Source organism: Callorhinus ursinus, unplaced genomic scaffold (genome assembly GCF_003265705.2).
Source record: "Callorhinus ursinus isolate GAN/ISIS: 27379988/994484 unplaced genomic scaffold, GSC_fseal_2.0 scaffold51, whole genome shotgun sequence".
Classification (NCBI taxonomy): domain Eukaryota; kingdom Metazoa; phylum Chordata; class Mammalia; order Carnivora; family Otariidae; genus Callorhinus; species Callorhinus ursinus.
This window is the reverse complement of record NW_027397113.1, coordinates 1973665-2034612: the sequence shown is the minus strand read 5'-3', so window position 1 is coordinate 2034612 and position 60948 is coordinate 1973665. Positions and strand designations below refer to the sequence as shown.

The following is a 60948-nucleotide window of genomic DNA, read 5'->3' as shown; positions in this document are numbered from 1 at the left end:
ACGTGTTTGAAAATCGCTTTATTTTTTTTAAATTATCCTTTGACACCTGACATCTCCTTCCCCACCCCTCATCCATCCTCAGACCTGACAATTTAACTTTCTCAATGTCTCTTGTATCCACTCGCTTCTCTCCAGCTTACTTGCTGCCACAGGTTTGCCTGAACCTTGTCCCAGGCTCCTACCTGGCTGTCTTCCCGTCTATTCCCCACACAGCAGCCAGAGGGCTCTCATTATAATTCAGACTTTATGATGTCTCTTCTCTGCTTAACTTCCTCTAAGCACTTCCTATTTATTTTAGAATAAAGATCAAGGTCCTTGCTGTGCCCTGCCAACCTCTACATGACGTGGCCCCATCTTCCCCCACTGCCCTGCTTCATCACCCTACTTCTGCTACTCAACTTTCTTCAGTTCCTCTGCCTCCGGGCCTTTGCACATGCTGTTTTCTCTGCCTGGAGAATTCTTCCCTCCTGACCCCCTTACTTATACTTGGCCTTCAGATCTTGGTGCAAATGTTAATTGCCCACAGAATCCTTCTCTAGTGAGTTAAGGTCCCACATTGTCCCCAGTACAGTTTCAGAACACTTTTTACTTCTTTACAGCATTCATCTTGTTTCCTAATTACATTATCTGTGTGATTATGCCTGACTTCCCTTCTAGGCTGGAAGGTCCCTGAGAACAAGGTCCATATTTATTTTGCTGACCATCTGTTCTTGATACATATATGGCCTTCTCTGGATGGACAGATGGGTGGATGGATGGATGAGAGATGTCTGACGGATGGGTAGATGAATGAAGAGCAGATGGATGGGTGGAGACGGATGGATGGTGCACCGATGGCTGGATGGATGGAAGATGTGGGTGATGGATGAAGGTTGGGCAGATGGATGGATGGATGGATGATGCATGGATGGGTGGGTGGAAGAATGGAGGGTGGGTGGATGGATGGTCGGATGGGTGGATGATGAAGATGCTCGTCCCCTAGCTGACTGACCATTACAGTCACCTCCTGTGAGTCCACCTTGCCTGGCTCAGTTTCCCTTTCTCATTCGGGGCACTTCTAGGAATCCTAGAGCACCCCTGGGAGCATCTGCCCTTGAGCACAGGCCGAGCGGGCGCCCCCCGCACTTAACTCCCTAAAGAGTTGACTTCATTTTCAGGTCGGCTCCGCAGCCCGCGCACCGGCCGAGCTCGCGCCTGCGCCAGCGGAGGGCGCCGCCCGTGCCACGTGGGCGCCGGAGGCAGCTCCGGCCGGAGGGGCCCGCCAGCCGAGCTCCCAGGGCGCCCGCAGCCGGCCGCCCACCCGGAGGGCCTGGGGCGGGGCCTCGCCGGGACCCGGATGCGGCCCCGCCCCCCTCGCCGCGGAACCGGAAGTGGAGCCGGGCGCTCGGGAGCAGCGGGCGCGGCGGAGCTAGGGCCGGGCCGGACGGACCGCAGGCTCCGGTGAGCGAGCGCGGCTTCCTCCTGGCGGGGCTGTGGGGGCGGGGGGCGGCTCCTCTGCCGGCTGCCCTGGGCGCCGCCAGCCCCGGAATGGGAAGGAAGCGGCGGTCGCTGCGGTCTCGCCGCTCTTCCGCTCGCGGTTTCGGGCGCGGGGGGTGGGGCGCGGGCCGGTCGCTGGGCTCCGAGAGGAGGGCTCCGGGCCCTGAGGGGGAGGGGGTCCGAGGGGAAGAGGCTGGGGCTGCGGGGAGGAAGGGGGACCGGAGGGTCAGACGGGGGTAGGGGTCCTCCGTCTGAGTGCAGGGTGCCTGGGTCCCTAGGGGGGAGCCGGTGAGAGCCGAGGGAGAAAGACCGGGGGTCTGCGCGGGGCGGGGTCGGCTGGGGTCCGAGTGGCCGGGGAGGGAGGCTTGGGCCCTGGGAAAGGCCGAGGTCGGGCGGGGTGGGGCCGGGGTCCGAGGGGCCGGGGTCTGGCGGGGAGAGGCCTGGGGCCGGGGAAGGGTCAGGGTAGGGCGGGGAGGGGCCGGGAGTCTACGCCTGGCGGGATCCGCCGGTGTCCTAGGGGCCGGGGTTTTCCGGTGGCCCGCACCTACGGGGAGGTTCTGCAATCAGGTCAGTTGGAATGCAGCGACACGCGCAACTGCGGCTAGTTGAGAGGCTCTAAATTTGGAGCAGCCCCTCCTCTGGGTGTGTTGGAGGTCACCAGAAGGGTTCTTTTGGGCTGTTTGTTGTGTTTCCATCTCTTGAATATTACGGGAGCTCGATCGCCCGACTTGGAGGGTCGGGAGAAGAGGGGACAGGGCTTCCGCGGTCTGGAATCTGTGGACGAGTAGGGCTTCTGGGGGAGGAATCCCATTTTCTGCTGACCGCAGCTCCGGAGGCATCCCGAGTGGGCGCTCCCCTCCCTGGGACCGCCCCGCCAGCGCCCCGTTTGGGTTGCGGCGACTTGGCCCGGCTGTGCTCTGTCAGGGGTTAACCCCCTGGGTTCTGGCCGCCTGGTCCGGCCCATTGGGCCCAGGGCTGGGAAGGGCTGTGCGTTGGGCAGGCCCCTGCTGTCCCTGCCCCCCTCTGACCGTGGGGTGAGTCACTGCCCCAGTGCGTGGAGGCAGCCCTGTCTCTCTCAGAAAAGCACTCCCATATCCCCAAGGAGCAGGAAGAGTCCTAAAGGCCACTTTCCGGTGCTTCAGAATAAGAATAAAGAGGGAGGGGGCTGCAGGGTTGTTTTTGATACTTTGTCTCCCAGTGCCTGCCGCTGACTTTTGGGTGGATCATTTTGATGGGCTCATCTTTTAAAGCACGTCTAAGTGGTTCTGATTGGTGATTCATCTTTGTTGGGTGCGGGGCAGCCCAGGTAGGTGCTCAGAAAGGGTGCGGTCGAGGGCCTGAGTCATTGGGAGCACGGGGACTGCCTGGTGTGTTCCCCGGGCCCCCGCCGGACATGGCCTCCAGCACTGGCCTCGTCTTTCAGGTTTGCAGGTGTGCAGGCTGGTGCTCTGAGCAGACCCAGGGGAAGCGTGCCCAGGTGCCAGGGGGCTTTTCTTAGCAGAAGTGTGGCATGAGGAGTGGGTCTCTGGGCAGCTGTTTTGGCTCCTCTGGGCCTTGTTCTCTCTGCCTCTCTGCTGCCCTGGCGATTATGACCTTAATGGGAAGCTAATTCTCTCCCATCACCTGGAACCTTGTCCTGTAGAGTTTTCCGCTCGGTTTATATGGCAGCGTCCAGTGACGTCACACTTGTGTGGTCTTGATGAGTGAGTACGTGTGACGTTTGCAAGGAAGGTCTGTTAATGGTGAGGATTGTTTTCTGTTAACAATTTTATTTGAGATGCAGTTCACATACCGTATAATTCACGCGTTTAAAGGGTACAATTCAGTCGTTTTGTTGTATATTCACACAGTTGCACAATCATCATCACAATCCACTTGAGAATAATTTTATCACCTCAAAAAGGATCCCTGTTACCTCCTTCCAATACTAGGTAACCACAAATCTACTTTTTGTCTCTCTAGATTTGCCAATTCTGGACATTTCATGTAAACGAGACTGTATGATACCTGGGGTTTTGTGTCTGGCTTCTTTCCCTTAGTGTGTTTTCAGGAGTCATTCGTGCGGTAGCGTGCCGTCAGGCCTTCCCTCCTAGGTGTTGCCAAATAACAGTCCACTGCATGAATGGATCACATGTACCTGCTGCATCACGTGGGCATTTGCGTTGTTTTTGCTTTCTGGCCATAATGAATAATACTGCGAGCATTCCTGTGTGAGGTTTTGTGCAGACATAAATTTTCCCTTCTCTTGGGTCTGCCTCTGTGGGTGGGGATCCCTGGGCCATGTGGTAACCGTGTTTAACCTTTTGACGACCTGCCACACTGTTACTCATTTTACTTTACACCAGCACTTTAAGGCGGTTCTGGTTTCTCCACACCCTCTTCAAACTTGTTGTTGTCTGATTTTTGATTTTAGCCATCCTAGAATGAGTGTTGTGGTAGCTCACTTGTGGTTTTGATTTGCATTCCCTTCATGGTTAATGATACCTAGTATCTTTTTGTGAGCTTACTAGCCATTTATTCATCTTTGGGGAAATGTCTGTTCAGATCCTTTCCACCTGGTTTTACAATGTGGTTAATTGTCCTGTTTATTGTTGAGTTGTCAGAGTTTTTTCTTTATTTTGGGTATATGATCTGAAAACATTGTTTCTCTCATTCTGAGAATTGTCCGGAGTCTCTTGCCCCTTGCCCGTGTCTTTTGAAGCACACTGTTTCAAATTTTGTCCAATTTATCTGTTATTTCCTCTTCTCGCTTGTGCTTTTGGTGTCACATCTAAGAGCTGTTGCCAAATTGAAGGTGATGAAAATCTATGCTTATGTTTTCTTGTGAGAGTTTAATAGTTTAAGCTTAGGTTTGAGATCTTTGACCTGTTTTGGGATTAATTTTTGTATATGGTGTGAGGTAGGGAGCCAAGGCATTATCTATCCTTGGGTCCAAAAACATACCCAAGCTTTTACATTTCCAGTTATCTTTGTGATTTTTTTTTTTTATTTAAAAATTTGAGGGGGTAATAAATTGTTGTAGATTTGAGGCTCTCACTCGCTGCCCTTGGGTAGATTTTTATAGATGCTTGCTGATTACAGTAATAACCTCAGTCCCTAGCATATACTAAGCAGCCTACAGAAGTTAGGGTTTCCACAGGGGACTGAGGAGAGAGAAGGAGTGAATAGTAGGGTCAGGAACTCAGTAGGAAATTGAGCGTAGGGAGGGCTAGCAAAGCACCGTCCCTCCAGTGGTAACGTGTGACAAGGCTGCAGGCTGACGTACGCGGCTTGTGCTCGTGGCTGGCTTGTTCCTAGGGAGCGAGGGGGCTGGATTCCTCCGCTCTGTAAGGTTTAGCAGTACGGTGCCGGTGGAAGTTGTTGTCTCGTCCTCGGGAGAAGGTGGTGCGTCGGTGGCCCAGAGAAGTGGAGTCTTGATCTCTGTGCAGTAACCGTGTCCGCTCATTAGAAGTGCCGCCCGTTCTGCGCTGCTCCCTGCGTCACCCCACTTCTCATCCAGGTAGCCGTCACTGTGCGGCTTTTGTCTCCCAGCCACATCGTGATCCCTTCAGAGTTTTCCTTATGTTATTTTTTTAAACTCACAGTAATAGAATTTTATTATTTTTAGCAAAGTCATAATTTAGAATGAGCAAAGAACGGAGACGTGTCAGGATCATAGCCAGCAGAAGATGTCTGCTAGTGATTGCAACAGTAATTTCTGTTTGCACGAAGAAGAAACTTTATACAGCTATAAGTCTTTTGAAACTTGCTATTTTCTGTATTTTCTCAATGTGTCTGAAAATCGATTGAGCTTTTAGGTTTGTAAGATGCAAATCTTGCCATCCTCCTTTCAGATTTCTTTACAAAGCCTCGTGAAGCGTGGGAGGATGTCAGAGTTTCCTGAAAGGACCTGTGCGTACCAGGATTTGCCCAGACTGCCTGTCGGTAGACATCCTTCTGAGCTTTTTACTCTTCATCTTTTTGCAGACAGAATCCACTCCCAAATGCCTGGAAATTCCTCACTGGATCACTGGGCTTTCCACAGAGATTCGTGAGCAGCCTTTCATCTTCAGCCGGAAAGAAAGGTTTGTGCATTGTGAGCATTCTAATCTTCTCTCCCCTCGGACTGTCAGGGTGGATCCCTGAGCAAGGAAAGGGGTGGGTGTCCTCCCTTTGGGTGTGCAGAGATAGGGATGGGGGGAAGTTGCGTTGTTTAAAAAGTAAAGTCAAGGGGTGCCTGGCTGGCTCCGTCAGAAGAGCATGCAGCCCTTGATCTTGGGGTCTTGCGAGCCCCACGTTGGGTGTAGAGATTACTGAGAAATAAGTAAGTTAAGTCAGTCAGTCAGTTCAGTTTCCAGTGTTGCCTGCGGTTTAGAAATAGCAGCGGGTTCCAGAAAACTCTGGAGTGGAGGAATAGGAAACCTCTCTGTCCTGGGAGGAGCCGTCTGGCGTCTTGCACCTGTGCTGCGGAAGGTGGGAGGGGCTGCCCGGCAGGATGGTAGGAAGCCGGTACCAGTGCTCACCTCGCCCTCGGAGGCTGGCTTCCAGAAGGACCAGTGAAGATGGGCTCTGCTGTGTTCTCCGGATGAGTCTACAAAAGCAGCGGGCAAGACCTTTTTCACCTTTGCCTGAGGGGGAAACGTGGCCTCACTGGTCCTCCCCAGAGACCCTGTCCTTCTGTGTGACCGTGTCCTCAGTGGTTGGAACCTCAGTGGCTTGAACTGTGGGCAGCTGAAGTCCCACAGTTGGGTGGTCCCTTTCTAGTGTGGTGACACACTTGGCTGGGAGCGGCAGACTGGGCGAATCAACTTTCGGGCAGCTGTCCCTGCATTTGTAAGTGGGCGCATGGAGACGGAGCATATCTGGTTGCTTCTCTCAGGGCTGAGAGTTTAGTCTGTTCGTTCTCTAAAATCGTGTCAAAAGCGGATTACATCTGGGAAATTCTTGCCGTGCCTGGGACAGCCAGACAGAGGAGAGCAAGGTTTGCGGTGGCCTCGGGGACAGTGTTGATTCTGCCTTACTCAGGATCAGGTGACTGCTCAGGTGACAGCAACAGCAGTCCCATCTGGGAGCTGGAGAGCGCTATGAGGCGCCCCTCACTACCACCTTGAATTTGGACTCGACGCCCAGCAGAGCTGGGGTGGGGGTGGTGCGGATCGAGATGGGAGGTTCTCGGGCTTGTGAGGGGCTTCTGTCCTGTCTGAACTCAAGCCACAGAAGCTTTCGGTTGATCGAGTTAAAGTAATCTTCCAGGTGCTTCCTGGCCTAGGTGAAATTTTATTAATACTTCTGGGGAAAAGGAGTCCGTTCTTCTCAGACATTATTTTCTCTTGAAACTCTTAAAGATTAGATTTTATCTTTGCAGTTAGGAAAAACCTTGTGCTGGGCAGCTGTGAAGCCGTCGTCCTCTGTGCCAGGTGAAACCGTCCGCTGGGGCGGAAAGGCGCCAGGCCGTTCTCGGGACTGCCCAGTGTGGGAAAGGTTCACCATTCACGTCCCGGGTACTTCCCCAGATAGATGGTGAAGCGACCCTCTCGTTAATCACTTGAAACATTTGTTCACTTGTCAGAGTCTGAGTTAGGGAAATCACTGTTAAATGTCCAGTAAGTTCTAGAAATCAAAATGGGTACTTTTTTTTTTTTTTAAACTGTGGTAATGTAGGCTTTACACTCACGATGTGGGGTGCTCTCCTGTTTGGTCAACGCTGTTGTCATGACTCAGTGCAGGATGGATGTATTCTTAATGAAGTAAGCGCATTCGTGACTTTTTTATTTTCCAGAAGATGTTCTCATTTGAGTTGAAACAGTATTTCCAACGGGTGTTTCAGATGCCACTGGAGAACAGTGCTAGAAATGCAGCGTTCTGTTTCTTTTCTTTGTGGTGTTGTGGTCCGTGCGCGGGGCTGGTGGATGCTCCCTCGCCGGCGTGGCTGCGCCTCCCCGAGCCAGGTCGGAGTTGGGGTGCTGGGGGCCAGGAGCCACCGGCTCGGCCTCCGTGACCCCGCACACTGCTCTTTCAGATGTGGAAGGCTTCGGCGGGCCATGCCGTGTCCATCACCCAGGACGACGGGGGCGCTGATGACTGGGAGACTGACCCTGACTTCGTGGTATGAGTCACCAGCCCACCTTGGCTGTACTTCTCCCGAAAGTGGCTTTCCTCTGCTGCTCCTCTGGGTTGTGTGAAGTCTGCTGATCGTTTCTTCTTCTTTTCAGAACGATGTGAGCGAGAAAGAGCAGAGATGGGGGGCCAAAACCGTGCAGGGCTCTGGGCACCAGGAACACATCAAGTAAGAGACTTTCTTCCTGTTGGCGTGAAAATGGCCCCCTGAAAAGTGGACAGCAGATGGGGCAGGGGCCCTGGCCTCTGTCCCTCATGCGTCCCTCCGTCCGCTATGCGAGAAGACTGTAGGACACGGTGACATACTTCTGCACGAGTCTTGTATTTATGATTCCAGAGTCCACTCTTCCAGTAGCCGAAGTCTCCTCTTGCAGGACTCGGTCCCCTTCACTCCCTCTGCAAGTGGCTGGTCTCTAACACGCACCGTGTCTTTGAATGCCTTAGACCTGAAACATCCTCCCCCCATGATTTTCTTATAACTTCACTACTTTATCACTGGCCTTTGGGTCCTGGGAGCTAGATTCTAGGCACTGTGTTCTCGCAAAAAGCCCAAAATAGGAGAACTGAGTGGTCGCCATTGTAGGAGAACATGGCCTTGTTCCTGACTTGGCCCTACCTTGACCTGTCACCTCTCTCGATGGTGTTTCCTTGTCAAGAAGTGTAGATAAAAGCAACTTTTAAAGTGCACTCAGACTTCAGTGTAGGCCGCGCTGGCTTCAGAACGTAACCACCCTTTCCCTGCTCATGAAGGGCCACCCCTAACCCGGTGGCCTCTGGTGGCCATTTGCACCGTTTGTCTCACTTGGCCCCACTGTCTCTCAGGAAGATGAAGCTGTACTTGGCTGAGAAGGAGGCGGAAGATCGTCCATAAAAGTGGGTGAAGTCTGTAGTGTGGGCATTTTAGACACGAGTGTCCATTCCTCCCCGACCTGCTGCGCCCACACCCTCTGCAGAAGCCCGTGGAGGGCGTCGAGGGAGGGCCCTGGGCCTGCCTGGAGGGGAGCCGGCACTGCCGTGGGTTAGGCCGCCTCCCGAATGGGTTCAGTCACCTATCTGTCTCCTCATTTTCTCTGTTCCCGTCGCTTTGAGACGGGTTGACCTTCATAGGAGCTCTCTGGTAGAGCAGCCCCTGGGACGGTTCTGGGTGCCCTGGGGTCCTTCAGGGGTAAGGAGCCGTGTTCTTGCTCCTTCTCCTGGGGGGCTTGGGGCGGGGGAGTGTGCCACTTCATGGTCTCCTGATGGCGACAGCTCCCTGACCTGCCAGGTTTTGACTACATCTTGTGATCTGTTTGACGATCCCCAGCATTTCAAGTAAAAAGTGGCTTTGGATGATAAATTCTGAAAGTCTTTCATTTCAGCTTTGGATATTTACAAAGCTGGAGTATTTCAAGTAAAGGGATGCTGTCTAAATGTTCTGCCTCACTGTCTTGGACCCCTTACCAGGGGTAAGGGACTGCTGACTTTGTTTCCCCTTCTGCTTTGGGTTGGGGGGGGCGCTCACAGAACTGGTTCTCCTAGTCCTGTTACCTGATGAAACAGAGAACCTTTTCTGTGTTTGAGAGAAAGTCCACGTTTCAGGATAGGTACTCCGGGGACTTGGGATGCCTCACTTGAGGTGCCCAGGTGGGTTTCTTTTTCCCCTTAAGCTTGACTCAGAGAGCTGCTGGAGCAGATGGGCCAGCAAGCAGAGGAGTCAGGAAAGCACAATGAAGGTGGGGACTTGGGGGCCCGGAATCACAAGATCGCAGGTTTGCGAGGATGATGTCCCCTGTCCTTGCAGGACCTTCTCAGAGGTGAGGATGTGCTTCCGTTCTATCAGTTTGTTTTTATTTTCTCTCTTTTCCTTCAAGCATACACAAGCTGAGAGAGAATGTTTTTCAAGAACACCAGACCCTCAAGGAAAAGGAGCTTGAAACAGGACCGAAAGCCTCGCACGGTTATGGAGGGAAGTTCGGCGTGGAACAGGACCGGATGGACAAGGTGAAGCACGGCCGCTGTGGTGGTTCTCGATGAGCCCGTGGTCGGCAGAGCAGGGGCTCAGGCCTCCTTGGATTAAACGTTTGGAGTCAGTTTCTGGGAGCTGACTAGTAGTCCTCTGTTGATTGACCTGACTTGTAAACTGCTCCTGCTGTTTAGCAGCTCTTTTAGGATTCTTGTGGTTGCTGGGGTGTGGGTGACTTGTAGGGAGACCCAGGGGGGCTCTGGGCTTTGGGAGGCCCACCCTGTGACCCAGACAGAAGCCCAGAGGCATCTTGACTGCAGGTGTTGGCATGACCACTGCGCGCAGCTCAGCTTGCAGCGTAACCCAGACCGGTCTGTGGACCGGAATCAAATCCGGGGGCTCCTTCGTTTCCCGCCACAGGTGAACGTTGAGCCAGCAGGTGTGCTGACGTCCTTTGTGCATGAATGACCTTCACACACGAGTCTGGCGCTCCGTGTGACACGGAGTCCCTGCCCACAGGCCAGGAGAGAACACTCCCTCTGAGAACCGTGGGCGAGCCTCCCCTGAGCCATCACCGGTCGCGTGTAGGCATCTGGGGACGCGGTGTCAGCATTGTTGACTGAACACATCAGCCTTTGACAGCACTTTGAGTCTTCTCTGTCCTGTGAGGGAGCAGAGGAGCTCTGGAGGGCTGATCCTGCGGGAGAAGGCAGAGCAGGGGCCATTGTATCCCAGGCTTCTCCACTGAGGCAGTTCTTTACGTTCTCCAGACATCCCTGTAGACGCAAATTTCCCAGTCTGAACAACGTGAGATTGTTCTGACCCAACAGATGTCTGCCTTCATTCTGCATAGAAGGGAAACCATCAGCTGATAGCGAGTTCTGGTCTGTAATTCCAGACCTGTGCCCCCGCCCCGCGCCACAAGCACGGATCAGAGTCAGTGTCCGAGCTGACGTGGAGTGACACTGCTGGGTCACGGTGTACCTGTGGGCACCCCGAACCAGGTCCGAAATTTGCCTAAGCTGGAGTTGGACCAAGTGCGAGCTGCAGGAAAGACACAGGGATGTTTCCTGGTGGGACTGTCATTCCCGAAGACGTCTCAACAGGGAAAGGGGAGGAGAATCATCTTTGGGCTCCAGAACAGGCCTGGTGGCTTCTGCAGTGCACACAGACGAAAGCTCCGTGTACTAGGGACAGTGAAAGAACCAAGTAGGTAGAAGCCTTTCCCACCCCAGAGCGAGCCTGTGAGCATGGGGTTGTGGGCAGTTAGAAATTCATTATCCGTTTGGGCCCCCAGGTCTGGGTTGGAAAAATGACACATTGGGGACAATAAAGTATCAAGGAAGCGCTCCATGGCAGGAGCGACACGGTGTTCACTTCTGGCCCCTGCTGCTGGTGGGACTGCCCCTCCTGCCCTCCCAGCACCGGGCTTTCTAGTCGAGAAGCTTCCCTGAGGAGCCCCCCCCCCCCCCCCCCCCCCCCAGCCTGCAGCGGCCCTTCCCCTGTGCCTCCTCCCTGTTGTTCTCTGCTCCTCCTCCACATTGCCACCTTTCCGTGGAGGCTCTTCAGGGCTGAGACCTGTCCTCACCTGGTGCCTGGCCGGGTACTGTGAAGGTACTCAGGGACGTCTTATGAGTGCACATGCTGCACGTCTCTGGCCGATATGTTAGCGGTCTCCAGACGGCTCAGGGAAACACCCTCGTGCCTCTGGGACTGATGGAATGGGTGGCGCCCCTTAAAGAGGAACCTGGTGGGGGATGCTGATGTGGCTCATGGTTCCTCCCTCCGTGCCTCACTGCACACTTAGGCGAGGCTAGCTTGCAGCTCCTGGGGGCGTGATTGGACCGGTTGTCAGAAATAATGAAGATTCCCAAACCAAATAACTTACTTGTAACTTGTTCTCTCCAGAAGTTGGAAAAAGCCCTAAGATCTCTGTGTTAAGAGTTGAGGACAACGCAATAAAGACTTTCAGATTAAGACCCATCTCGGGCAGGCACGGATTTGCCAGAGGTGTGTGGTCTGGGCAGGTGAGGCAGCTGCCGGCCCCTGTCTGTGTGGCTTTCAGGCCCCCTGCCCTTCACTCAGGGTCGAGCTGGCCGCGGCCTAGGTGGCAGGCCTCATTCCTGGTCTCAGCCACACCCTGGAACTGGAGTGTGCATCCAGACGGTGCCCTGCCCAGGGCTGACCTCTAGTTACAAACATGACTTTGTCAGTGGCGTCAGTCCATGTCGATGAACAAGTTTAGAAAAATTGCCAAGCTGTCACTCTGGCTACATTTTTAGAAAAGTTTTCTTAAAACTTCTTTCACTTCTTTCTGCTGAGATTGGTGCTGGGGGACCCCTTCGGCAGGCTGCACCTCACGGTTGCCCTATCGGCGCTCTCTGGGGGGGGTCTTTGGAGGCTGCCGGTGGCCGGCGTGTCTCAGAGCTTGTTGGTTAGTACTGACGTTGAGCAGACTCAGGGCGAGGAGACAGGAATCCAAAGATTATTCTGCTTACAGGAAGACTCCACTGCTCCTTCCCCTGGGATACGGCCAGAACGGAATCCTGAGTTGCCTACGGAGGGTCATCGGTGGGGCTGACCCTGCTTTAGTTCAGCCTGAACCCGGGTGTCCTGGTGGAGTTCCGGAGACAAGCAGCGGGCATTTGTGGGGTGCTTCCCGGGCGGTGTGACTGTTGGAGCTAGAAGGAGGGTTCAGATGTGCCGTCCCCGTGCTGTGTCACAGGGCCCCGCCATCCGTGGTCACTGTCCACCCTGGGGGCGGAGCCGGGTGCCGGGAGGCTGGGCAGGGCTGGGGGCTGCTCAGGGTTCGGTAGTAAGTGTGTTCAGCTTTGTGGGCCGTGGGCTCTCTGGCAGTTTCCTGAATTTGGTGGCTGAATCTCAGAAGCAGCCCAGTATGCAAACGAGGAGATGTAGCTGTGTTCTAGAGACTTTATTTACAACGGGCTGGGTACCCGGTGTAGCCCAGAGGCCATGGTTGACGGGGTCTGCACGGCAGGCGGCTGAGTTCGCCTCCTTCGCCGAGGGCCCATGTGGGGACGTGGTGGCGCCCGCTCCTTGCCTGCACCGGGTGCTCGCTTGGTAGACTAGTGGCTGGATGTGTGTCGTAACGGAAGCACGCTGTCCGCAGTTCTGTCCGTTAGCAAGGTATTTCTGGTCCCCGTTCCCGCGTCACGCGGTACCAATGTGCCTCGCTTCAGCCGGCAAGTAACTCGGGCCAGCGGTCTCCGTGGGCAGGCCGGGTGTCGCAGGCCAGGTTCGGGGCCGAATTGACCTCGGGGTCCTTGCCTTGTCCCCATTGCGTCCAAAGGCCCCACCTGGCAGGGTCTCGGGCAGCTCTGGGGCCCCCTCTGCCAGTGTTCACACTGTGTGTATTTCAGGGAGGAGCCCAGCCCAGGCTGCGGGGGGTTGGTGCCGCATGGTCCCTGTGCAGGGGTGGCCGGTGCAGCCGGGCTGCCGGCAGCTAACATCCCCTCTCCACACCCTGTTGCAGTCAGCTGTGGGCCACGAGTACCAGTCGAAGCTCTCCAAGCACTGCTCCCAGGTAGACTCCGTCCGGGGCTTTGGAGGCAAGTTTGGTGTCCAGGTGGACAGAGTTGACCAGGTGAGTCAGGCATCGTGGGAACTAGCGCCCAGGCGATTGGGCCACTCTCTCCAGACTGGGGAGTCTGCTGGGACTGTCGCGGTAGTCCGAGGGTGCCTCTGACTCGGTACTGTGGGGTGGGCGTTCTGACGGCAGGATTCCTAGAAGCACCTCCCCCCTCCCCCCCCCGCCAGGTTCTGAGATGATTGGTTGGCTGGGCTAAGAATCGAGAACAGGAACGTGTAAGGATCTCTTTTGCCGTTTGCTGTTCTCGTGCCTGATGTCCGTGTTGCTCTTGGAAGAGCTCACGTGCAAAGCAAGGTCACATGTGGCAGTGGGTGTTGTCCCAGGTTGACACTGTGGGCTGGAAATCGAGTGGAACTTGCTGTGCAGCTTGGCCCGCACAGCCCACGGGTCCCTGGCCCCACAGATGTCAGACACCAGGGCTTTGGGCACTGATTAGACCTGCACCTGGCTTAGGAAATCGGAGGTCAAAAAATAACGTTCGTGTTTTTAAAAATTTCGTATGTATTGTGGATTCAGATGAACAGATTTGGAGGCATTTAAGAATGTGTTTCCCTTTTGTGGTACCTGCAGTCCGCTGTAGGCTTTGAATACCAGGGGAAGACCGAGAAGCACGCCTCGCAGAGAGGTAAGCTGCGTCGTGCTGGGCTGGGGGCGAGAGCACTGTCGCCGGAGGGGGTTTCCTGGGCAGGGCTGTGCTCTCTAAGCGTCCGGGTCGCGTGTCACCCTGGCGCCTCCCAGCCTGCGGCAGAGGCTGCCTTTTCTCCCTCCGAGCGGCGTTGGCCCGGGAGAGTCCGGTCTCAGGCGTGGCTGGTGGAAAGCTCACTGTCCCCCAGCAGTGGAAACCTGAGCCCTAGCTCACTGATGCTCTGCCGTGCGTGTGGTCCTCACACGGCGCTGGCTGACCTTCAAGTCGTGCCGGTCTTGTAGAGCCTTTTTTGGAAACGGGAGCATGTCACTTTCTCAAAGTTTACTTTTGTGTCTTGCGTGTCATCGGATGGCTCCGGGAGCGGGCGCTCTGTCCGTTTGGCCCCGATGGACCTTCCCCGTCCCTTCGGGAAGGGACGAGCTGCACAGCTTGCTTTATTCAGACGATTAATTGCCCGAGTGGGACCACAGCTCACGTGTGCCGCTGAGAAAGACACGCCCCTCTCGCGGTTGCCGGGGACCGCGCTGGAGACGGAGTTGGGGGTCACTCGTGGGTGACCCTGGGGGACATTTTAAACCGGGTGCTGATATCTTGCTGAGTCCTGGCTCCGAAATGTTTTTGTCTTGCTCGGTCAACGAGCCGAAGCGACAGTTGAGCCTGTCAGCGGGCTTCTTTACCGACTGCTGCCCTGTCTCCGCAGACTACTCGAGCGGCTTCGGCGGCAAGTATGGCGTGCAGGCTGACCGGGTGGACAAGAGCGCCGTGGGCTTCGACTACCAGGGCAGGACGGAGAAGCACCAGTCGCAGAAAGGTCAGGCCAGCGCGGCGCCTGCCTTCCTCCCGCTGTGTCCCGTGCGCACAGACGTCCGTCCGCACCGGGAGAATTTCTCCCCCGTGCCAGGCGGCTCATGGGACCCTGCGCGGCCTTTTTCACTGCGTGTTGGGGACGCTCTTGTCCTGTTCAGGTGAGCGTCAGGGCTTTGTCGTACGTCTGACCGCTCCGTCCCCGTCGTGCGGAGAAGCTGCAGACACGTAACCATTCCTCTTTAGAATGTGGAATTTAGGTCATTTACGATTTTTGAAGCTAAAAATCGACTACAGTGAATATTCTTGTCCCCGTGTCTCATGTACGTACGTGATTATTTAAAAAAGTGAATTTCTAGAAAGGGAATCGTAGGGTCAAAAAGACATTGAGTTTATTTTATTTATTTATTTATCTAAAAGATTTTATTTATTTGACAGAGAGACACAGTGAGAGAGGGAACACAAGCAGGGGGAGTGGGGGAGGGAGAAGCAGGCTCCCCGCGGAGCAGGGAGCCCGATGCGGGGCTGGATCCCAGGACCCTGGGATCATGACCTGGGCCGAAGGCAGACGCTTCACGACTGAGCCCCCCAGGCGCCCCTAGGACGTTGAGTTTAAAATTATAGTGGCTACTGCATATTGTGCTCACCTGCCATGCTGATTTTTCCCTCCGTTGTTGGGAATCCTGCCTGGAGAGGGGTGTCTCCATATAGGGTTTACGATGCGGTCCGTCCCACGGAGGCCCTGGATGCCTGGTTCTTCTGCATTGTTTATTTCGTGTGGCCTGCATATTTAATTTTTTTTTTAAGTAATCTGTACACCCAGCATGGGGTTCAAACTTACAACCCCAAGATCAAGAGTCACATGCTCTGCCGACTGAGCCAGCCAGGCGCCCCACACATGTAAATTTTATAATTTAAATTTTATATGTAAAAACAGAGAGCTCACGTCTTATTTAAAACCCTAGATTGCCTTAAGAGACAAAAAGAGAAGTCCCCCACTGGAGGCACGGCTGGCTGGGCATTTTGCAGGGACGCGACCGGGAGGCCTCCGGGGCAGCCGGGCCTCTGCTCTGCCGTCGGCGGCACTTCCTGTCACACGAGGCCTGCCCGCCTGTCCTGAGACCACGGCCCCGGCACAAAGTGTGTCGTGCAGAGTCACTTTCGACTCAGCCTCCTCTGTCCACTCGGGGCAAGCCTGTCCTCCGCTGCCCGGTATGGCACGCAGCCTGCGAATCGGGGCCTGCTCTCGGATCCGCGCAGTGCTGTCGGACCTTCTCTCCTACGAGCCTGTGAAGAGGAATTAAAGCTGCCTCTGGGAAGTCGGGGAGCGGAAGGCAGAGCCTGTGGGGTAGACAAGGTTCCTCTGCAGCCCAGGCCTCCCCCTGAGGCTCTGATCTTGGCGGTCTGTTCTGAGAGTGGCCCTGGGGGAGCCGTGCTTAAGTGTCGAGATACGTATGTCAGTGACGTCGCTTTGGGTAGAAGTGGTGGTGTTTCTGGAAGCTGCTCCGTGTGTATCTTTCTGCTGGCTTTAGTTGGTGAGGCAGAGCGACCTCGTGAAAGCTGGCCGCTACGGCTCCGGGGCTCATCTCACTCTCAGAAGCTTCATAACACACGTCTTTCTTTCCTTTTTATTTTTTTTAAATTTAAATTCAGTTAATTGACACACAGTATATTACTGGTTCCAGAGGTGGAGTTCAGTGATTCATCGGTTGCATATCACACCCAATGCTCAGTACCTCTCCTGCCCTCCTTAAGGCCCGTCACCCAGTTACCCCAGCCCCCCAGCCGCCTCCCCTCCAGCAGCCCTCGTGTTTCCTGGAGTGAGGAGTCTCCTCCGGTTTGTCTCCCTCTCTGGTCTCGTTTTATCTTTCCCTCCCTTCTAGCGTCCTCTGTTTTGTTTCTTAAATTCCACATGTGAGTGAGATCATGTGACTGTTGTCTTTATCTGACTGACTTATTTCACCTAGCGCAGTGTCCTCCAGTTACCTCCGGGTCCTCGTAAATGGCAAGATTTCATTTTTTGATGGTTGAGTGATACCTCCTTGTGTATATGAACCACCTCTTCTTTACCCACTCATCTGTCGGTGGACATCTGGGCTCTTTCCGCAGTTTGACTATTGTGGACGTTGCTGCTGTGAACATTGGGGTGCAGGTGCCCCTTCGGATCCCTACATTTGGATCTTTGGGGTAAATACCCAGTAGTGCAATTGCTGGGTCGTAGGGTAGCTCTGTTTTCAACTTTCTGAGGAAATGTTTTCCGAGTGGCTGCACCAGCTTGCGTTCCCACCAGCAGTGGAGGAGGGTTCCCCTTTCTCCGCATCCCTGCCAACATCTAACACGTTTATTTCGTGATCTCCTTTGGAATGCAGGAAAGATAAGACAATTGTCAAAATCCGTTATACTGGCCTCTCTTCACATTTCTGTTGTTACATATACAAATAACACTTCCCAGTGTTTCCCGTATTAGTGATCTTACAGTGTGCCTGAAAGACTTTTGGTTTGTATTGTTTTGTTTTTAAGTGGGTGGTAAGAGTACTGTCTCAGATCAGCTCCCCGATTGTGTTGCTGCTCTATAAACACTACTTCTCTTGTTCGCAGATTACTCCAAGGGCTTCGGCGGCAAGTATGGCATCGACAAGGACAAGGTCGACAAGAGCGCCGTGGGCTTCGAGTACCAGGGCAGGACGGAGAAGCACCAGTCACAGAGAGGTGCCTTCCATTTTCTCCTCTCCTCTCGCCGGCAGCTGGTAGCATGACGAGTGTTGGCCAGAACAGAAAGGGAAAGTGTGGGAACTGGGAACCCCTAAAGTAGATGCCTCTCTTTAATTAAATACCGCAGGTTGAAATATAGCAAGTCCACAAGCGCAGCTGTTAAATGAAGAAACCATATCCTGACGCGTCTTTGGCCCTGGCGCCCCAGCAGTTGTCCGTACTAATGGCCGTGTGTCGCACGTCTGTGTTGTAAACGGGGAGATAGTGGTGGCTCGTGGGGGCTGCTTTAGGCTGCGTGCCTTGGAGCTTCGTACGCGGGGTCCTTTGTGTGCTCATGGTGCTGAGAGCACAGATCAGGCTGCTTTTCAGACACAGTCGGCGAGGCCTTCTTCCTGCAGGAAGAGAGAGGACGGGTTTAGCAGGTTATGTGGGTCTCACCGTATCAGGAACACACTGCCCGGGCTCCCCACTAACGCTAGATTGTGGCCTTTTCTTGTGCGTGTAGACTACGTGAAAGGGTTTGGAGGAAAATTCGGTGTACAGAGAGACAGACAAGACAAATGTGCCCTTGGCTGGGATCACCAGGAGAAACTGCAACTGCACGAATCCCAGAAAGGTACATTTATTATGCCTCCTCCTCCCGAGATCATTCCAGAAGTTTGTTTCCGTCCACAGGTCCATCAGTGTGCTACGTTTTTGCTACATTTCTGTCGTGTGTCATTTTTCTCTCCACCGTTTGGGGCTGTCCTGTGCTTGCCACATTTTTGAAATGCTCCCCAGCTAGCGTAGCAGTGAGCCCCCCTTCGCCCCCCGGGAGCTGCTGATAAGGGGACACCGTGCCCGCCTGTGCTCCCGGAGCATCCTGGGAACGCTGCTGTCTGCCCGCGTGTGCATTCCCGTTGGTAGAGTGTGCCGCGGGGCGCTGCCTCCGCAAGGAAGCGTGTTCTCGTCAGAACGAACACCGTCCCTGGGACCTAGGCTGCAGGGTGGGGTGGAGGCCCCGTTGCGTGTGCCCCGGCTTCGCACCCGCCCTTGCAGCCAGCACCCTGGGAAGTGGGGCCGACCCGCGGGACCCTGTGATACTTGAGTACAACGTGTTCTCTCTCTCCACACGCACAGAGATGCATTCTCATGTCTGCAGCGCGGGTAGGACCCCAGAAGGAAACCTCAAAGCATGGAGTGCCTTTTCTGAATTATTTCAGATGCAGTCCCTAACCTATTTTCAGATCTTGGCTGAAGTGTTTCGAGTTTCAGTGTGTCCCGTAACCTCGGAGCTGACTTTGGCCTCTTCGTGAGCCCGGGAGCCGGCTCCAAGCCCCTGCACTCTGTAGAGCCCTGCTTTCTGAACAATGTGTTTGATGCTTGCACTTGCTAATACGATTCTAACCAAACTGTGTTTCCTCTCTCGGTTTTCTCCACTGTTGCTGGTGGATTTTCAGATTATAAGGCTGGTTTTGGAGGCAGATTTGGTGTTCAGTCCGAGAGGCAGGACTCCTGTGCTGTGGGGTTTGATTACAAGGAGAGACTGGCCAAGCACGAGTCCCAGCAAGGCATAGTTGCTCACCAGCCCCGCCCCCGCCTCCCCTTCCGGTGCAGCCACCTCTAGCACAGACTTCAGGGGCTCAGCCTTCCGAGTTAGCCGCTGTCCCTTGTCAGGGGCACGTGGGTGTTCTCAACCCAGTTTTACGCTGGGGTGATTCTGACTTGCACCCCTTTCTGCCCCTCTGCCCCTTAGAACTTTGTGTTTGGTAAGATGAGTAGTTTGCAGGGTAATGTCCTCCTAACCCCGTAACATGACTAGGGGTGGGGCGGGGTGCCCAGCAGCCTTCTCCAAGAGCTCTTGCTGCTGACCGTGACTGCTGGGAGTCACGCAGTGAGCTGTTTGGTTCCTCCTGGTCCCGAGCCTTCAGCCAGAGGCAAGGTGGCAGCGAGGGGCCCGGGGCCGGCGTGTTCTGTGTGGTTTCTGTGTTTCCCTTGTGGTGGTGTCTTTGGCTGGGGTGGGGATGTTTTCTGTTTGTTTTTGTTTTTGTTTTTTGGGGGACACCATCTACGTATAAGTTCTTCACACAGAGCCAACAGTACGTGCTCAAAACTGAAAAGAAACGGGGAAGCCTTAGATGGAGATACTGGGACTCTGGCCAGTGCATTTGTCCTTCTTTAGTTACCGTCCAAACTTGGCCTGAGTTCCGGGGGCAGAGTTCAGGCGTCCGGTGCCAGGGTCCCGGCGGGGCAGGAGCGTGCACTCGGGTCTGTCCGGCAGATGGCACGGGGATGGCCTCGGCTCTCTCCCGTAGCACCAGGGCTGCACGACGGCGTGACGGTCACGTAGATCTGTGTTGCGGGACATAAGTATTCTGCCGGTAGAATTTCCCCGTGGAATTGTTTTTCTTTCAAAAAGCAAGAGAAGCCTTCGGTTGAGCCTCCTTGTAGCGCTCAGCGGAGCAGGGCGCAGGAAGGGGTGCGGCCGGTCAGCCATAGCCGGCGGAAGACTGTGCTCTTGAAGCAGTGCGCTCCCCAGCCCGTGCTGCGGTCCCCTTGCTCTCACTGCCTCCGGCCCTCGCCCGGCAGCCCTTCTGTGCCCTGGGGAATGCGGGAAAGCATGCGCACGCCTCTTTTCTGCCGCGCGCCTGCCTGGTTCCTGAGTACCATTGGTACAGACAAAACAGCCTTGCAAGTGAAGACTCACTGTTTGGCTGTTCTCGTTTCTTTCCGCGCTGGGTGCGTTTTCTTGGGCTGTTTCTGGTTCTGTCTGCATGCCTCTGCTGGCCGCACTCTGCTGGTCCTCGACCTCAGAGTAAGTGTTGTCTTGTGCCACATTTCAGACTACTCCAAAGGATTCGGCGGAAAATACGGGGTGCAGAAGGATCGGATGGACAAGGTGAGTATTTCCAATCCAGGGCCGAGTATTTTCTGTGGATAGGTTGGGGAATTTACGGAGCTCTTGCTGTGTGCTGCTCCAGGGATGGTCTCCGGTGGGTGTTGGCTCACGTGTTCAGAAGGACAGACCCTGGAGTGGTGCTTCCTGTGTGCCAGGCCTCGCCTCACGTGCCAGGGGTGTCCTGTCTTGCGCTGCACACGGCCGCTCCGTGAGGCAGATACTCTCCCTACCGGTTTTATAGCCGGGCGTGTGGCCGGACCACCGTTGGAACCCGGCCATTTAAACTCTAGGCCAACATGACAGGCCCAAGAGCGTGTGGCTCTCTGAATTCAGCTTAGTAGTAAACCAAATTGGAAATTGGGTTCCTTGGTCACACGGGCCACGGAAGAAGAGCTCACGGCCACGCGTGAGTGCTGGCTCCACGTTGGAGCACGCAGACCCGGAACGTTGGCCTCCTGCGGAAGGCGCACAGCACAGTGTCTAGAGTCAGGGCCTGAGTGCTGGGCCACCTCCTACAGCGTCCCTTTGGGATTCCCCGTTCCTCTTGCCGGGGACTTTGTCCCTTCCGACAGCTTCAGAGCCTCAGCGGGTCGGTCGTAAGCACTTGTCGGATGGCTGTTGTAGCTTGCAGCCCGGCTACGTCAGCGTGGTGGGCCTACGAGCTCCACGCTGGGGACTGGGAGCGGCTCCGTCCCCTTAGTTCAGCTGAACGAAGTCAGGCCGTCCTGCCCAGTCCTGGGCCTGGCCCCTGGTCACTGATGACGGGGCTGGTCCTCCTGCAGTCCTGCTCCGTGGGCCTCACAGCTGGCCACACAGACATCGTTACCCGGGGAACCCCGCCACGTGACCGTGTGTGGGCCCCGGGAATGAGTGGCAGGGCACAGACTTGGAACGGGGTGGGGACGACCCGGGTTCCCGTCAATGTGCGCAAGGGGTCAGAGCCAGGCGGTGACATGAGGTTGTCCCTGAGAGAGGTGGGTCCCTGGGACTTGGGTCTGCAGTGGTCCCTGGGGGTGATGGAAATGGGGGAGAGGTGTCCTGCAGGCTGGACCAGGGGACGGAGCAGGGTTCGTGTTGGGGGGTAGCAGCAGGAGAGGGTTCTGGTCAGGAAGGAGGAGGGGGGTCGTGGTGTTGGGGAGACAGCACAGCTGGGACAGAAGCCCCCAGGGTGGTGGCAGAGACGACCTCAAGCGGCACAGCATGCTGGAGAACTGGCTGGACGGGGCGGTCACCCCTCGAGCAGCAGGGGGCCATCCGGAGGCTGCAGACACCCTCTTCGCTCCAGGCTGCGGGAGTGGGCGTCCGAGACCGTTCTGGAAAGAGGCGTGGCAGACATGGCAGTTTGGGCGGGCATCTGGGAAGAGGCAGAGGGTTTGTTGAGGGCGGCCCAGCAGCTGCACTTGGAGGTGAGGCAGGGATGGCTCAGTGACCCCTGGGTGTGCAGGCGCCAGGACTGGATGCCGCTGGGTTGGAAGGGCAGGTGGGGAACGGGGGGCAGCGGGCTGGGTCACGTCCCCTGTGCCGCCCATGCTGCACCCCTCAGAGCAGCTGCTCACCCTCAGCTTCACGTGGTGGGTGAGCTTCAGCTGCTCGCCTCCTTTGGGCCCCTTCTTCCTTGTTCTTTGTGGCAGAAAAGCAGCCGTGTCCAGGGTCCCAAACGTGTTTCTCCAGGAGGTGTTTACTCACGGGGAAACTGAGGATGGCCGGGGGGGGCGGGGTGGGGGGCGCCTGTGAGCCTGTCTGTGTGCGTCTGAGTCCACCTGGATGGACGGTCATCACTGCCCCTTTGCTGTGACAGAGTTGGGTCCCCTACAGAACAGAAAGCGGGGATCTCGCGCATCAGGCCCCGTGAGGTTCCAGCGTGACCCAGGGTGTTGTCCCTGGCAGAGCAGAGGCATCGGGGTCCCCGCAAACACGCAAGCTTCTCTCGGTGGCCAGGGAGGGTGGGGGAGCTTGAGCACATCGTCGGGTTATGACTGCACGAATGCCGATATGTATTTTGGTGGGGAGGGGTCAGAGCAGTTTTAGCAGATATGGGACAAAGCAACAGGTTTCCCATACACCCCTGCTTTCCCTCGTGCACAGCCCCTCCTACTACCAGTTACCAGCACCGCCCCCCCCCCCCAGGGGGATGCGCTTGTTACAGCCCAGGAGCCTGTGCGGACACGTGTTCATCGCGCAGTGTCCTTAGATGATGTCAGGCTTTGCTCTTGGTGTCGTACGTTGTGTGGGTCTGGGCAGATGCGTGACGACACGTCCCCTCCGGTGCAGCATCACACGGGGTAGTCTTAACCGCCCTGTTGCCCTCGTGTGTGGGCAGAGAGGCGGAGGTGAGACCTCTGGGCATTCTTGGCTCTTTTGGAAGCTGCAGGGCAGGCTCCCACATTCGGGTGAGGTAGAAACCCTTGCAGGCTGTGAGGAGGAAGGAAGGCGCTCCCCTGATTTCCCCGCTTCTGTCTTGGTAGAACGCTTCCACGTTCGAGGATGTTGCCCAGGTGGCCCCTGCTTATCAGAAGACCGTCCCCGTTGAGGCGGGTAAGTCGTGGCCGACCCCAGTGCCGCGGTTTTCCCAGGATGAACTTCCACACCGTGGGTGTTCCCGTCGTGGGCACAGCGTGGGCTGGGAGCGAGGGAGAGCGCTCTTGTTCTGCTCACCTGGGGAGGGGGTTTGGCTGTGCCTTGACGGAAGGCCTGCGTGTCCCCGCGGATGCTCGGAGGCTCCTTTTGCACGCAGCGTGTTGCAGCGCTCTGCCAGTGGGGGTCTGTGTGTGGGGGGGTGCCTCCCAAAGCAGAGCAGGGCCAGCCGCTCTGCAGGCTGCCGGGGTCCCCATCTGCAGGGGTCCCCCCTCACTGCCAGGGACCAGGTTCTGGGAGGTTCTCGCGCGTGCAGATGCCCCTGGCTGGCCGGTCGGCCGCGGCTGTGATGTGAGGACCGTGTTGCTCGCTTGTGCAGAAGCTGAAGTAGACACTCTCGCCTTTTCTCTCTCTCTGGGCCCTGCGCCAGGCTGCTCCCAGCCTGTCTTCAGAGCTGGCTGCCACCAGAAAAGGTGCCCTCCACCCGTTTCAGCCGCATGGCCACACCCTGAGGAGCATTGCTGAGTTGGGGGAAATGTATAGAAAGTGGTAAATGGACGGTAGGAGGCAGAGCGTCCCCATTGTTTCCTGTGGATGCCCCAGGTCAGCGGTTCCCAGACTTGGGGGTCTCGGGACACTCTGACACTCATAGGGATCGTTTGTGGGGCTTTTGTCTCTTGATCTTTGCTGTAGTGGGATTAAAACACAAGAATTTAAGATTTTACTAATGCACTTAAAAACAAGGAAACATCACGTTAACGTCATAATACTATTTATGGAAAAAATAACCACATTTTTGAAACAAAACACACGCAGAAGCGTGGCATTGCTTTGAGTGTCTGTAAATCTCCTCTCTCAAAGACCTTTATTCTTAAGCTGCTTCTGCATTCGATCTGTTGTGGTAAAGGATGTTTAGGAAGGAGCTCTGGACTCCCCCAGGTACGCTGTTAGAAAAGAGAAGGGCGTTACCCTAGCTGCGGCTGCTCCTTCACGACCCTGCACTGGGACGGGCCGTGGTTTCCTGGTGCTCCCAGCGGTCCTCTCTCTCTCAGGCTGCCACATGCTTCTGGAACACGCATTGGACGTTTGCAGAGTACTAGACCGTTGAGTTAGCCGACTTCCCAGTGTTGCGTTTTTCATTCTGTAGTCTCCCCATTGACGTTCATTCACATCATCATCAGTCTTACCAGAGTCCTTAATGGAACTGGGAAGTTGTCGTGCTCGGAGCAGATACAGGTTTTCAACCATTCTGATTTTTCTTGAAAGCTTGAATTTTCCCATTGACGGTAGATAGTGTCGTGTTTTTTTTTGTTTTTTTTTTTAGTGTTTTTTTGATTTATTTATTTCTGAGAGTCAGAGAGAGAGGCAGAGGGAGAGGGAGAAGCAGGCTCCTCGCTGAGCGGGGAGCCCCATGCGGGACTCGATCCCAGGACCCTGGGATTATGACCTGAGCTGAAGGCAGACGCTTAACCATCTGAGCCACCCGGGCACCCGATACTGCCGTTTTTCTTGACATGGTAGACTGAGTTGATTCATTTTAGAGAGAACATCTGCCAAATACCAAAGATGCACACCCGTACTTTGTCAGTTGTTTCAGGGCAAAATGATGTTCCATGAAGAATCAGCGCAACTTGCAGCTTAGCGCACAAATGATTTTTCTCGAGACGGGCGCAGAATTTGCTTCTGTGGCCCCCTCCCACCCCCCACAGGGGATTGGCAGATGTACAGGCCGGGCTTGAGATTTACACAACATCAGTGCTTTGTACGGTGTCATCGAGGGCATTGTTAGGGAAAATGTATTTCTGCCTTCCTGAGTGTGTGCTGGTGAGAATCCAGGGCCGTTGGGCGTGTGAAATACTACAGATACCAGGCTCCCGCCGTCTGGCAGTCCTCCAGGGCGCGCTGGAGGTGGAGGCGCCGAGGCCGGTCTGGGACGGGCAGGCTGAGCCGGCCGCTGGGGGACGGCTGCCCGCGACGCTGGCTCCCATGGGGCGGGCCGCCCTGGCGCGGGGCCGTGACTGGGGGGACACACTGCCGCTCTGACCAGCGTGCATCTCTCCTCCCCTCTGTAGTGAACAGCAGAACAAGCAACATTAGAGCGAACTTTGAAAACCTGGCAAAGGAGAAGGAGCAGGAGGACAGGCGGAAGGCGGAGGCCGAGAGAGCCCAGAGGCTCGCCAAGGAGCGACAGGAACAGCAGGAGGCCCGGAGGCAGCTGCATGTGAGTGTGGGGCCCGTGGCCCGGACGGTTCTCCGCGGAAGACGTTGGAAGCCTAGTTCGAGGCTTTGCTCTTAGGAACTGTAACTGTCAGCCACACGCATGGCGGGGCCTTTGCCCGCCAGGTACTAGCCGGTGCTGCTCCCGTGCCCGCCCGCCTCCCGAGAGTCTCCCTCCGCGGAGCCCCGGGCCCCACGCGTGCCTGGCGGTCTCCGTTCTGACCTGTGGCCTTCTGGAAGCCCCTTCCTCCTGGGGAGAAGGCCGAGAGTACAGAGGGAACTCCCTGTGAAGGAGCAGAGCCGCTCTCTGCTTTCTTTTTCGACCCTCGCGTCTTTCTGCACCTGCATCTGTTGTGTGCGCGCGTCTTTGGCCTCCTGTCCGCCCGAGGAGGCAGGCACGGGGGCTGCCGGAGGAGAGCGGGAGCACTTGGGCGTGTCCCTTCCTCGGCCTCCCCCCCAGGCCTGGATGTCCGTGGCTCTGGTTGCCACCTGCTGAGCAGGCCGCCTGTGTCTGGGGCTCTCTGCTGCAGCCTCGCCTTCTCCTGTGGGCCAGGGACGGAAGAACCCACTGCCGCGCTCCCGGGTAGTCGTGGAGCGGAATCAGAGATAAAGCACATGAAGTTCTTTTGTAAACCGGAAAGCTTTGTTCCGTTCCATAGACGTCCCCCCCCCCCAAAATCAGTAGTTAGGGCTCTGAGGACCCCCATCGAGAGGGAACGGGGGACTGAGGAAATGAACGTGCCGTGGGCACCAGAGACATGAACTAAATACGCCCCGAAGGTGGTTCCGTCACACGCCGAGGAAGAGCCAGTTTGTGTAATTACGTCTTGTTAATTCCGTGATTGCTAGAAACTTCCCAAGTAAGGAGCTCGCAAGTTAAGTTTTGTTGGTTGTTCGGTGCAGGGATATACAGACTACAAGGCGTTTTTCCCCACAGCTCGGTCTCATCGAGTAATTATTGCCTTCCTCACTTTCTGCCTGCGCGCCGTGACTTCTAGTCCCGTCAGCATCTGGACGGCGCAGGACGAGCGGGCGGCTTGCAGGCGCCTGTCACTGTGGTTCTGTCTGGCGCCTTTGCTTTCCCTTGTCTTGCTGTCCCTTCTGCCGTGTTGTCCTCCACCTCAGCCCCTACCCCTCGCCTCTGCTGGCCCCCGGGAGCCCTCCCCGCTCAGTCCTCACTCCAGAGTCCTCTGGGCCGTGGGGCGCTCCTGGCGGCGGTACTTGAGCACGAATCCACACGTGCTTGACTCTCGGGTCCTGCTAGCTCGCCGTGAGAATTATTCTCTGTGGCCAGCAGCTGTGAGAGGGGCCGTCCCAGACCCTCGTGCGGCAGCTCAGGTGCGAGTGGCAGCCCGGGTCTCGGGCCATGCATGCGGAGCCAGCCCGGACAGGACCCCTGCACGGGAACACGCCCGGGCCTGGGTGTTTGAGCTGGGGCTGGCTCCAGGCAGCCTGTGAACCTGACTGTCCCACTGGCAGCCCGGCGGGGCAGAGGCCGGGGAAGGTTCAGGTCCTGCTTCCGCCCCGTCCTGGTGCGGGCCCCTCGCGGGCCTGTCTCTTCCGCTGTGATGCCAGGCTGTCCGCACAGGTTTTCTGGGGCTGCCATCCCACACGATCCCAGACTCTCCTTCAGAGCAACACACGTGGACCCTCTCACGGCTCTGGAGGCTCCAGAGGAGACCCGTTTGCTGGCCTTTTCCGGCTTCTAGAGGCGCCCGCGTTCCCAGGCTCGGGGCCCCTTCCAGCCTCTGTCTCTGTGGTGATCTCTTCTGGTGGGTCGTTCACATGCCTGCCTCCGTCTAGAACCATCCCTGTGGTTATGTCGGGCCCACCCGGGGAACCTGGGATTGATTGTCTCCCACCTCCCGTCCGTAATTGCTTCCATCGTCAGTGCCTTTGGCCTTGTGAGGTCGCCTCCTCCCGGGATCTGGGGGCTGGGGTGTCCGTGTCTTTGAGATGCCATTTTTCTGTCCACTACAGCCCACACTCTGGCCCCCAAAGATTCCTATATGTCCCACGTGCAGAACACACCCCATTTGTAGGTCCCCAGAAATCTCAGTCCCAACAGCGGCAGCTCGGAACCTCAAGGTCCTCGTCTGGTCACCTATCCGAGGTCTGGACCAGGTACAGGATGGCAGCCTGCCTGCCCCCTGTGGTTTGCAGCAGGAGGACCGGGGGCCCCTGACGTCCTGGGTATTGATGATGCATGACCTTCACTTCACCTTGTCCTTACGGTTGTGGGTGTTGAGTCTCCATGCTTCGTACTCCCCACGCTCTGCTCTGGCAGTGAGCGCGGTCACGTAAGCCTGGGTGGACCTTTTTCTGGTAGTCTTCTGACCGGCGTTTGCGTTTCAATTACAGGAGCAAGCCCAAGCCCAGAAGCCAACGCCCCCAGCCTCCCCGACTCCTCAGCCGGCTCAGGAGAGACCGCCCCCAAGCCCCGTCTATGAGGTTGGTGTTTTCGTTCAGTGTGCAAATGAGTCTGACTCCCCCCCCCCCCCCGAACGCATCCTTCCCAGGTCCATGTCACCGTGCATGGAGGGGTCCCCTACCCCATTCTGCTTGGTGGCCCCCCCCCCCCCGAGGGGACGGCCTGGGGAGGAGCCCTCGTGAGCGCTGGGGGCACGTGCCGCACGTCCAGCCTGTCTGTGTGTGCGGCCGCCCCCGCTGGCCTTCCTGCCTCCCGGGCGGGGCTCCCGGTGCTGCGTCGATGATTTCTAGTTCATCTCGATTGCTCTCTGCAGCACTTGACACTGACCCCGCTCCCTTCTGGAGACCCATTTCCCGGCACCCAGCTGCCGTCCTTCCACATGAGCCGCCCTCCGCAGCTCTCCTTCCCTCAGTCCCTCTCGAACGCAGTGTTCCCCGGCGACTGTCCTTGGTCCGTAACCCTCATTCCCGTCCTCGGCGCCTCGTGACCGCCCGCTCGCGTCCCTCACACCTGTCTTCTCTCCTGGGCTCCGAGTTACTGGGCTGCCCGCCTCACTGTCCCCCGTTCCATCGCGGCTCTCTGCCGCTGCCCCTGTGACCACACCTGGCCGAGCCCTGTGTCTCGTCCCCTCTGCCCTGGCCACTGCCCTGGGTCCCCTGCCCGCCTCTCTCACCGGGACATGCTCAGAGGCCTGGCTTGTGAGGAACAGAAGCTGCCTCAGCTTTGGTGACACTTGCAGGGGTGAGGTGTCCGGTAGCTCATGAGCCGGGCAGCTCTGGGCAGCAAGCCTGGGTCTCGGTGGCATAGGCACAGTGCCACCAGGGCCCTCTGTGAGCTGCTGCCCCCTCGTGGTGGCTGTGCCCTCCTGGACTCACGGGCGCTGTGGCGTGGCCTTGGGGCTCGTGGCCCAGTGGCAAGAGGGGCCTTGAGCCATCTCCCCTTGTCCTGTTGCACTGCTGGGCCGGTCACTGAGGAGTTGGTCCTTGGAGAAGGCTGGAGTGACTTGCTGTCCCTAGTGGGAGGGCAGGTGGGTCCTGTGACCGGCGGCCCAGCCAGAACCACGTGATGTGCCGGGGACAGCGCTGCTGATTCGAGAGGATAGGGAGTAGGGTGCCGCCGGGCGGGCCGGGGGCCCCCCCCCCCACCCCCGACCTGCTCGGGATCCGCGGGGCAGCCAGCACGGTGCTCCCACACCATGACCTGGCCTCGAACCCTCAGGGCGTCCCCTGCACATCCAGCACAGACTTGACCAAAGAAGGCTCTGGGCCTGTCGCTCTCTTGCGGTTGGTCCCTTGAGCGGCTTGGTGCCTGGCCTGGATGCCGAGTTCCCTCTCCGTGGCCTCCCTAGTGGCTCTCACAGGCTGCCCGAGCCACGATGGCCCTTTGCCAGCGAAAGCCAGTGCCTGACCCTGCTGGTTCTTACTGGGGCATTTCTGCGTGTCCCTTGCTCTCTCTGAGCCCCCGACGGTGCCTTCAGATGGTCCCTGGTCAGAAAGATGGACGGACTAAAGCCACTTGCTTCTACCAGAGTCAGAAATCACGACAACTGTAAACAGCCCGGTGTCGATTTCCTGTGGGTGTCTGCGTTTGCGCATGCATGGCGCACCGGCCCCTCTCCCCTTCCCCCGGAGGACGTGGGCAGACCCGAACCCGCCGGCTGGGGGTGGGGCTGCGAGGCCGCGCGGCAGAAGCACAGGAGGGCCGGCGGGTCCTTGGGCGCCTTGGGCAGCTTCGGCGGCCTGGGCCTTTACTCACGGGCCCACCTGCCCCGGGCCCTGGGTTTCAGCTGCAGGCACGGCTCGGGGCGGTGCTATTCCCCACAGGCCGCGTGGTTTCGTCGCCGCAGGACTCTGGGGTGTCGGGGGCTGTGACGGTGGGGTTGCTCAGCAGGAGACGGCATGTGGTCCTTTTAGCGGCGCTGTGCCACGATTAGAATCCGAGCGTTCTCAGACCGTGAGCAGACAGGGCCTCCTCACCCGCGGGTCCATGCTGCGACCCCCCTGGAACTAAGAAGGAGTCCTGTGTTGGGGACCCAGCGTGGGCCACAGGAAGTGTCTCCTTGACCCTCCCCTTCCCCAGGACGCGGCTTCATTCAAGGCCGAGCCCGAGCCCGTGTACAGCATGGAGGCGGCCGACTACCAAGACGCCGGCAGCCAGCAGGGCCTGGCCTACGCCTCGGACACCGTCTACGAGGGCACGGAGGCCCCCGGGCACTATCAAGCAGGTACAGGGGGAGGGGCGTCCCACCACATCCCTGTCTGTCTCTGCGCCTCTGTGAAAGTGGCGTCCGTCTCCCCGTGGCCTGACCCGCCCCCCCTTGCTTGTGCTGGTGGGGTCCTCGTCTCCCCCGCTGGGAGGGCGCCAGAACCCTCTCCCCCCGGGGCTCAGAATGGCCTCCCGTGAGCGTTCCAGGAAGGGCCCCGGCTGCTGCGGGGTGGCGGGCAGGGAGGGGTGTGAAGGAAGAGGTCCCTGCTGCTCTCCCTAGCAGCTCGGGGCAGAGCCCAGCTCCAGGCAGACAGAGCATCTTGAGGTCCTTAAAGGTGATTTCTATAAAATGGGAACATTTTATACGTGTTTCAGTGGGATGAACGCACAAGTCCGTCTCTCATCTTCAAAGATGAGGTTTCCTTCCCTATATTTGGGCAGATTGAGCCTGACTCCATCCGAGAACACAGCCTAGGACAGAGCCTTGGCTTTTCCCCGAGTGCGACGTGAGGCGTTGGCAGCCTGGGGCCCCTCCTCAGAGGACCAAATACGTACAGCTTAACAGCCCGTCCTCCGAAAGTTGCCTCAGTGCCCACCCAGATCGTCGTACGGCCCGGCTGGCGTCCGCGTTGGGAAGGGGCGGGTTTGCTCCGTAAACCCGGACTCCTTTCTCTTGCTGATCGGTGCCCCAGGCGGGGCTGGCTGAGAAAGGCGAAGGGGCACTTTGGTTAACCCTCAGCTCTTGTCTCCGTTTATTTTTAGAGGAAAACACCTACGACGAATACGAAAATGACCTTGGGATCACGGCCGTCGCCCTGTATGACTACCAGGCCGGTGAGGGACCCACATTCCTACCTGCTGCTTGTTCTCCGCTGATGCTGCTGTTAGGAGTTTGACTCCCAGAGCGTTATTACAGTTTTTAAGAAGTAATCTCAAAGTTACGGAAACTCCCATTTTCCCCGCCATCTCTATGTCTCCTCGAACCTTTGGTTACTCCTAGCCACAGGGGTGCCCCAGGCCCCCCAGAGGCCCCAGTGTGAACTCCCCAGAACCGAGGACACTGCCCACCCCAAAGCACGCTCCATCCTCCAAGTGGGAGGGTCAGCCCTGAGACACCGTGACGTCTGCTGCAGGGGCCATTTTTACCAGCTGTCCCAGCCACCTCTTCTCCCGTTTGCACCGGTTGTCTCTGATCCACCCCATGGCCTCATCCTGGGGTGACCCGCGGCCCGCCCGAGGCCCTGCCCCAAGGACAGGGTGGTCCCGGGAGAGCTTCCTGCTCTTCACTGTGTACCACGCGGAGCACACGACGGGCCCCTCCATCTGTCCCGCACTGCGGTGTCCCCACCACCCCCAGTCCAGGGTGCGGGCCAGCATTTCTCCTGCTGCTGCTGAGGGCTGTTGTGTGGTCCTCCCAAGATGCTGGGCGTCTTCAGGCTGCCGGCCATAGCTCCAGGTGCACCGCCAGCCCCCGGTGGGGTATGCCCACGTCCCCCTCCCTGCTGGTGGTGCCTCCATCCTGCCCTAGGAAGAGCATGTGCACCTCCTGTTTACTTACACCTGTTTCCACACACTTGTTGGCATGGGTGTGGTTTTTGTGAAATTGGGTATCTGTAAATTTTTACACCATGGTACATTTACCCTTGTACTTGCCGCCCCAGCCGCGACCTCGGGCTCCTTCCTAGGCTCTCCTTGGCGCCTTGTAAGCACGCTCTCCAGTGGGAGAATGGGAGAAGCCTGGCGCCGGGGAGCCTGGGCATGGGCTCTGGCTCGCGTGCTCGGGCCTGATGTGTGCGGGGGAGGGGAGGGCAGGGCAGCGGAAGGAAGGCCGTGCTCTGTGGGAGGGCTCGCTCTGCTGCCCAGCCGGGAGCCGCCAGCCCCGCCAGCGGCTGCTGGAGCGCGCCCCTTCCAGCAGACCGGCCGGGCTCAGTGTCAAGAGTGTCACCCTCCTGTCTCTCCACCCTCTCCCCTAGCGGGCGACGACGAAATCTCCTTCGACCCCGACGACATCATCACCAACATAGAGATGATTGATGACGGCTGGTGGCGCGGGCTGTGCAAGGGCAGGTACGGGCTCTTCCCGGCCAACTACGTGGAGCTGCGGCCGTAGGTGCCCGGCGGGAGGCCGGTGCCCGGATCGGAGGCTGCTGTACAAACCGCTTTTATATGTGATCCTTCTGCTGACGCTTTTGGAAATGCTCATGCCACAGAATTCGCTAATATGTTGTAATCACACGCCTTAGGAGGACTTGGGTAATCGAGTTTACGCATTTAAGGCATTTTCGTTTCTGCCAAATTGACTGTCAGAGCCACTTCAGGGACCCTCGGCTGTCCTGAGTGCATGCTGTCCTCGCCCCACCGGTGGCGGTCGGGACCCCTGACACGCTGCCTGTGCTCGGACCGGCCTTGCGCTGTCGGGCGGGAGTCACTGTCCCCAGCAGGGGGGGGGCTGACGGCAGGCTGGGACTGAGAGCAGGGGTGCAGCGGGCGGCGGCCTTAGCTCCGGGTGGGAGCGCCTTCGTGTTTCCCCAGACCTGCGCTCTCTCCCCTCCCTCCCTTGTCCCTCTCCTGACACCTGCCGCCAGGAGGGCCGCTCCTGTCGCGGCTCCTGCCCCCGAAGCAGCGTCACCCGGTGCTGCGCACACGGCCCTCCCCGGGCGGCCCCCGGCGGCCCCCTGCGGCTGAGCCCTGTGTCTGCTGGGTCAGAGGATGGCCCCCCCGCCGCGGGAAGGCAGGCGCCTTCACTGTCGTACCCTGCCAGAAACATTTTTTCCACCAAGGCACTCGTGTTTGTTGTGCCAAAATACCACGCATTTGACAGTCAGATGCGATCGATTGACTTGGCTAAAGAGTGAAGCAGAGAGTGAGTTCTCCCACCCAGGATGCTCCCCGTGGACGCTGCCTGGGAGCACATCACCCTCTTGAGAGCCGGGGAGGCCAGGTCAGTGCTGGCAACGGTCCGGGGCAGCCTTTCCGGAAGATTCTGGCGCGGTGTCTCGGGTGTTGGGGACATGAGCATCTACTTCCTGAAGTGCGTTTCTGCATAATCCTTGCTTTACCACAATTAGGTCGGGTTTTATATGCAATTATTGTATCTAAGTTTCTGTAGCACACATCATAGGTATGATTTTTTTTTAAATTAAATATTCAAAATAAACTTTTTTTGATCCATTTGCTTGCTGATGTTCCTCTGGTATTGGTCACTTTGTTCCACTTAGAAGTTGGCTTCCTGACCCTTGATCTTTGATTTATCAGCTTTAGACAAACTAAAGATTCCCTCTTTAAGAAGCATGCTCCTTAAAGGGCACTTTTTATGAGGGGAAATGTATTTACACTCTGATATTATTTAGACAGGAATATCAAGCAAAATAGAAAACCCCATCTGTTTAAAAATCATTTTGGAATTAAGAGTTCTCACAGTAAATCCCGAGGTGGTTACAGTGGGGCTGAAGGCACTGTTCTCTGGGGTGCAGTACACTGAGGTTCGAAGCAGCCGCTGAACGTGGGGCATGTGGAGGCTGGCGTGGGTGTCGTGGGACCGACGGACTCCGTGAGCCGGTTTGGGCCGCCCAGCCGGGTGGTCGTCCGCTCCCGGTCACGGGTTCTGCGTTGGGGTCCCGCCGCCATGGCGGCGGGGGGGCCGTGTGCACAGACCTGGCTCCCCAGGTGCCGTGGGGGTAGGCGGGCCTCTGCTCGTGGACGTCTGTGTGGCGGGACGGGGCGTGGAGACTTCCGGACGTGCCGCCCTCACCGTCCCTGGAAGAGACGGAGGACAGCGCGGATCACGGACAATCCAGGGTCGTGCCGTCCTCCATTTACGGGAGCTGGGGGGTCACGCGCCACCGCCACAGGTCTGCCAGGACCCCCTGTGGGTGGAACCCTGCGGGAACTGTCGTTTGGTGGCTGGCCTGTGTCACTCAGCATCACGTCCTCCAGGTCCGTCCCTGCTATGGCAGGCGTCCGCGCGTCCTTCCGGGTTACGGCTGTGACAGTCCATCGTGCAGACGGGCCCCGCCTTACCCATCTGTCGGTGAACAGTCGGCTTGCCTCCACCATCTGGTGGCTGTGTCTCCCACCTCCCACCCACTCCGTCCAGCTGCCCACTGCCGCCCCCTCAGGGACCCCGGTGGCCTGGAGCTGTCCTCATTCCTGTCTTCACGCCCCCTACCCTTCTGCCACACGTGTCTTGGGAACATCCTCCGTAGCCGCTCCTGGACCCCTGTTCTCCTGTGCCCTCGTGGTCCTGATGCTCTCTCCTGGCCTCTAAACGTCAGGGTGCCCCAGGGCTTTGTCCTCGAGCACGGTCCTGGTCTGTCGGCAGCCACGCTTGGGGCTGGCCCTGCAGACCAGGCCTCCCCCAGGATGTCGAACTGGCTTCTTGGCTTGGCTCCTGCAGGCCGGACTCCAGTCTCGCCCCAGGCCGGCGCCTCCCGCAGACCCTCACTTCAGCGCAAAGGCGGCTGCATCCTTCCCTCGCGGATGCCCGTAGCCTTGGAGTCGCCGGACTCCTTCCTTCTCCCCTCTGTCCCATCTGCCAGCAAGTCCTGTCGGCTGTGTCCTGAAGCACGGCCCACCTTCCTGCTATCACTCCGTGCAAGTACTTCACCCCTTGCCTGGGTTATCGGGATAGCTCCCACCCGGGTTTCCTACCTCCTCTGGCCTCTAAAGATGTCCCCTCCCGGGCTGTGCCTCTGGAGCAGCTCCCGTGTCCCCGGGGGTCAGGCCGCGGCCCTCCCGCTCTCCCTTCTGATGAGCCAGCACCGGTCCCCGCCTCAGGGCCTTTGCACTGAGGCTTCCTTCTGCCCAGGACCCCACAGGCTCACTCCCTCACCTCCAGCCAGCGCACTCTCAAGGGCTACCCTGGGCCCTCCTTAAAACTGCGGGTCTGAACCTCAGCGGGGCCCCGGTCGCCATCTCGCAGAAGCAACGTTCTGGAGAGTGGCTCAATTTCCAGACCGACTCACTGAGTCCTGTTTAATTCATGGTTCAATACAAACACCATACACTTTTAATCCAAAATATTTGTTAAATCTTTCTAGCTTCCCCCCCCCCAATCAATTCTGAAATCACCTTTATCTTGAGTATTGTTGCCTGAGACGGGGGCTCCTGTAGACCAGGGGTGGAAGGACGGGGAGGTGGAGGGTCCTCGGAGGACTGCGCGCAAATGCTGGCCCCTTTTTAGTATTTATTTGACTGTTGCTGTGTTTGGCTTACGTTTCTTATATTATAAAAGCATTATGAGTTCACGTCGAAAACAACGCAGGTAGTGCCATGAGGTCTGGCGTAAAAAAGGAACCCTCTTCCCCCTATGTCTTCTCCCTCACTCCCTGACGGGGATTTTGTCAATGATTTATGGGAATTTTAGGGACAAATTTCTCTATATACAAGCACGTGCATTTATAACAAGTAAATTTTTTTAAAAGATTTTATTCATTTATTTGACAGAGAGAGAGAGCGCACGCACAGGCAGGGGGAGCAGGAGAGGGAGAAGCAGACTCCTCGCTGAGCAGGGAGCCTGATGCGGGACTCGATCCCAGGACCCCGGGATCATGACCTGAACGAAAGGCAGACGCTTAACCCACTGAGCCACCCGGGAGCCCCTATAACAAGTAAATTTTTTTTTTTTTTTTATACACAGGTTCGCGCTGTGCTTTGCTTTCTGCAACTTGCTTTTTTAACAAGAGATAGATTTTGTCCATCTTGGTCACATCCTCTTTTGTATCCTCTGTGTAGAATTTCACTTAGGAACGTGACAATTAGTCGAGCCCCACGGATAGACACTTTGCTGTCAGAGACGGCACCTCTCTGTCTCACTGCACACTTGGGTACAAGTATGTGGAGGAGGAACATTGAGAAGTGGGCTGGCAGAGTGCAGCAGAGACTGGTCACCTCTCCCCACTCCCTCTGACTGACCCTCCCAGCTGACAGCCGTTGTCTTCAGCGTTGCAGCCCAGTTGAAAGACGTATTTTTCCATCCCTTGCAATTAGATGTGGTCGTGTGACTGGCTTGGAAGTGAAACTTCGTTGTGGAGGACTTCTGGGAATGGTCCTTACGAAGAGGACTGACAGCGGGAGTATCTTTTGACTTCTTTCCTCCTTCCGTTTCTCCTTTCTATTGTCCGGAATATAGGTGTGATGGCTGGAGCTCTGCCAGCTCTTTTGGACTATGAGGCACTTTGAAGGTACCTTCTCAGGAGAGTGGAACAGAAAGACAGAAAGGGCCTGGGTTTGTGACAACATCAGGGAGCTGCCACACTAGTCTTGCATGCTTTAGTACTTTTTTTTTTTTTTTTAATGAGGCAGAGACAAACTTTTATTCTATCTAAACCATAATTATATTTCTAGTATCTGCTACAAGTGCAAACAGTTTCCAACTGACTCGCTAGGTCGATGAGTATGAAGTTTCCCTCTTGAAAGGTTTGCACATGAGAGCACGTTTCTTCTTACTTTCACCAAATTCAAGTATTATAAAAATTTCAGGTCTCTGACCATCTTCTAAATGAAAATGCATATTCTTGTTGCTTGTGTTTCATTTTACTTCCGGGGAATGGCCCCCTTTCTTTCCTTCCCTCTCCTTTTATCATCTGCTTGCTTCCTTTCTTACACACGCATAAGCGACTCACGACAGGCTCATGGTGACCATTCAAACAAGGACTTTCAATTCTGGAAATACCTGGAACTGGACATTATGATAACCTTCTTGCCATAAAATGCCAAAAACAGTGCATAAATGGTAACCAACATCTTTTAAACGTAGAGCTGAGGTGGTAGGAAGGTTGAGAACATCCTCAGGAGCCAAACAGAAAGCTCGGCCTCCAGTCCTGATGAGCATGAGGTCATCAGTGTGCGGCAGGTGGAGCCTGGAGTGGAGGGGTTTGCCTGCACACAGGGCGGGAGGCACGGCTTGAGGCCCAGCGGGGTGCACTGCTGGGACAGAGGACCCCAACAAAGCTGGGGCCCTTGACGGAACATTGCCTCGAGGGAAGGGTAGCACGGTAAGCCTGTGCCCGTCGGCAACGCCAGAGATCCCAGGAACTTGTCTGTCTAGCCTGCAGGTCTGGGTAGGGAAAAAGAGGCGGTGTGATGTTTGGTCAAGATGTTGTTCAAAGGAGATTAACCGCAACTGATCAAGTGGAAAAGGCGAGCTTGGCAGAACCCCCTGAGTGGCGCAGAAAGAATAGAGGAGGACGTTAGGGCAGACGTTTTCCCAAACCAGCTGCTGGGGGTGACCTTAACTCGGGACAGCTTGGTTGCCCTCTCACTGAGCAAGTAGCGATTTCCTACTATATCCCTGCCTCTTTGCTTAAGAATTGGGGATGCAGAGGGCGCCTGGGTGGCTCAGGCGGTTAAGCGTCTGCCTTCGGCTCGGGTCCTGATCCCGGGGTCCTGGGATCGAGCCCCGTATCAGGCTCCCTGCTCAGTGGGCAGCCTGCTTCTCCCTCTGCCCCTTCCCCCCAACTCATGCTCGGTCGCTCTCTCTCAAATGAATGAATAAATAAATAATCTTAAAAAAAAAAGAATTGGGGATGCAGAGGTAAAGAGACAGTCTCTGGACAGGGGAGGGGAGGCAGGGAGTGACTGCTGGTGGCTCTGAAGTTTCCTTTTGGGGTCATCATGTTCTGGCATTAGACATAGGAGGTGGTCACACAACATTGTGAATGCACAAGATGTCATCAAATTGTACACTAAAATGATAAATGGTTTAAAGAAAAGGAGAGAGACAGTCCCAATCCTGTAGTTTGTAGGTATAGGGACAGATAAAAAATCCTGATACCATATGAAAGGCAGGGGTGCCATGGGCATCAGAGGAGGGGAGCTGGGCAGAGTCAGGGACAGGTTCTGGGGGAGGTCAGGTTTGAGCTGGGTCTTGGGTTGGCGGGGGGAAGCAGGGTGGTCTGAGCAGAAGGACAGTGTGTGAGCAGGGCCTTGATATTGCTGAGCTCTCAGGCACAGGTGGGTATGGAGAAACACCAGAGCTAGCAATCAGGTCATAAAGGGCTTTATAAGCCAGTTACGGGGATTGGGCTTTATTCTGAGTGCACACAGGAGTTATTGAAGACTTTGAAGCCCTGAAGTGATCCCATCTGTTTTCTGGAAGGATCAGTTAGGCATCTGAGATGTCAGCGTGATACTTAACTTCTTAGCACCAAAGTCCTTAAAGATGAATGTCATAAATAAAACTAAAGTTTTAGAATTTAACCCTTAGTATTTCAAGGGTTATTATTACCTTTTGCCCTGTGTACTTGTGAAGGGAAAAAATAAAAATGCCTCATTCCATTTACCGAAAACAAAGAAAACACAGTATTACTTACGTTTGTTTAAAAAAAAAAAAACCATTTTTCAATTGGTAGGAATGTGGGGTTGGAATTGATACTGGGTTCTCTACTCCGTTCCGTTAATCAATTTATCTTTCCACCAATACCACACAGTCCTGGTTTCTGTGGCTGCACAGTGAGCCTGGAAATTGGGTGGACTGATTTCTCTCACTTTACTCTTCTTTTCAAAATTGTCTTAGCAATTATAGGTCTTTGCTTTTCCATATACATTTAGAATAATCTTGTTTGTATCTACGAACAATCTTGCTGGGATTTTTTTTTTTTTTAAGATTTTATTTATTTATTTGACAGAGAGAGACACAGCGAGAGAGGGAACACAAGCAGAGGGAGTGGGAGAGGGAGAAGCAGGCTTCCCGCTGAGCAGGGAGCCCGGTGCGGGGCTCGATCCCAGGACCCTGGGATCGTGACCTGAGCCGAAGGCAGACGCTTAACAACTGAGCCCCCCAGGTGCCCCTTGCTGGGATTTTGATAGGAATTACACTACACTTACATATTGTCTTCACCATGTAGAGAGCCTTCAATATAGAAATATGCTATTTCCCTCCATTTATTTACATCTTCTTTTGTTTATTGCATCAGCATTTTGTAGTTTTCAGTATCTAAGTCTTATATGTATTTTGTCAGATCTACATCTAAGTATTTCATTTATTTTTGGCAGTTATGAACTCTATTTCTGTTTTCAGTGTGCACACATCCATTGCTTGTCTGTAGAAGAAATACAATTGATTTTCGTATATTTATCTTGTATCTTGTAACCTCGCTGTGCTCCCCTATAAATTCTAGAAAGTTTTTCTTGTTGTAGATTCCTTGGGCTTTTCTATGCAGACAATCACATCACCTGCAAAATGAGACCGTTTTATCTCTTCCTTTCCAGTCTCTGTGCCCTTTCTTGCCATATTGCCTTGGCTAGAATGTCTAGCACCATGTTGGGAGTGCTGACAGCAGATGTCCTTGTTCCCAGTCTTTGGAGGAAAGCGCTCAGTCTTTCCCCATTAAGTGGAGTGTTACCTGTAGGTTTCTGGCAGATGCTCTATTTACCCCTTTGTAACAGTATTGACTAGATGTGTCTTCCGGTCCTACCTTCACCCATAAACTGCAAGGACGCTGTCACAGCCGGCCTCCAGCACAACCCCAGTGCTCCTGGGATCGTGCCCCGGGGCAGCCCCTCCCCATAGAAGAGGGCAACCTGCGTAACAATAGGACGCTGGGAAAATGGCGGGGTGTCACCTCCAAATGTGAGTCATCATCAGAGACACTGAAGTTTCAGCCTTGCTCTCTTAGATCATGGGCTCTCAGAGAAGCTGGCCCTCCATCATGAGGAAGCTCAGACAGCCCTCAAGGAGCTGAGGCCTCCTGCCAACAGCCATGTGAGTGAGTCACCTCGGAAACGAATCCTCTGTCCCCAGAAAGTCTCGGTCAAACGAATCCTCTGTCCCCGACGCCTCACGAGAGGGGCTGAACCACAACCACCTCACTAAGCGACTCCCAAATTCCTGGCCTACACAAACAGTATGAGATAATCTTTACTGCTGCTTTAGACCACTCAATTTTGGGGTAACTTATAAGGCAGCAACGTGTAACTAGGGAGATGTTTGAGTTTCTTATTTGAATCCGGCAAAGAATGGGCATGGGCTCCCTCATAGAAAACGATGCTCGGCTGACGGGCATACGCTGGTACCTTTTTTGAGGGGGTGGCCGTCAGGCCCTGCAAGGACTTATGGAAACGTATAGAACCACCTTCACCCCCACAGTTCTACGTCTAAGGATTTATCCTGGTTGTACGTGCACCTGTGCATAAAGGAGACGTCCTCCCATGCCCGTCTGCAGGGCCCGTGAGAGTGTGGAACATCTGTGCCAAGGGGCTGGGCAGCCGAGAAAGAGCAGCCCCCCCCCCCCGAGGAACCATCACCAAGATGTGTGGGAGCTGACAGAGGCAAGCGGTCCTGGGGGCAGCGGTTTGATGATTTCTGGGAGCTCGGAGATGCCGAGATCCAGTCCCCAGGGAGCATCCAAGAGACGCTCTCACACAAGCACACTTGGGTATATTCACAGCAGCGCTGTTTGGTTTGGTTTGTTTTTTATTTTTTAAAAATATTTATTTGGGGAGGGGGAGGTGCAGAAGGAGAGGGAGAGGGAGTCTTTGAAGCAGACCCCCCACCGAGTGTGGAGCCCCACACAGGGCTCCACCTCACAACCCCAAGATCATGACCCAAGCTGAAACCAAGAGTCGGGCACTTAGCTGCCTGCACCATCCAGGCACCCCTCGGTTTTTAAATTTATTTTATTTTTTTTATTTTTAATGTCCAGCATTTATAATATGAGGGCCAGAGTTTTCTCCCCAACTCAAGTTTATACACTTTCGATCGGCTTGTGAGGCCAATAGGGATACTTCTTGTCTAATTCGGTTTCGGGGAAGACTTCATTCGGGTCCTCAATGGTTACCTGATCAAATGGAATTATGTTCTTCATCTTCTCCAACTCTTGTTCATATTCCTCAATCCTGGCCTTTGAGAGAGACAAAAACTCAGCACAGCTCTTCACATCGGCTTTTTCTTCAGCATCCACCTGAACAGTATATCTGTCCTCGGGCATGGGAACCTTCAGGGCATTAAACTTCTCCAAGTCGTCTACCATGCCCAGCCTTTGCCACATTGGCCTTGTCGTAAGCCCCGTCGATAGCAGGTGGATGCTCGGGGAGAGTAGCCAACCTGGAGGTAAGCATCTCCTTCCAGGATTTCAGGGAGTTAGCGATGGTCTTCTGGTTTTGGGGTATGATCTCCCCAGAAGCTACCCAGCCAATGGCTTTTAGAGCAAGTTTTCTCCCAGCCATCGTGAGATCCTTCACCGACCCCAGCGGTCCATGGTCCACAGCAGCAAGGAACAGAATGGGGTTCTCCTTGGTTTGTTTTTTATTTATTTACTTATTTTTTTTAAAGTTTTTTTTATTTATTTGAGAGAGAGAGCACATGAGAGGGGGGAGGGTCAGAGAGAGAAGCAGACTCCCTGCCGAGCAGGGAGCCCGATGCAGGACTCGATCCCGGGACTCCAGGATCATGACCTGAGCCGAAGGCAGTCGCTTAACCAACTGAGCCACCCAGGCGCCCTCCTTGGTTTGTTTTTTAAATAAACTTTTAATATTAGAATACCTTTAGATTTTATTTATTTATTTATTTATCTATTTATTTATTTATATTTTTTAAAGGGTTTTATTTATTTATTTGAGAGTGAGAGAGAACGAGAGAGAGAGAGCACAAGCAGGGGGAGCGGCAGGCAGAGGGAGAAGCAGACTCCTTCCTGAGCAAGGAGCCTGATGCAGGACTCCATCCCAGGACCCTGGGATCATGACCTGAGCCGAAGGCGGACGCTCAACCGACTGAGCCCCCCAGGCGCCCAACCTTTAGATTTTTAGAAAGGTTGTAAATTTGATACAGGGAAATTCTTAAAATATTCCCTGCCAATTTCGCTTATGATTAACCTCTTGCTCAACCACCGTGCATCCACTTATTCAAACTAAGAAATTAACATTGGTATAACACCGTTAACTAAATGACAGACTTTATTTGGATTTAAATTGTTTCCATGAATGTCCTTTTTCTGTTCCAAGATCCAGGATTCCACATTCCATTTAGAAAACATTTTTTTTTTCTTAAAAAGGAGATGTATTGAGACATAATTTGCTTACCATGTAATTCACCTAGCTAGTGTACAGTTTAACAGCTTTTGGCGTGTTCGCAGAGTTACGGAAATACCACCACCGTCTAATTCCAGAACATTCTCATCACCCAAAAAGCAACCCATGCTGGGCGGTGGTTACTCCCCATCCCCTCCCCCATGCCTGGCTCCCACTCATCTGCTGTCCATGTCTGTGGATCTCCTGTTCCAGACATTGCATGGAAACAGAATTGCATGATATGTGGTAATTTGGGACAGGCTTCTTTCACTTAGCACGATGTTGGAAAGCTTTGTTTTTATAGCAAAAAAAAAAAAAAAATCTAAAGATCAACAGATGAATGGATAAATCAATTTTGATGTATTCATATAGTGAAGTGTATTCCACTGTGAACATGAATGATTTAAAGCTACATCTGTCGTCTTTGATGAGTTTCAAAAGTAATATTGAAATAAATAAGCCAGTTGCAGGATTCATGATTGCCAATAATTATAATATCGATGATGATGGCGGCCACCACTTAACTGAGTGGCAACTAAGTGCCAGGAACTGTTCTCTTTGAGGACTGCTAATTGATCATACATGAAGTAAGAGATCACTTCTATAAGGTTTTAAAATGTGCATAATAGGAGTGCCTGGGTGGTGCAGTTGGTGAAGTGTCTGCCTTCAGCTCAGGTCACGATCTCAGGGTCCTGGGATCGAGCCCCGCATCAGGCTTCCCGCTCAGTGGGGAGACCGCTTCTCCCTCTGCCCCTCCCCCTACTCATGTGCACATGCTCCCTCTCTCTCTCTGTCAAATAAATAAAATCTTAAAAAATAATAATAAAATGTACATAACAGGGGCACCTGGACGGTGCGGTCATTGAATGTCTGATTCTTGGTTTTGGCTTGGGTCGTGATCTTGGGGTCGTTGGATCAAGCCCCAAGTCAGGCTCTGCTCACGGTGTGGAGTCTGCTTGGGATGCTCTCTCTCCTTCTCCCTCTGCCCCTCCTGCTCGTGCTTGCTCGCTCTCTCTCTCAAATAAATAAATCTTAAGAAAATGAAAATAAAACGTGCACACTACTCCGTGTTTTTTTATGGACACTTATATAAGCGGTGAACGTACCAACATGCGTAGCGATGATAACCACCACGTTCAGGGCAGTGACTTCCTCTGAGGTGGAAGGAAGGAGGTGGAATCAGGAGGGGACGCAAGGGGCTTCGAGCGTCCCTGTGATGTCTGATGTCAAGCCAGGTGGTGCACATGGGTGTTCGTTTCAGTGCCCTTTCAGTGGGCCCGGCCCGGCATGCTTAATAATTTTAAAAAGAGCAAGACTAGTACAGAGCAGTGTGTAGAGTGAGCTATATTTGGGTTTTAAAAATTATTCATACACATATGCTTGCAGATGTCTGCGCAAGGCCAGGAAAGAATCACAAGGAATCCTTAATAGGCACAAGCTCTGGGGGTGGGGCACCCTGGGGTCTGGCGAGCCAGTGGGGAAGGGAGAGACGCTTTCTCCTGATCATTTTGGATTTCATACCATATGTATTTTTACCACTTGATTAAAAAGATTAACCAATCTGTCTTTGTTTATTCCCTTTGGCATGGGCAAGCCATTTCCCCGTAAGACCTCATTTGCCCCCACAAGTTCCTGGGGCCACCGGGATCATCGGTGCATATTTCAGATGAGGACACTGAGGGGCCCAGAGTTTGCACAACTCATGGACTGGTGGCTGGTTCCCAGGTGAGGTCCCACCTTGGACAGTGAAGCTTGGTGGGTGGCTCATCCAGGGCAAGTCTGTTGGCTCCTTGGCACAGGACGGAAGCGGCCTCAGGACCGTGGTGCCTTCCCTCTGGGCATTCGGCATGGCTAGAGGGGCTGTTCTCCGAGGTGTCCCCTTGCAGAGTGGAGCGCTACACACTCAACACTACACAGCCACATGGGACATGGTGGAGCTTCAGCTGTCCCCTGATGCTGCATCGCTGGAGGGTTTGGGGAAGGTTTATTTTGCAGGGGTTGCTTTAGAGAAGAGGTTCTCCAACTGTAGCAGGCATGGAGGTCACCCGGAGGGCTTATTAACCCAGGTTGCTGGGCCCTGCCCCAGAGCTTCTGATTCTGCAGCTGGGGAAGAGCCAAGAATCTGCATTTCTAACCAGGTCCCCAGTGACCCCGCTGCTGCTGGCCCAGGGACCAGATGTTGAGGACCCCTGCCTCAGAGCCTCCTCTCTGTACACTGTAGACTGATGGAGCCACAGGGGACAGTCCAGGGACAATCCCAGAGAGCAGAGGTACAAGCTGCCCACCCTCCAAAGGTCGCCTGTGTGCCAGGCTGGACTCCCACAAGCTGCAGCGTCAGCACCACGGTCTGCCACCCACCCCTCACTCACTCCGGTCGGATGTGGATGGTGGATACAAGGCATTGTTTCTCTAACTTCCCTTAAGACCCACCCCAGGAGGGTGTCAACCATACGGATTTAGGGCTTCCTCTGGTTTAAAATAAAATAAAAAGGTCCTGAGCAGACCTAACCAGTTCACCTCATGTGAGCAAAACTTAACCGAGCTCATATCGTGAACAAGAAAGCAGGTTGTTTATTTATTTATTTAAAAGATTCTATTTATTTATTTATTTATTCGACAGAGAGATAGCACAAGTAGGCAGAGCGGCACGCAGAGGGAGAGGGAGAAGCAGGCTCTCCGCCGAGCAGGGAGCCCGATGTGGGGCTTGAGCCCAGGACCCCGGGATCATGACCTGAGCCGAAGGCAGATGCTTAACTCACGGAGCCACCCAGGCGCCCCGAAAGCAGGTTATTGTGAATGCCTCTGATCATCATAAATGAAACCCACGTTGTCTCCCCCAAATGGTGTAAGATACTCCTATTTACCCAATTCCCTGCCATCTGGAAACCCCCAACCTAGTAACCATTCTTGCTTTATAAGCCACCCTGTAATGCCACGCCCCTGAGCTTCCTACCACTTTCAAATCTGAAATCTCCCTGTTTGAGAACAGTTTGTTTCTCCCTCAGTAAAGTATTCATAGAGTAAAGCTCTCAGAATTTTGACACTTCCTACTGAAACCGGATGCTGGGGAGGAGGCCTGGTAATCTTCTGCTCACAGACACCCCCTGGGAGCCGCAGGGAGGTGAAGTGAGCAGTTCCAGACCAGTCTCCCCAGCAGGGCCTGGGCCTTGCTGGAAAGGTAGAGTCTTTGTGCCCCAACCTGTCCCGGGGGCCTGAGCTGTACCTGGAAGCCTGAGAAGGAGCTCAGCCCCCCAAAGGATTGCAGCCTCCAGAAACGGGGCCTCAAAAGTCTCCAGGGAGGAGCCCTCACCCACTGCTGGGGGGAATGTAAAAGGTTGGCCTTTGCAGGAAGCAGTCTGGTCGTTCCTCGACAGGTTCAACATGGAGTGAACACACGACCCAGCAACTCCACTCCCAGGACGTCCGCCCCAGGGATCTGAAAACAGGGACTCAAATACATGTACACGTGTGTTCACAGCGGTACTATTCACAGCAGCCAGAAGATGGAGACAACCCACATGTCCATCAACCGACAAAGGGAAAAATGAAGCGTGGTTTACCCCTCTGATGGAATATTCTTCACCCACAAAAGGTGTCACTCGCTACACCATGCATGACCCTTGAAAAAAGAGCATGTGCAGTGGGAGAAACCAGACCCAAGAGACCACGTGTGGTGTGGTTCCATTTACGTGAAATGTCTGGAATAGGCAAATCCACAGAGACAGAAAGACTCCCGGTTGCCCGGGGCCCCAGACAGTGGGGGAGAGGGGATGACGGGCAGAGGGCTTATCTCTGGCAGGACGGAACTGGACAGTGCTGATGGCCGTACGGCATTGTGAATGTGTTAATGTCACTGGACTGTGTACTTTCTTTCCTTTTCTTTCTTTCTTTCTTTTTTAACGTAGGCTCCACGCCCCGGGTGGAGCCCAACTCAGGGCTTGAACTCACGACCCCAAGATCAAGACCTGAGCTGAGATCAAGAGTCCGACGCCTAATCGACTGAGCCCCCCAGGCGCCCCTGGACTGTGTACTTTCAAATGCTCAGGGAGGAAGATCTACCTGGACACTCTTGTGACCCCATATGTTCTCCATTCACGTTCCACCTTTTAACACAGCCGCAGCTTTGTTCCTGGCAGCGCTGTGCCAAGCTGACTGCTCCCTTTCCCGGGCCGCCTAGCTTGCAGGGACGGCTTTAGAAACCACCGTGGCTCAAGGCCATGTTCGTAGACACTTCCGGGAAAACATCGGCCTCCCTGGTAAAGCGAAGCAGACACGGCGGACGTGGTCTTCCCCTCTTCTTCCTGACTTGGGACAGAATGTGATGTGTAGAGAGCCAGCAGCCTTTTGTTGCTGTGAGGCCGAGAAGTTGGCGGGAGAGGCTGACTCGCAGACGTGACCATGCTGAGCTGCTGGACCAAAGCCGGGGACCACCAAGGAGGGCCCTGCCCTTCATCCATGTCAACTCCACACCCCTATCGGGAACCTCCGTGGTAGGCGCAGGGCGGCGACCTGGCTGGAGGAAAGTCCCGCCCTCGTGGAGCTTACGCTTCTGTGTCCTACGGAAAGAACAGAGCACTTTCAGTTTAAGCCACTTTTAAAGCGAGTTTCCATTATTTGCAGCCAAACGCTGTTTTTTAATACCGATCTGTTTCCAGGGATGGGGTGAAGATGCTCCCAGCTGTGTGAGGCGGCCCTGTCCAAGCGGCTCGCAAGCCCCGAGCCTCCACCACGGCTGTCTTACTCGCCCCCACCGGCTGCCCCCCCGTTGCCGCCCCCTACAGTGGGCGGGGCGCCCCAGCCCCAGCCCCAGCCCCAGCCCCAGCCCCAGCCCGCCTCCTGGCCCCGGGGATTGGCCAAAAGCCGCCCCTCCTCCAGGTGGCCAGTCACGATTCCTCTCCTTTGCCAGTCGTGATTGGTCCTCGCGGGGCACGTGCTCAGCGGTCCCTCTGCCAGTCTTGATTGGTCCATGCCTGGCATGTGACGCGGGGGGGGCACGTGACCGACAGGCCCAGCGTCCTTTGCGGCCGAAGCGGCGCGCCAAGGCGGTGGCGGCAGGTGGTGACGGTGTACCCCTTGTCCCGGGAGCGAGGGACGTGCGGGCGTGAGACCCCCTCATGCCCCGTCTGTACCCTCGTCCCGCCAGAGCTGTGGTGGAGGTGCTGGGGGTCCGCGCGGCTGCCGCCTCCGGAAGCCAGGCCCGAGGTAGGCGCCCCCCACCCTGTCCCCCAGACCTCGGCAGGCCCGCGGCTGAGCCCCCTGTCCCCGCCCGGCCACCCACCGCCCCCTCCACCTGGGCAGGGCCTCCTGTTGCGGCTCCCGTAGAGTCCCTGAGAACTAGGTGGCTCTAGAGCGAGCAGGTGCCTGGTGTCACGGGGCGGGGGGCAGCGGGAGTCCCAGGAAGCTTCCCTGGACAGGGAGGCTCAGCAGAGCGGCCGGCGGAGCCCTGCGGTCGCTGGGGGCCGTCGGGAAGTCGGTGTTCCTTACCAGGTGTGGGGGGCCCGGGTCAGAGCTGCAGGCACGGGCACGGTGGCGGAAAGGGTGCAGCTGCGGGAGGGCCGAGGCTGTGAGGGGCCGGGAAAGAGTGCACGAGCTGGGGCGGGCCAAGCGCCTGGGGCATCTCTTCCAGAGGAGTGTGTGTCGGGGTCGGGGGGCGTCAGTAAGCAAATCAGTAGGCCAGTTTGCGGTGGTAGTAAGGGCTGGGGGAAAGGAAGATGGGGAGATGAGAGAGTGGGGCTGGGACGAGCTCTTCTATGACTCTGGTGGTCCAGGAAGCGGTGTAGACACAGGGGAAGACTGTGGCAGATACCAGCGGGAGCCGGCAGCGAGGAGGCCCTGCTGTGGGAGTGTGGCTGGAGCGAGGTGAGCAAGGAGCAGCTTGGACGCACGGCCGGGCGGGCAGGGCTCAGGGGGCCCCGGACGCTGTGGGCCGGGGACTGGCGGGCGGAGCTGGGGTCCACGGGGCTGTCTCTGTGTTGTTGCTGTGACTGCATCACAGCCTGCCCTTCGTGCTGTATGCAGCCCTCTCTCTTTACGGTCTCCCTCCCTCCCAACCAGAAGGAGGTGTCACAGTCTCCGCTTCCCGCACCCCCCCCCGCCCCGCCCCCGGCTGCTGCCCGGGGAGGCTGGCCGCGGAGCCTGGGTGGGAGGTGGGGGCTGGGCTTTCCTGGCCGCCCCGCCGCTGCTGAAGGTTTCAGGCCATGCAGTTCCCCCAGAGTCTTGATGTCTTTACTGGGACCTTTGTAGTCACATTTATAAACTCTTGCTTCAAAACGGAGCCTTTATTTTTAGCTTGCCCAGATGGCAGGCTCCAAGACCAAGGGAGGGAGCTGCTGCGCCGTTGGCTTTCTGTGACGCTTCAAAGCCGCGTGGGCCTGTCAGACTCATTTTCAAGCTCATTCTGTAGCCCTGTGCCTGACTCCTTACTGCTCGTTCGCTTGGCCTTTCTCCTCTGCCGTTGAGGGTGATTGGGAAGGGGCAGGAAGGGGCTGCCCCAGTTCTGAGTGGCGCCAGGAGGCCGTGGGGGGTGGGAGAGAACACGCTAGCCTCGGGGTGGGGAGCTGTCTGTGCGGTCAGTCTGTGGTTGCAAGCGACAAAAGCAGGCTCTGGCGGACTTAGGCCACAAAGGAACACGTTGGGAGGTTGCTGGGTGGCTCAGGGCCACGAGAGGAAGAGTTGAGCGGGAGGACCTGGGAAAGATGGGGCCCAGGGCAGCTCTGCTGTCTTGGTGAGGCCCGTCAGTCTTCGGGATGAGTTGTCCCCGCTGCCTGTAGGTCGTGGCTGAGAGCATCCCTTCCTTACCAGTAAAGGAGATGGTTCATCTTTTCCACACTGGCCTCATGGATTCTTGAGAGAATTAAAGCAGATGCCACATGTCACACATCTCTAAGCTGTGAGCCTTTTATAAATGTCAAGTCTTTGAGAAAGCCTGTGATCCCGAGGTCCTGGCTTCCCTGATCCTGGTCGAGGGCAGTGGGGTAAGCAGGTTGCCTCTGAATTCAGTCTCCTCTTTCCACACCCTTGCGGTGGTTCAGCTGGGAGGAAGCCCCACCTTGCCCAGCCTCCTGGGCCCCTGGCCCTGCACAAATGACTTTGGAGGGGCAGAGCGGGGGTGTGTCCTTGTCACCAGTGGTAGACCCTGACCCCAACCAGCAGTTCTCGGGGTGCCTGATGGGGGTTCTCTTTCCTACTGATGGACTTAGCCATGGAGGTTCTGTAGCAAATCCTGGTTCTGCTGTCACCGTGGACCGTGGCAGGACTTCACTTTCTGTAAAATGGGGCTGTTTCTACCGCAGGGCTGTTGGACACTCAGTGGGTGCAGTGCTCTGGATGGTTCCCCGGCGTAGAGTGCACCCAGGAGATGTAGTGTTATTTCCAGCCTGTGCTACCTGTTGGGACCATGCATGGAAATAAACTGACCTCTGCCTTGTGCTGTGGTCGCTTCCCTGGCAGTTCAAAGGCTGCGTTCTCCTCCTGCTCTCTGGGCCCTGGGGTTTGAAGAACACGTTTAAGTCCTTGTAAACTCCTTGGCAAGACAGACTATGAGCGGGCGGGCAGTGGCAGGAAAGCTTGATGGCTAGGAGCACAGGACAGGTGTGCCGCCACCAGATGCAGCTGAGATCAGCTGTCTTCACGCTCAGACCCGCTCACCTGGCTGCCCTGAAGGCCAACCTGCGATTTCTCTGATCCTCATCTCCCGCGGGGCCCAGGGCTTGCCTGCCCATCCTCCTTGCCTGGTGCCTGTGGTTGGCGCTGGGGCACACCCCTTTGACTCGGGACACTTAACACGCTTCCAGCCGAGGCAGCAGCAGCATGTGGAATGGGGACCCCCAAGAAACCCCACCATCTCTCCCGAACCACCTCGTTCAGATTCTCGGATTATCGGCTACATTTGTGGCCTGAAATGAATAAGTTTGGGTCTCCAGTTGACTTTGGCCTGGTACATAGCAGCATCGATGCTAGTCTCGTGAGATAAACAGGCACAGCCTGCAGAGGTCCTTGCTCCCTTGAGACACGTGTTTGGCAGAGGGCCCAAAGACGTGGCGGTGGACACGGCGCACGGCGTGTACCTGTCTCTTGACGGGCTGAGCCATCTCCCACTGCCACTCCGGCTGTGATGACTGTGGCCCCGCAGGCCGGGCAGCGGCTCCTGAGGCACTCTCTACACCCCAGACAGCTTCTAAGATGACAAAGGCCCTTGCATAACTTGCAGCACAGGGAGTGTAGCTCCACTGGGCCAGAATTCGGGGACTTCCTACGTCATTTTACTTTCCAAAGAGAAACGGACTCTGTGCTGGCACTTCTTTCACTTGTAAACATTGGAAATAGTTCTGTGATGAGAGGCCTCAGTCACTATCAACAGATATTTTGTTAATTTTTAACAAAAGCTGAAAACAACACTGCTGACTTCGAGAAGCGGCCAACAAAGTGCCGCCGGGGCGACACGCCGCCAGGGAGGCAGGCGGTTGGCCAGGACTCCTGTCCTCTCTTCTGTGGGGACTCTCACGCACACCGTGTGTGTTAAGTGAAAGTGATAGAGCAGAGAGCACTTTTGATGGAAAATTAATTGATAACACACTCTTATTTCAATTTTCTTTTTATTTTTTAATTTAAATGACTGTGTATATTCCACAGTCTTAGGATGAAGGCTCCAGAATCATGTCTACGTCTTCTCAACATTTCAGTTCTCGAATCGGTTTTTACTTTACGTTGTGCATTGATATGGGCTTCTCAGTTCAGAAAACAAGGCACTAGAACTATTTTATCAGCTACATTAATACAGTGAAGATATATGTATCCTTTCATTAAATATACAGCATTTGAATACAATATGGTTTTATGCAGATCAGGTTCAAAACACCCAAGGCACACACTTTATTTTTTTCCTTTTTTTTTCATTTCTGTATTTATTTGAAGGCTCATATTAAAGTTTCAGAATTGCTATAAACAGAGAGTTCCAGAGTAGAAGCAATGGACAGTGATTGTTGTAATTTTAAACACAGAACGGTAAAGACTGAAATGCAGAGACATGTTACAGGAACAGTAAAGAAAGAAAGTCACGGCTACGGCACGGATTGGAAACTGAAGTGGTCAGGCCTGCTGGCGTCGGAGGGACCGGTTTGGAAATGACCGAGTCCCCGCGGAGCGCGGCTGCCCCCAGTGCAGCCGCGCTGTGCTCCCCCAGCACCGTGGGACTCCCGCCTGCTTGGCGTGTACATGGAGAGGTACAGGTACAGACAGGTGCCCCGGGGCCCTGGTTGGTAAAATGCCTCAAATAAAGTACAAGTCAAAGAAAAAGTCTCCCGTTTTTTTCCTTAAGACAAACTGATACATGAACCCAGAAGAGGTCTAGAAGAAACCACTGGAGGTGATGGGGGTGGTTAAGGGCTGGGAGAGACCACCGGACAGTGAGGCGGGAGGCTTAAGGGAGGGTGAACTATGCAAGACAGGAGGATTCGAATTTTTCCTGAACATAGAAACACAGTGGCTGCCGTTCGAATGGAGAATGTGCCAACATAGAGGAAACTGTCCGGGAACTAAAGACATCAGGTATTCATTGATGAGACCAGAGATGAGGTTCAGTGTTTAAAACATACTTCCCTACAGACAAAGGGATAGCCCATGTCTTCCCGGCTCAGTTCTTCGCCAAAAGACACAAATTCTCTTTGCCCCAAGCCTCAGGGCCTGCTTGCTGACCCAAACATGGCTGGCTGCACATGAACCAGAGAGGCCGCCCGGTTCTGCCACCCCACGGCCTGGCGGGAAGAAGATGAGCAGGTGGGGGTGTGGGGGACCCCCCCTCGGCGCCACCCTCACTTCTGTCCCAAACCAAAGGAAGGCCAGACCTCAGCTGGGCTCTTACAGTAGAGCTCACGGACGTGCACGCCGACACGCACACGGCTCTGAAACCACGCGTGTCTCCGTCTGCCCTGGGAGCGGGTGGGGGGGGAGCCCGGGCGGATGAGCTCCGCAAAGGGAGGGCTCTTACTCTTCGAGGGAACGCGGTGCCTGGTCAACCTCGTGGAGCTACAGTGGTGACCGTGTCCGAGGCGCCTACGTCAGACTGCAAGTTGGCAGCTCCGGGTCCACCCGACAGCTTTCACTGTGTGCAATCAGAGCCACAGCCTTAGTGCAATCGTATATTTATTTCTCTTACAGGAATTTTGGTTGCCATACAAGAGATTGAAGGATCGGGAGGAAGTGCAAATTACAGGAGCTTGTTTTTTTGTTTTTTTGTTTTTTTTTTTAAATAAAGTTTTAAAAGGAATAAAAGCACAAAAGTAACAGCAACACAGATAATGCGAACACAAGTTACACAAACCATAGTGTGAAACATATTAGCTTCTAAAAAAACAAAAAAAAATTCGTTAATGGGAAAAAAAAATCAGTATTTGTGGCCCACACACACAAAGTCATTGCCAGATCACCTGGGTAATGCTTGCTTGTTCGGTAACTCAGAAAAAAAAAAAAAAAATCACCATTTTACTAACTAAAGTACCACAAATAATCCACTTTGTGATATGTAAAGTTCAGCAAATCAACAGTCACATTGAGTCATTTTATATTATATGAATTAACTTAAAATGTGCACAGACACCCTGGAGAAGGTGTCTTGGCAGGTATACATAATTTACATCTTGAGAGATTTTGGTTTTGTATACACAATGTTACAGAGACTAGGCATGTAAATGCAATTTATTTAAATTACAGTAGATAACAAAAGTTGATCTTGAAACCCGGAATAGTATTAACATGATCTTTATATGAGCAGTTTGACTTGGGTGCCACCATTGAGGTCATGGAATAGGGCCTGGTCCTAATGTGTCCAAGGGGGGGCGGGGAGGGAGAACAGTGGGCGGCGATCTCAGTGAGGAACTATTGCTTTCTGTAGCAACACCATCGAATAGGGCTAGAGATGGGTTCATCTTGGCAACATGGGTTACTCTGTTGGTCAGTGCAGGTTCTGCGGGGTCCTGTGACTTTTCTAGAATAAGACAAGGCAAAAATAAGTGACTGCCCAGCTTTTTTTTTTCTGTCTTGCACTCTGCTTGCTTCTGGTTAGTTGCCTGTGGCTTGGCGTCTCTCTAAGAAAGGGAGTGGCAGCCAAAGTCCAGTGAACCTAAAGCCACCAGGTGGCAACCTAGCAGCGCCTTCCCTTCCTGTCCTCTCGTTCTGGCGTGTTGCCTGGCACTGAGCGTGGAGGTAATGCTGAACAGGAGACAGAGGAGGGAAGAACCAGGGTGAGCGGTGCACTGACTGAATTTTGCTCTATCACCAAAAGGAAGACAAATAATGGCCCAACCACCACCTTTTTGTTTCCTGAACACTCGGCAGGTGGCCTCAGTAGGCCACCCGTGGCGTCCCCAGCGCACCCCACGACTGAGAGACGGAAGGTGCACAGGACAGAAGCGCCTTTGTGTTCAATTGATTTCACGTTGGATCGGGGCATTCAAATACAGATTGCCCTGCAGAAGGGTTTGGAACACAGAAAGGTCCAAAACTCAGTTTGCAATTCAGGGGCATGTGGCTGGAAAAACTGTGTGTGTGTGTGTGTGTGTGTGTGTGTGCACGCATGTGTGTGGTGCATGTTTGTTTTTTGGAGAAACTGCTGCATTGTGAATTGTAACCACTTTTGAAGAAATAATTGTCCTTCGATGACGAAGTTCTAGCAAAGATAGAAAATATAACACAGCTCTGCTGGTTCAGATGCATCCAAATAAGGTTGATTTAAAAAGGTCATACTTTTATAATTCCACAGAAATAGTGTTATTAAATCACAAAAGTTTTTTTTCTTTAACTTTCTAGCACTGAAGTGGCACAAAGGCTGCCTAGTAGACCAGCCACTTTTTTTTTCTTAAAATATTGTGCTTATAAACTATCTGTACAACTATTTAAACTTGCAGTAAAGAAAGAGATTTTAAATTGCTAAATTTTATGTGTTCATTCTAGAGCTGTTCCAGACCTAATCAGACACTTGATTGTGAGCGTAAAGAAAAGAAAGGGGAAAAAAAAAATCGTGTTTTTATAATTAGAGATGGGCTGGGCTAGTTCTGAAATCATAATAAAAGCCAAAACCTGCTGTTCGAGTTTCTTCCAAGTGTGGGAGAATGTGCTGGAGGCCTGGCTGGATGTCCGGTGGCTCCCCGTGCAGGTGGCAACCTCCCTTGGAAATCGGAGGTATTGTTACGGCGGGGGGGGGACTCCAGGGAGGAGAATGGGCACAGCTCAGGAAAGCCTTGCGAGAGGGGCCTGGCGCAGCCCGGGAAACCTCCCTGGCTTCCCTTCCTTCGTTTGTCTGCCTGCACCCTCAGCCTGTAGCCCACCGTGTGTTCTCAGCATGGGGTCCGGTCTAGACGCCGTACCCACTGGGTGCTCAAGAAGCCTGTTGTAAGACAAACTGGGGGGCTGCGTGGACAGTTGGAGACAGAGGGGGAGAGCCCCCAAGTACCATCTTCCCTGGCCTCAGAGAGCAGAGAGGCTGTCTCGGCAGAGATGCTCACCCTGGGCCGGGCTCGGACCTGACATCACGGCGCCCCACCCGGCTCCGGGGAAGATGCGGTCTCCTCCACCGCAGCACGCGCCCACCGTTCACCTCGTGTCCCACCCTCGTGTTAAAGTGGACGCTCACCTGCTCTGATTTTGCAGAATGCAACACACTTTCAGTTTAAAAAAGAATTGCGAAAGGCAGAGAATCCCCTTCTCACCGTCCTGGAGACACTCCTGGCAGATGACTGACTGCTCTTCCCCTGGAGGGGACTTGGGACCCAGGCAGCCACACACTGGCTGCTTCCCATAGCCAGGTCTCCCCTCCTCCTTGGAATCGTGACTTTGTGCTTTGACTAACTCCGTGTGACATCTGTTTGGCCACTTTGGAATTATGCTAATAGATTTGCAGAAATAAAGAAAGAAAGCTAAGCAAAGCTGGGCACGATCCCATTCAGACTCCCCACCACGACCAAGAACTTCATGGCCAGAGAACCACGGATGCACATTGCAGGAGGAGATGGGGTAAAGAATCCAGAGGAAAAAAAGATTCTCTACCTTCCGGGCACCAGACAGACAGGTCTGGGGTGTCTTACCGCAGGCAAAGTAGAGGAAAGAAAGGAGCAAGTGAGCTTTGAGTGCCCTCCTGGAGGCCACGGACTGAGGCGGGCCTGGGGTGGTGAGAGCTGCCCGGAAAGCAGAGGAGGGAGGTCTCAGGAGGTATCTAGAGGGCACTGGTGTCTGCCTGCAAGAGCAAGGGTCCCGTGCTAAATCGACGGGGGCGTCCCTGGGACCGGGCAAAGTGAGGTCACCTGCATGCTGGGAGGCAAGCTGTGCCTCTTTCCGTGGTGGCAGAACTCCCTCCCCGTGTCCCCTGCTGCACAGAAAGAGCCCGTGAAGCCCACGTGGAGAGTGGGGGCGTTTCAAGGCCTTTGCTCAGCCACACCTGGACACACTTGGCATTTCTTTGGGTACCAGGAGACAAACCCATGGAATGGGGTTGGTGCTCACAGACTGTGCTTGGCCGCCCAAATATTTCAGTAGAAGCCCATCTCTACTTATAACAAGAAGTCTGTAAAGGTAAAGAGCAGCCACCCTTATCTGTCCAGCAGCTGTTTCAAAGCCCTTTCTATGTTCATCCGGTGCCCGACCCGAGTCACCCCAAGATCTATTAGGTCTTCCTTCTGAAGGTTTGGTAGGTGACTGCCGTCAATCTCATTGTCCATGAAGGTCTCTTTATGCTCACCCAAGTTTAGACTTTCCAGCCAATCCGCCACGTCTGGTTTAGTCCACAGGTGCACAGGCTTAGTTGTAAAAGGCTTATTTGAGATTGGCTGTTGCAGTATCGAGGGAGATGGCGACCTGCTGCGTCCTGCCGGGTTCAAGCCAAACAGGTCCCCGGACGGGGGCTGGCTTGGAAGGCTAAAGACCTCTGAGAGAGTGGGAGAAGGAACGGCAGCAGCGGCGGAGAGGGGGGCAGGCAGGATCTCTTTGCTCAGCTCTGTTGGCGACACCACAGGACTCGGGGCACGTCTTGTTCCTGAGGTCCTACTCTCAAAGTCTGCGGGCCGGCTCTGCAGAGTGATGGGCTGCGAGGTCCCCGGGCGAACCGTGAAGGTCACCGTCGTGCTCCGCGTACCTGAGACGGTGCTCATGACCTCTGGACTTCTGAAACGGCAACAGAGACAAGTATCACAAGCCGCGTCACGACACGGGTCAACGGGATGCAGACGGCCAAGGTTGGGCGAGGCTGGGGGGGAAGACACTCTAGGGGCAGCCTCACTGGCAGTGAGTGGACGACTTGCCATGCTAGGACCGGGACAGGGCAGAAGGGGGCAGGAGGCAGAGTTCTGAGAAGAAGCCACAGCACACCAAGGCGGCCCACTCACCTGGCCCCTCGAGGGGGTGGCTGCCGGGTGGGGGCGCCTGCACCTGCACCAGGTGAGCAGGGAGGGCCAGACCGGGGCGGCCCGGGAGGCACTTTTAAGGGCTCACTCAAAGACTTGAGGACGGGACCTGAACAAGGTCCGGCTCCCTGGGTGAGACATGTCTGGTGATGTCACCAGTACATCACCAGCATAAGCAAAGGGCAGCTTTTGCCTCCGTTTCGGCACGTAGAAGGAAGAACACCCTTGGGGAGAGACCCTCCCTCTTAACTGCCTGTCAGGCCTTGGGCTTTTCTGCTTGAAAGGACAAGTGCAGGGAAGGGTCCCTTGCAGGCTGGTCCAATTGCAGTGAGTGGGAAGCCCACACCTACTTGGGGGCACTCAGGGTTTAAAGAAACCATCCATGGACCCTGAGAACAAGGAGTAACTTGCTAGAGTGCAGTCTTTACTGACCCAGAGGGCTAAACCCAGAACTGCTGCGACTTTGGGTCTAGTGTCGGCGGGGCCATTTGATTGCAGAATGGAGTGGGCGCGCCAATGTGTTTTCTCTCCCCACAGGAAGGCAGTGTGGGAAGCTCAGTGTCGGTAGGTACGATCCTCACCAAAAAGCAGAAATCTGAAAGGAACCCCCTTCTCCCAAGTGGCCAGGGGAGTCCTTGGGAGTCCCCCATGTCCTTCCTGCTCTGGCCAGGCAGGTGAAGCCTGAGGGGTTGGAGTGGGGTACACTTGCGCCTCTGAAGCTCGGCCTTTACAAGCCTCCAGGAGACGCTGGATGACCTGAGGGGAGGAGACTGCATCTCAGTGCCAGGGAAGTCTCTGGTCTTTGTGCTCACCTGCACAGGGCCCCCTCCCTGGGTCTGGACAAGGCCCACGGGAGGCTTTCCGGCCACATACAGAGAACAGCCACGCCTCTGGGCCCTGGTTCATGCTCTTCTCTACTGTCCCCAAATGGAAGGCGTACCCATGCTCCCAGCCCAACAAAGCCACAGCCAGCAGGGGAGGTGGCAAGGGTAGTTGTGTGTTTCTTGTCTTTTGGGCTCATTCACGTGAATATGGACCGACCACCCACCCCCTTCCGGAAGGATCCCTCCTACTGTGGGCTCCTCCTCAGGATTTGGACTTAAGATGTATGAAGCCTGGCTCCACCTAACACCAGCGTAGGCACATTTTAGCCTGTCAGTCTCCATGTCTTCATACGTGAAATGGGCTCCTCTCCCTCCCAAGTCGGGGCAGGGTGTGTTCGGGAGTGCGTGAGGAGCCGCACAGGTGCTGCCATGCTGGGTGATGAAAATGGACAAGGACAGGGATGGGGGGGGGGGGGGGCTCCGTACACGGAAGGGTGAGCTGGGCACGAGGCCCAGTCGGCCCGTCTTCTCCCTGGCTTTTCTTTGCTGCTGTGTGTTTTCTCTGCCGCTGATATGTGGGTACAAGCACCCACATGTCATGTCAGCTACCTGCGTGTCTCCAAGCTCGTGACACTTGTGCACCGGATGGCAGGCTCAGCTGCTTCAAGGACGGGGTGTGGAAGCAGCAGATGTAGAGGGGCCTGGGTGGACTCGCACTTCGATCCTGACACAAGCACTGCCAGGGGCAGGTGGATGCGACTGGGCCAGGGACAGCCACCCCCAGAGTGTCCCCATGCAGCTTCCTGGAGGGCCAGGTGCCCCGAGTGGGATCTGGTACAAACAGGAGACTTCCATCAAGAGCCTCCGGGGCTTTGGGTGCCGGTTACTGGTGTACTGGTTATACTGGCCGGTAAAGGCAGCCCCTCCACCACTGCCAGGCTCGGTTACTCCAAATCCAGAAGTAGGAGCCCCGATGGTGCAAGCTGTAGGGACGGGGAGCCAGCACCTCTGGGACCTAGATCAGGTTCTTGAGAGAGGGGTGGAGCAGCAAGGGTTAAGGGGAAAGCTGCACGTTCTGCTGCTCAAGTAGGATCGGAAGACCCACTCCACTTCCAGCTTGGGCCGAAGCGTGCGCTGGCGGGGAGTGCTGTGGAGTGTCCATCAAGGTGGCCCGTGCCCTCCCTGTGCCTGCTCCACGGTGCTGGGGCACCTCTGTTTTGGGAAGACTCATTGGTTCTGCTTTGATACAACAATTAAGCTAAGGTGGTTGAGTAGGCGCAAAGCCGCTCCATCCAGAGGTGATCTGAGTTGTTCATTAGGGCCTAGAACCTTTGGGGACGAGACAAGTTTTTTGTAAAGTGGGTAAATCTACAAGAGCATCTTTGCTCAGCTGTTGCTTTGTAGTAACAGTCCTGATGTGCTTTTTCTAGAGGTGACACTGCATGGTGACAGTGTCCATGTCCCTGACTCTGGGTGACCCACCAGGGCAGCACAGTCAGGGAAGGATCCCCCAAGCCCGGGCCACACTGAACAGCGGGCACCTCCGAGCCAGAGGGTGGCCATCCGACTGTTTCCAGGTAGCTGGGATGGTTGTTTTTTTTTTTGAAAAAGGAAAGCCTTGCAGGCAGCTGTGTTTGTTGCTGGAAACAAAGAGCAGGCTTTCCGCACACACCGGTGGGCGGGGGAGAAGGGGGAGCAGCACACACCAGAAATCAAGGCAGTTTTGTGAGTGGCACTTACTTCTGTTCAGCATGACCCTCTTCTGTGAACACCCATCACGAGAGCACATGAAAATGACAGAATGGAATGGCTTGAGACAACACTGCAAAATTAATTAAAATTAAAAAAGCGGCTTTCTTTCAATGGCTGAAATGAAAGCGGGGATACAGATGTTGGCTGAGAATCTCCTGAGGCTGGTTCCTTTTTGGCCGAGGCGGCAGGCGGAGTGGGCAGTCCGCCTCGCTGGCCAGGACAGAAGATGAATACGGGCATCGCTTTCATGTTTAGAATGGGAAACTCACGCCCCTGCCTCCTGTGGCTTGGGATAACGTGACCGTGAAGAAAATTATCCAGGGAGAGCCTGGTGAGAAAGCGAGGATCACAGCATTGGGATGACATGAGCCTGTGCCCGAAGTCCTCAGAGGAACAGCTCGTTGCTAAGACCCTGACGAGGGCTCCCAGGCCGTCTGTCCTTTGTCTTCTGCAGCTTGGCAAGCCTAAGTCAACATTCCTGGTGGGGGCAGGCGCCCTGCGGGTACTTGTGCTTTGCTTCAAGTCTCCACCGTGAGCCGAGAGCCCGGCAACTGATAACGGGGGAGGGTGCCAGATCTGGCCACGCGCTTGGGGCCAGCGGAAAGTCGCCGTGGAAAAGAGTAACCAGAGAGCCTGAGAAGCAGAGCGAAGGCCCTCCCCGGGCTGGCCCATCCTGCCCTCCTTCTCAGTAGCTCGATTACTCTCGGTTCATCACGCTGACATTATTCACTGGATCCTCCTGGCTGTAGAGATTGGTACGTTGCTAAGCAACCACTGGGTTCCCGGGTGGAACACGCAGGAATCTGTCGCCCTGATTTAGAACACAGACACATGCACATGCACACACCCTCTCCTGGATCGGCGCTCTTTAGGCTGCCTTTTTAAATCAAATCCATATGGAAAACGAATTAAAACAAGAATTGAGAGCTGACACTCTCAGAGATGCATCGTTATTTCATTAGCCAGAACCAGTTCACTGGGGTGGGGGAAGGCAGATTCAAGTGGCTTTTTCAGTGTGTTTACAGATTCCATCTGGCTCTTGAACAGCCACTGAATGTGGGCTAGAGGCTGCTCGGTGACACCGGTGAGGTGTGTCGTCCCGCACGCGAGCTGGGGCAGAGGCTCTGAACTCATTTGGCACCAGACTGTCCCAGTGTGACCGGTCCCACCTCTGTGTCTCAGTTACCAGGGCCTTCTCGTGAGGAACCCGTCTCATGTGGACACGGCACTTATTGCCAAAGTGCTCTTATGAAGTGGCCCTGGGACAGGGGAGGTGGGGAGGGCAACCGAGTCATTCCCACGCCTGCCTAAGGCCTGAGCACTACCCTGTGTCTCCCTGGCTCCATGCCTGGGGTGTGTTTGTGCCTCTGACACCTAGTCCTCATGGCCGCCATGAGCCCTGAGCACCATCAGGGGCCTAGGCCCACAGTCGGTGTGTGGTGTCATGGTTGCCTGAATGGTGGGTGGGTACTGTTTAGCTTGTGGCCCGATTGGCACGTTAAGTGACTGGGAGCGTGGGTGGGCACCTTGGGTCTGTCAGGAGCCGGGGTCCTCCTGCCAGAACGTTCACATCCACGCAGGTCAAGAAGGCATCCCGTTTTCAGGGAGCAGCATTCACCCCCTGACGTGCTCCTGCCGACCGATCCTAACGTCCGGACGGGAAAGTGAGAACCTAAGAACCACACCTGTGATCATGGGGAAAGGCTGTAGCCGGACTGGAATAACCCTCCTCGAATACTGTCTACAAGAAAACACACCAAGAGCAAATTTCACGATCCCCTGGGCATAGTGCTCACCCAATTATCTACCCTTCCATTCACTGACATCTCCTTCCCATTTCAGTTGGGGGCTGTGAAATGGTAAAATCCCCGTGACCCGTGACGGCGTCGAGGTTAAGGGAATGCCGTTCGGCAGCTTCTCTTGTCGGCTTTGAAGTCCATGCTCTGGGACCACCTGGGTGGAGATAATTTTTTAACAACCCAGACTGATTTATTTTAAAGCCAGGAGGCTCTCAGGATAATACTGCAGAGCCAGGGAGGCGCTGGAGGCACTGGTCAGGAGAGGGCGGATGCAGGGGGCCAGCTGTGCGGGGCCTCAGGAGGATGGCTCTCCTCCTCTGAGCCGGGAGGTGGAGGCCGGGCCAAGAAGAGCTGGGTAACCTAGAGGGGCCTTGGGATCCATCTGATGTCATGCCGTCTGGACGGAAGCAGAAGGGACACCCCCACAAGTGTATGTCCACTGCTTGCTACCCCAGCACACACAGGGTGAAAACAAGACTGACTCTCCGCGGCCGTGGACTTGCTGGACAGAGAGCAGTGCGTCTGTGTTGCTCTGGAAGGGATGTCTCGGTTGTCTGGGCTGCCAAAGCATGGAAGTCAGGTAAACGGA

General features: G+C 55.2%; 2 protein-coding genes across 7 annotated transcripts in view; one reads left to right on the top strand and one right to left on the bottom strand.

The window, feature by feature from the left end:
* The first annotated feature begins 1316 nt into the window (after positions 1-1316).
* Positions 1317-32762, top strand: CTTN (cortactin). 5 transcript variants are annotated; one of them, XM_025879356.2, is made up of 18 exons: positions 1317-1440; positions 5443-5540; positions 7475-7561; positions 7668-7741; positions 9423-9552; positions 13008-13118; positions 13695-13749; positions 14471-14581; positions 17173-17283; positions 17792-17902; positions 18726-18836; positions 20109-20164; positions 22630-22699; positions 24811-24959; positions 27317-27406; positions 29466-29610; positions 30354-30425; positions 31565-32762. In XM_025879356.2, exons 3-18 carry the CDS (start codon positions 7475-7477, stop codon positions 31699-31701), a joined length of 1620 nt encoding a protein of 539 aa, XP_025735141.1. In that variant the 5' UTR covers positions 1317-1440; positions 5443-5540; the 3' UTR covers positions 31702-32762. The 5 variants fall into 5 exon arrangements, with proteins under 5 accessions (XP_025735141.1, XP_073739438.1, XP_025735139.1 ...); XM_073883336.1 differs by having other exon boundaries at positions 1382-1440; positions 5447-5540; XM_073883337.1 differs by lacking the exon at positions 17173-17283.
* A 19509-nt stretch (positions 32763-52271) lies between these two features.
* The window catches only part of SHANK2 (SH3 and multiple ankyrin repeat domains 2), a 509587-nt gene continuing 500910 nt past the window's right edge, over positions 52272-60948 (bottom strand). For both annotated transcript variants that reach the window (XM_025878755.2, XM_073883345.1), the window contains one exon: positions 52272-55745. In XM_025878755.2, coding sequence (XP_025734540.1) covers positions 55175-55745 — 571 coding nt within the window. In that variant the 3' untranslated portion in view covers positions 52272-55174. The remainder of the gene's footprint in view (positions 55746-60948) is intronic.

Bases quoted from the DNA above. Each gene is read 5' to 3' on its own strand.
- CTTN (XM_025879356.2), top strand. From the start codon at position 7,475: ATGTGGAAGGCTTCGGCGGGCCATGCCGTGTCCATCACCCAGGACGAC. The intron at 7,742-9,422 runs GTAAGAGACTTT...TTTTCCTTCAAG, and splicing joins GGGCACCAGGAACACATCAA to CATACACAAGCTGAGAGAGA. The intron at 17,903-18,725 runs GTACATTTATTA...GTGGATTTTCAG, and splicing joins ACTGCACGAATCCCAGAAAG to ATTATAAGGCTGGTTTTGGA.